Raw genomic sequence first — 72,089 nt, 5'->3', positions numbered from 1 at the left:
TAATAATCAATAATGCTAAAATTAATGCTAACAGTAGTGACACATTTCATTTTTAATGTCTTAAATTAAAGTGAAGCCTAGGATTAAAGGTTCATCATCAAAAATCTCTCACTGAAACTGAGGCGAGTGGAGTCTGACGCCCAGACTGTGATGATACATGAAACCAGACATCTGACATAAACACAACATGAACACAACAAACAAACAAACCCACAGTGAGTCAGTGAAACACATTGGAAACATGTAAAGGACAAACGTGAAGACACACACACACACACACACACACACACACACACACACACACACACACACACACACACACACACACACACACACACTGTTGTGACAGACCGTCTTCTGAGTCATATATGTGTGTGTGTGTGTGTGTGTCTTCATATGTGCAGGAGGTAAACACAGACACAATGACTCAGTGATGTACGTCCAGAGGCATAAACAAGCTAAATGGTTGCCTGGGGCCCCCTTGATCGATAACCCCCAATGCTATGTGTGTGTGTGTGTGGCGGCGGGGGGGGGGGGGGGGGTCAACTGTTGAGACACGATCTCCATTTCCCGAAACTCAGTTAACAAGCTATACATAGGTCTGCCACTGCTGTTAGCATTATTTTAAAAGAAGCTAGCACAAATATGTCACTACTGTTAGCATCACTTTTAAAAAAAACGTGCACTACTGTTAGTATCACTTTTAAAAAAAACGTGCACTACTGTTAGCATCATTTAAAAAAAGATTGCACTACTGTTAGCATCACTTTAAAGAAGTTAGCATAAATGTGTCATTTCTGTTAGCATCACTTTAAAGAAGTTAACTCAGAAATGTGGCGCTACTGTTAGCATCATTTAAAAGAAACTAGCACAGAAATGTGTCACTACTGTTAGCATCACTTTAAAGACACTAGCACAAATGTGTCACTACTGTTAGCATCACTTTAAAGACGCTAGCACAAATGTGTCACTACTGTTAGCATCACTTTAAAGACGCTAGCACAAATGTGTCACTACTGTTAGCATCACTTTAAAGATGCTAGCACAGAAATGTGTCACTACTGTTAGCATCACTTTAAAGACGCTAGCACAAATGTGTCACTACTGTTAGCATCACTTTAAAGACGCTAGCACAAATGTGTCACTACTGTTAGCATCACTTTAAACAAGCTAGCACACAAATGTGTCACTACTGTTAGCATCACTTTAAACAAGCTAGCACACAAATGTGTCACTACTGTTAGCATCACTTTAAACAAGCTAGCACACAAATGTGTCACTACTGTTAGCATCACTTTAAAGAAGATACAGTCTTTTAATCTTTATGAAAACATTTCCCAACTCCGTGTGTGTGCACACTCTTAAGTTAACTGTTGAGACACGATCTCCGTTTCCCGAAACAGTTTTTTTGGAGTTTGCCCTGGATTGTGTCCCGTGTTTATTGATCGATGCAACTTAGCGGAACTATTACTCAATAACTTACCAACCCCATGTCCAGTAAAGTTCAGATGTTGTGTTGTATTAATGACTCAGGGACAGATTTACTTGACTTTAAAGAAGCTAGCACATAAATGTGTCACTACTGTTAGCATCACTTTATAGAAGCTAGCACATAAACGTGTCACTACTGTTAGCATCACTTTATAGAAGCTAGCACAGAAACGTGTCATTACTGTTAGCATCACTTTATAGAAGCTAGCACAGAAATGTGTCATTAGTGTTGGCATCACTTGAAAGAAGCTAGCACTGCCGTTAGCATAACTATAAAGAAGCTAGCACATAAATGTGTCACTACTGTTCGCATTACTTTAAAGAAGCTAGCACAGAAATGTGTCATTAGTGTTAGCATCACTTTAAAGAAGTTAACACAGAAATGTGGCGCTACTGTTAGCATCATTTAAAAGAAACTAGCACAGAAATGTGTCACTACTGTTAGCATCACTTTAAAGACACTAGCACAAATGTGTCACTACTGTTAGCATCACTTTAAAGACGCTAGCACAAATGTGTCACTACTGTTAGCATCACTTTAAAGAAGCTAGCACAAATGTGTCACTACTGTTAGCATCACTTTAAAGAAGCTAGCACAGAAATGTGTCACTACTGTTAGCATCACTTTAAAGACGCTAGCACAAATGTGTCACTACTGTTAGCATCACTTTAAACAAGCTAGCACACAAATGTGTCACTACTGTTAGCATCACTTTAAAGATGCTAGCACAAATGTGTCACTACTGTTAGCATCACTTTAAAGAAGCTAGCACAGAAATGTGTCACTACTGTTAGCATCACTTTAAAGACGCTAGCACAAATGTGTCACTACTGTTAGCATCACTTTAAACAAGCTAGCACACAAATGTGTCACTACTGTTAGCATCACTTTAAAGAAGCTAGCACAAATGTGTCACTACTGTTAGCATCACTTTAAACAAGCTAGCACACAAATGTGTCACTACTGTTAGCATCACTTTAAAGACGCTAGCACAAATGTGTCACTACTGTTAGCATCACTTTAAAGACGCTAGCACAAATGTGTCACTACTGTTAGCATCACTTTAAAGAAGCTAGCACAGAAATGTGTCACTACTGTTAGCATCACTTTGAAGACGCTAGCACAAATGTGTCACTACTGTAAGCATCACTTTAAAGACGCTAGTACAAATGTGTCACTACTGTTAGCATCACTTTAAACAAGCTAGCACACAAATGTGTCACTACTGTTAGCATCACTTTAAAGAAGATACAGTCTTTTAATCTTTATGAAAACATTTCCCAACTCCGTGTGTGTGCACACTCTTAAGTTAACTGTTGAGACACGATCTCCGTTTCCCGAAACAGTTTTTTTGGAGTTTGCCCTGGATTGTGTCCCGTGTTTATTGATCGATGCAACTTAGCGGAACTATTACTCAATAACTTACCAACCCCATGTCCAGTAAAGTTCAGATGTTGTGTTGTATTAATGACTCAGGGACAGATTTACTTCACTTTAAAGAAGCTATCACATAAATGTGTCACTACTGTTAGCATCACTTTATAGAAGCTAGCACATAAACGTGTCACTACTGTTAGCATCACTTTATAGAAGCTAGCACAGAAACGTGTCATTACTGTTAGCATCACTTTATAGAAGCTAGCACAGAAATGTGTCATTAGTGTTGGCATCACTTGAAAGAAGCTAGCACTGCCTTTAGCATAACTATAAAGAAGCTAGCACATAAATGTGTCACTACTGTTCGCATTACTTTAAAGAAGCTAGCACAGAAATGTGTCATTAGTGTTAGCATCACTTTAAAGAAGCTAGCACTACCGTTAGCATCACATTAAAGAAGATAAAGTCTTTTAAACCTTATGAATACATGTGCCCTTAAGTCAACTGTTGAGACACGATCTCCGTTTCCCGAAAACAGTCGTTTGAAATGTTGTTTTTCTTGACGTTGTTCTTGCAACATGAGTTATGGTTAATATTTAATCCAAACCTCGTGGACTCGTACTTACTGGCACTGGAGATCAATATCAACAGATCCACCCTCACGGTGCAGAGACCTGATTGGCTGCTGGTTTTCGTCCTCCTGCTTATTATGGAACTTCATCTTCTGAATCTCCTGCAGCAAGTCTCACAGATCGACTGCAAAGACCATGGGCGGCGATCAGTCTCACATCGATTTCGATAAAGCCTCTCTGCGCTACTATCACACAGCTTTATACAACGAATGTCTCTTACCAAACGTGGGCCTCGACGAGGCCTTGTCCAAGTACTCCGGCCTGGACTCCAACGCCGTGCTGAAGGACCAGTCCTCTCTGCTCACCGCCTCACCGGCCTACACCCAGATGCTGGGCACTAATCTGGCCGCGCTCAGTAAGGTGCCCAACGCCGTTGGCCTCGGAGCGCTGGTGATCGCGTTTTTGATGGAGGTCTTCATCAAAGGCAACGCCAACCAAAACGACCACACGTACGAGATGTTCCGCCGCGTCTTCGGCGACGAGAAAGCGTCGAGCGTCCGCGACACCATGAGCGAGTACGTGACGACTCACCTCGGGTTCATCAACGACCAGCAGCGCTTGCGGGCGGAGCTGCACAGATTGGAGGCGCAGCTGAGAGGCCACCTGATCATCCTCAGGAACAACATGCTGTTGGACGGACACATGAATTCACGCAGCTTCAAAATCTGGGTCAACGGCGCCTTCTTCCAGATCCAGATGTTGATCCACGAGGCTCGACTGAAGAGCCACGCCGGCGAGGACGTGTCCATACACCTGACGTCAATCAACAACTTCGTCGACCTGCATCTGCAGGACCTGGACAAGTTACTGAACAAATACAAGGCCTACAGGGTCCAGACCACCAGAATCTATCTCGCCAAAACTTGTTCAAGGGACGGATGCTATTACGACCGCTGTATGCTCGGTGACAGTGAGGCAAACTGCGAAAAAATGCATCGGCGGGGGTTTGGGGACCCTTGTGAAGGTTCTAGAATGGTCGAGTTGTACGTTAACCACGTTTTCTCCAAATATGAGCCGCTCCTGAGCTTGAAGAATCACTTTTTAGAAGTCCAACGCAACCTCAACACCGTCATCCACCAACATTACTCCTTCAGTCTGTCTTAGACCACCTTGAATCGATCACTGACGCTACAGAGCGCTTCTTATTCTTTCTTTAAAGTGATGCTAACTACTGTTAGCATCACTTTAAAGAAGCTACCACATAAATGTGTCACTACTGTTAGCATCAATTTAAAGAAGCTAACAAAAATCTGTCATTATCGTTAGCATCACACATTAAAGAACCTAGCACATAAATGTGTCACTACTGTTATCATCACATATTAAAGAAGCTAGCACATAAATGTGTCACTGTTAGCATCAATTTAAAGAAGCTAACAAATCTGTCAATCTGTCATTATTGTTAGCATCAAACATTAAAGAACCTAGCACATAAATGTGTCACTACTGTTATCATCACATATTAAAGAAGCTAGCACATAAATGTGTCACTACTATCAGCATCAATTTAAAGAAGCTAGCACATAATGTGTCATACTATCAGCATCACATTAAAGAAGCTAGCACATAGATGTGTCACTACTGTTAGCATCACACATTAAAGAAGCTAGCGATAATGTGTCACTACTGTTAGCATCAATTTAAAGAAGCTAGTACATAAATGTGTCACTACTGTTAGCATCACACATTAAAGAAGCTAGCAAATAATGTGTCACTACTGTTAGCATCACACATTAAAGAAGCTAGCAAATAATGTGTCACTACTATTAGCATCAATTTAAAGAAGCTAGCACATAAATGTGTCATTACTGTTAGCATCACACATTAAAGAAGCTAGCAAATAATGTGTCACTACTGTTAGCATCAATTTAAAGAAGCTAACAAGAATCTGTCATTATTGTTAGCATCACACATTAAAGAAGCTAGTAAATAATGTGTCACTACTGTTGGCATCACTTTAGAGAAGCTAACAAAAATCTGTCATTACTGTTAACATCACACAAGCTAGCACATAGATGTGCCACTACTGTTAGCATCACTTTTGAAGAAGCTAACACGTCACTGACACTATGGATCGCTTTTGATTATTTGGGGTATTTAAAGGTGCATTATGTAATAAATGATAAAATCCTCCTAATATGTCACAGAGACTCAGGAATAATGTTCATAACAAACTGAACTCACCAACAACAACAGTACAGACTAAATATTTGCATTAAAAAATATATTTTGCAGACTGCAAATCATGTTTCGGCGTCATGTGGCGCCACCTACCGCCGACTACCAATCATTGCAGTCAGTAGAGTCTCAGCTGCCGAGCAACCACGGGTTGCCAGTTACGTCAGGAAACGAAACCTAAAAGACCTCGGTATTTAGAATTTGAATGAAGTAACTGTTTTTGGCCACATTCTTACATATGGCACCTTTAAACATATAATAATGAACATGTCTACATTAAAATATCTAAAAACGACAAGGCTGACCCTGCTGAAAAAAACAGCTTAGACCAGCTTAGGATGGTTGATGGTTTTAGCTGGTTTTAGCTGGTCTTAGCTGGTCTTAGGCTGGTTTAGTTGGTTTACCAAGCTGGACAAGCTGGCCAGGCTGGTGTGTCAGTCGCTGGCCAGCTGGTATGGCTGGTCACCCAGTCAGGCTAAGCTGGTGTCAACCTGCCTGACCAGCAAAACCCGGCTGGTAAGCTGGGCAAGCTGGTTGGATGGCCAGCCTCTTAGACTGACCAGGCTGGACTGGGCAAGCATGGCTCATAATTGTCATGATATGTATAAATAATACATCCTGATATATATGTGTGTATATATATATATATATATATATATATATATATATGTGTATATGTGTATGTATATATGTATATATATATATATATATATATATATATATATATATATATATATGTGTATATATATGTGTGTGTGTATGTGTGTGTAATAGGGAAGCCACAAGGCAGTGCTGGTTAGTAGATTAAAAGTTATGGCTAAAACCTACAACAGGTCTATCGTGTTTGCTCTACAAAAATATATCAAAACAATAATAGTCCCTCTTTCCCATGAAGAGGCAAAGGCAGGTTGAGAAAATGAATTCATGAACTATTGTTTTAAGAGGATTTACATGGACTGTCCTAATACCTGTGATCCATTCAAACCATGAAGAGCAATGAAAAATATTTCCTCATATTTTGTTTCACAGTTTATATATCAATGACACACCAATACTCTAAAAAGTGATCGGTGTGGTCAAAGAGAAAAAAATATCATTATTTTGGCACATGTACTTTATGTGCCAAAAAACTTCAAAACTTGATTGGGTCAAAATCCATCAACGTTGTTTGTTCTGAAGACCGCGAAGCGCGAGCGTAGAACCGGACCGGCGAAGGAAAACGGGAACAAAAGGTCTGTGCACACTACATACGGTATATAATTCGCACTTTGTGTTGCGTTTTCTATTAAAGTAGTATATTTATATTGTCGAGGCTGGTGGGTTGGTTTGGATAACAACGTAGCTAGCCATTTAGCCGCTAGCATGGAAGCTCACAAGCTATAGTCTCCACCGGTACGTCTCTCACGTCGCGGGCTAAATATCCCGAAGTCATGTAACGTTAACTCAATTTACTTTTTTATTTATGTATGCAATTTATCACCTACATGTACACACACGTACACAGACGTACACACACGCACAGACACACACACACACGCACAGACACACGCACACACACACATACAGTTTTGAGGTGAGTTCGGAGTGGGATTTCGTGGGGGGGTGTGATAAGGGGGTGTGTTTCGGCGTTGATGGCAGACTAAGCGCAGTGTTGGGAAGGCTGTATATTATGTATGTATGTGTATATTACATACATTTATATATACATATACATATATATATGTATATGTATATATACATATATATATGTATATATATGTATATGTATATATATATATATGTATATGTATATATATATATATGTATATATATGTATATGTATATATATATATATGTATATGTATATGTATATATATGTATATGTATATATATATATATGTATATGTATATATATATATATGTATATATACATATATATATATATATGTATATATATGTATATATACATATACATATATATATACATATATATATATATGTATATATATATGTATGTATAGGGCGAGAGGGAGGATTGGTTTCTTTCACCCACAAACAAGCTTGTTATCTTCACATTGGATTACATTCTGCTGCTTGAATGCATTGCTTTTGGCATGGTGATATCTGAATAGTTAATATAGAGCTGAAACAATCGATTGCTAAATTAATCGTCAACTATTTTGATAATCGATGAATCCGTTTGAAGCTTTTTTCATTATTAAAACAAGATTTCTGATTGTTTTAGCTTCTTAAATGTGGATATTTGCTTTGTTTCTTTGCTCCACATAACAAATAAATCATTAAAACTGAATTGTTGTTTGTGGAAAAAAACAAGACATTTTAGAGCACCGTCATTTCCAGGTTTGACAAACACTGATCAGGTTTTCTGTCATTTTATGGAGCAAACAATTTCTTTTTGCGTTTGTTTCAGATCAATCGTGCATTGTCACCAACACTCTGACAGAGTGGCAACTGGCAGAGCTTATAGTAATATTTAAAGGTAAGAAATACCATTTTTTCCCCCATCCACAGCATATCAATTCTGCACTACTCATAGTGATAATTTGGATAGTTATGGAGTTGACTGCATTCCTTTTTTGTATAAATTCTTATTAAATATAATTTGCTTTTTTTTTTTTTTCAATAGGTGGGCTGCACACATTTTGCACATTTGCAGCTATTACATAAATGTGTCACTACTGTTAGCATCACTTTAAAGAAGCTAGCATATAAACGTGTCACTATTGTTAGCCTCACACATTAAAGAAGCTAGCACATAAATGTGTCACTACTGTTAGCATCACACATTAATGAAGCTATTACATAAATGTGTCACTACTGTTAGCATCACTTTAAAGAAGCTATCATATAAACGTGTCACTACTATTAGCATCACACATTAAAGAAGCTACCACATTAATGTGTTACCACCATTAGGATCACTTTAAAGAAGCTAGCACTACTGTTAGCATCACACATTAAATAAGCTAGCAAATAATGTGCCACTACTGTTAGGATCAATTTAAAGAAGCTAACAAAAATCTGTCATTAATGTTAACATCAGAAATTAAAGAAGCTAGCACATGCATTTTCTTTAAATTGATGCTAACAGTAGTGACACATTTATGTGGTAGCTTCTTCAATGTGTGATGCTAACAGTAATGACAGATTTTCGCTAGCTTCTTTAAATTGATGCTAACAGCAGTAGTTTTTCTACATGTTGTTGTCGATGACATTTTTTGGTTCGATCTCAGTTCCCGTCTTTCACTCCTTTTCTTCCTCCTCTTCTTTTTTTTGTGTTATTCACGGATTCGTTTTTCTAATCGCTGCTATGGCGGGAAAAACGGAGGCCTTTACGCCGTCCGTGGCATAGCGAACGCGTCGCGTTGACCGATCGTCAGGTTCAGGTTGTGTTTCATGGACGAAAAGTGAGTCTTCAGTCTGGACATCGGTTCATATTTGGAGAAAACGTGATTGACATAAGCCTGAATCACCCGTTTATCCTTAAAGCACCTCATCATCAACTTGGAAATCATACATTTTGCAGCATCCATGAACGCGCGGTCGTCAGCACATTTATCCCCACATTGCACCGCGATGCGTCGAGATGCTGCCGCATCGCTTTCATCACACACCGTCGAGGACGTCTTGTACTTCTCGAGCAGACGATTCAGCTCCTGTCGATACACATCGATCGCAGCTTCGATGTGTATCGACCTGGTCGGATGTAAAATCGTGATGGTTCAGCCGAGCCTCGCGGATCAACATCTGGACGTGGAAGGAGGCTCCGGACGCGGCGGAACATGCTGTGTACGGACTCTCGCTGGGCTGCTGGTCGTTGGTCTTCACGACGACCTCCAAGATCATGGAAACCACCAACGCACCGAGTCCGACGGCGTTCGGGGGACTGAGCCGAATCCAGCGAGAGAAGATCCCAGCGCGCTGACGTAGCCCGGAATACTGTTGACCAGCTCATTAGAGTAGACCTGAAGCTCAGTGTTGGAGTTAATGCCAGAATATTTCAGCAAGGACTCGTCTGGGAAAAGACACGGCTTCTTTAAGGACTCCTCATACCATTTAAGAGAAACATCCTCAATTTGTTCTTGGGACGGTCCAGAGCCCATGATTTTACTGTGAAGCTCAAACTAAACTAAAAAACCCCACGGACGGCAGTCGAGTCATGAGGACGAGGACAAAACCAGCAGCCAACGATCAACGGAAACCACAAAACACCAGGAGATTCAGAGGCGAGAAGATGAAGATGAAGATGAAGATGAAGATGAAGATGAAGATGAAGAGGACAAAAAACCAGCAGCCAATCAGCTCTCTGCAACGTTGGGGTGGATTTGTTGACAGTGTCAGTAAAAGTCCACAAGGTTCAGATTAAAACTCAAAATGGAGCAAAATCAACGAAAAACCATCAAATAGAATGTTTAGTTTTTGGTTGATTTTTTTTTTTTCTTCTGATCATTCTTATGATTTGATACGTGATTTATCATCACCAGAATCACACCGTTGTTCCCGGTTCTTTGTCTCTCGTCTCGTTTGGATTCACATTTCCTGATTCTGTTCAGCTAAAGCACTTTGTAAAGTCAGGGGTCACAGAAATAAAGATATTATTACAGAAAATATAACGTTTCTGACTGATTTAATGCAACTTCTGTAACACCTAATATCAGCGTCACTCTGTAGACATCTATGTGCTAGCTTCTTTAATGTGTGATGCTAACAGTAGTGAAAATCTGTCACTCCTGTTAGCATCACACATTAAAGAAGCTAGCACATAAATGTGTCACTCCTGTTAGCATCACACATTAAAGAAGCTAGCACATAAATGTGTCACTCCTGTTAGCATCACACATTAAAGAAGCTAGCACATAAATGTGTCACTCCTGTTAGCATCACACATTAAAGAAGCTAGCACATAAATGTGTCACTCCTGTTAGCATCACACATTAAAGAAGCTAGCACATAAATGTGTCACTCCTGTTAGCATCACACATTAAAGAAGCTAGCACATAAATGTGTCACTCCTGTTAGCATCACACATTAAAGAAGCTAGCACATAAATGTGTCACTCCTGTTAGCATCACACATTAAAGAAGCTAGCACATAAATGTGTCACTCCTGTTAGCATCACTTTAATGCTTGTGAGACTAAATACTTCATGTTTCAAAGGTTCAGTAAGAAACAGGTCGATCAAAGTGTCATGGACGATAGGACACTGTCCTCATGGACGATAGGACACTGTCCTCATGGACGATAGGACACTGTCCTCATGTTCTGGCTGAATGTCTCAGCAACAGTGTTTGTGCCAAGAAACACTGTTGCTCAGTCAGCACTTTATCAGGGTTTTACAAAGACCCACCAGAGGGGGGCGCCAGAGTCAACGATCTGAAAGATGAAAATTCATCCATGCTGATCTGCTTTTAATCTGGTTTGGACCCGTTTTGACGTGTGTTTTGTTTGTTGTTGAGGTGAACAGTTGTTGAAGTAAATCATCCACAGACACGCCGACCTGTCCTCTCGTCTGATTGGCTGCCGGCGTCGTCCTCGTCGCGTCTGGTCTTCACCGCAGCGTCCTGTCGTCTTCAGTCCGTCGCTGAACCTTCTCGCGTCGTTCAGTCTCACAGATCGAGGGTGAAAACATGGGCAGTGAAAGCTCTCACGTGGACGTATCGGCGGTTACTCTTGGCTGGTACGAAGACTCTTCGCGGCAGCCGTGTCTCTACCCAGACGTCGGCATCGACGAGTCCTTGCTGAGGTTTTCAGGCGTTGACTCCAACACTGAGCTTCAGGCCTACTCTAATGAGCTGGTCAACAGTGTGCCGGGCTTTATCAGCTCTCTGGGATCTACTCTCGCTGGATTCAGCGCAGTCCCCAACGCCGTCGGACTCGGTGCGTTGGTGATCTCCATGATCTTGGAGGTCGTCGTGAAGACCTCGACTGGACAACAAGAAGACACCTACGCCGTTTTCCGCCGCGTCTTTGGCGAAGAGAAAGCCTCGTCCGTCCGCGACACCATGTCAGAGTACGTGAAGCGTCACCGCGGGTACATCAACGACAACCAGCGTTTGCCGGCGGAGCTGCGCAGGTTGGAGACGCAGCTGAGCGGCCATCTTACCATCCTGAAGAACTCGATGCTGCACGACGGGCAGATGAGTTCGCGCAGCTTCAAGATCTGGGTGAACGGAGCCTCCTTCCACGTCCAGATGTTGATCCACTCGGCTCGGCTGAGTTCGCAGAGCGGCCGAGCGACGTCGGACTACGTCGCCTCCATCAGCGCGTTCATCGACGTGTATCTGCGAGACCTGGATCTGCTGCTGAGTAAATACAAGACTTACAAAATCAGTCAAACTATAATCACCGATTACCGTGAATGTCATGGAGATTTAGCGTTAATGTGCATGAGAACGGGATGTAACATCAGAAACGCTGAGGTCAAACATAAGCTCTGTTTAATGGTTCACGACACAGACAAAGTTGACTGTAATTCCCGCGCTGGTGATTTGACCGAAGCTTACGTCGGTCACATGTTCTCTTATTATCGGCCGCTCTCGAGCTTGAAGAGACATTTCTCAGACGTGAAGACGAACCTCGTCTCTGTCATCGACCAACACGACCGTTTCACTGTGTCCTACGATCAGAGTCAGTGATGTGTGAACCGGTTTGACTGTGAACCGTGTGATTAAAACACCTCGTGTTACCAGCGTGTGTCGGATCTGTCATTTCAAAGTGAAGCCGTGTGTTTGTCTGCGTTTAGATTATCGTGATTAACGTGAGATTTGTCTGATTTGACAAAGACGTGGAAGGAAAACAACGCGAGAGCGTCAGTAAAACAACAGGAGCCGTCATTTACAGTGTTTATGATCTTACATCCGGATCAATCCACTTCAAATTAGGAGCAAGCGCAAGGAAATTTAAGCCCCAATGTACAACTGATAAACCAGTAAAGGTACAACCTTAAAACCTTAAAGGTACAGCCATAAAACCTTAAAGGTACAGCCATAAAACCTTAAAGGTACAGCCTTAAAACCTTAAAGGTACAGCCTTAAAACCTTAAAAATACAACCTTAAAAGGTACAACCTTAAAACCTTAAAGGTACAGCCTTAAAACCTTAAAGGTACAGCCATAAAACCTTAAAGGTACAGCCTTAAAACCTTAAAGGTACAGCCTTAAAACCTTAAAAATACAACCTTAAAAGGTACAACCTTAAAACCTTAAAGGTACAGCCTTAAAACCTTAAAGGTACAACCTTAAAACCTTAAAGGTACAGCCTTAAAACCTTAAAGGTACAGCCTTAAAACCTTAAAGGTACAACCTTAAAAGGTACAACCTTAAAACCTTAAAAGTACAGCCTTAAAACCTTAAAGGTACAGCCTTAAAACCTTAAAGGTACAGCCTTAAAACCTTAAAAGTACAGCCTTAAAACCTTAAAGGTACAGCTGTAAAAGTTTTAAGGTACAGCCTTAAAACCTTAAAGGTACAACCTTAAAACCTTAAAAATACAACCTTAAAACCTTAAAGGTACAGCCTTAAAACCTTAAAAATACAACCTTAAAAGGTACAGCCTTAAAACCTTAAAGGTACAGCCTTAAAAGCTTAAAAGTACAGCCTTAAAACCTTAAAGGTACAGCCTTAAAACCTTAAAAATACAACCTTAAAAGTACAGCCTTAAAAACCTTAAAGGTACAGCATTAAAACCCTAAAGGTACAACCTTAAAACCTTAAAGGTACAACCTTAAAACCTTAAAGGTACAACCTTAAAACCTTAAAGGTACAGCCTTAAAACCTTAAAGGTACAGCCTTAAAACCTTAAAAGTACAGCCTTAAAACCTTAAAGGTACAGCCTTAAAACCTTAAAAATACAACCTTAAAAGGTACAACCTTAAAACCTTAAAGGTACAGCCTTAAAACCTTAAAAGTACAGCCTTAAAACCTTAAAGGTACAGCCTTAAAACCTTAAAAATACAACCTTAAAAGTACAGCCTTAAAACCTTAAAGGTACAGCCTTAAAACCTTAAAAGTACAGCCTTAAAACCTTAAAGGTACAGCCTTAAAACCTTAAAAATACAACCTTAAAACCTTAAAGGTACAGCCTTAAAACCTTAAAGGTACAGCCTTAAAACCTTAAAGGTACAACCTTAAAACCTTAAAGGTACAGCCTTAAAACCTTAAAGGTACAACCTTAAAAACTTAAAAGTACAGCCTTAAAACCTTAAAGGTACAGCCTTAAAACCTTAAAGGTACAACCTTAAAAACTTAAAAGTACAGCCTTAAAACCAGTAAAGGTACAGCCTTAAAACCTTAAAGGTACAACCTTAAAACCTTAAAGGTACAGCCTTAAAACCTTAAAAATACAACCTTAAAAGTACAGCCTTAAAACCTTAAAGGTACAGCATTAAAACCCTAAAGGTACAGCCTTAAAACCTTAAAGGTACAACCTTAAAACCTTAAAAGTACAGCCTTAAAACCTTAAAGGTACAGCCTTAAAACCTTAAAAATACAACCTTAAAACCTTAAAGGTACAGCCTTAAAACCTTAAAGGTACAGCCTTAAAACCTTAAAAATACAACCTTAAAAGGTACAACCTTAAAACCTTAAAGGTACAGCCTTAAAACCTTAAAAGTACAGCCTTAAAACCTTAAAGGTACAGCCTTAAAACCTTAAAAGTACAGCCTTAAAACCTTAAAAATGCAACCTTAAAAATGCAACCTTAAAAGTACAACCTTAAAACCTTAAAGGTACAGCATTAAAACCCTAAAAGTACAGCCTTAAAACCTTAAAGGTACAGCCTTAAAACCTTAAAGGTACAGCCTTAAAACCTTAAAGGTACAGCTGTAAAAGTTTTAAGGTACAGCCTTAAAACCTTAAAGGTACAACCTTAAAACCTTAAAAATACAGCCTTAAAACCTTAAAAATACAGCCTTAAAACCTTAAAAGTACAGCCTTAAAACCTTAAAGGTACAGCTGTAAAAGTTTTAAGGTACAGCCTTAAAACCTTAAAGGTACAACCTTAAAACCTTAAAAATACAACCTTAAAACCTTAAAGGTACAGCCTTAAAACCAGTAAAGGTACAGCCTTAAAACCTTAAAGGTACAGCCTTAAAACCAGTGAAGGTACAGCCTTAAAACCTTAAAGGTACAGCCTTAAAACCTTAAAGGTACAGCCTTAAAACCTTAAAGGAACAGCCTTAAAACCTTAAAGGTACAGCCTTAAAACCAGTAAAGGTACAGCCTTAAAACCAGTAAAGGTACAGCCTTAAAACCTTAAAGGTACAGCCTTAAAACCAGTAAAGATACAGCCTTAAAACCCTAAAGGTACAGCCTTAAACCTTAAAACTACTTTTTCACTACATTTATACATTGTACATATTTTAATTTAAAAAACAGTCAAGAATCGTGATTTATTGACATATTTATTAAGTCAGTTTTCAAATCATTTAGTGAAAAGCTTCCACATCAGCGTTAGTCTGCTCTCGGTACACGGAAAGCACCGCGTTGTGAGATCAGAACAACCAGGTTGTCCTTGGTGTTCACAAAGTGACTCTTCAAACTCGACACTGGAGGATAATCTGTTAGCATACGTCTGACGTAAGCCTCCAGGATTTCCCTCCGATCGCAGAGATTAGTTTGATCGCTGAAGTGTTTCATCGCACAGTTGAGCTCAGTGTTTACGAACGAGCACGAGTTTTGAATGCAAGACCCAACAAAATAAGAACCAGAGCAAACATAGTTGGAAAAGATCCTGGTTTTACGGACTTTGTACGACTCGTACCGAGTCAGCAGCAGATCCAGGTCTCGCAGATACACGTCGATGAACGCGCTGATGGAGGCGACGTAGTCCGACGTCGCTCGGCCGCTCTGCGAACTCAGCCGAGCCTCGTGGATCAACATCTGGACGTGGAAGGAGGCTCCGTTCACCCAGATCTTGAAGCCGCGCGAACTCATCTGTCCGTCGTGCAGCAGCGAGTTCTTCAGGACGGTAAGATGGCCGCTCAGCTGCGTCTCCATCCTGCGCAGCTCCGCCGGCAAACGCCGGTCGTCGTTGATGTACCCGCGGTGACGCTTCACGTACTCTGACATGGTGTCGCGGACGGACGAGGCTTTCTCTTCGCCAAAGACGCGGCGGAAAAAACGGCGTAGGTGTCTTCTCGTTGTCCAGTCGAGGTCTTCACGACGACCTCCAAGATCATGGAGATCACCAACGCACCGAGTCCGACGGCGTTGGGGACTGAGTTGAATCCAGCGAGAGAAGATCCCAGCGAGCTGATAAAGCCCGGCACACTGTTGACCAGCTCATTAGAGTAGACCTGAAGCTCAGTGTTGGAGTCAACGCCTGAAAACCTCAGCAAGGACTCGTCGATGCCGACGTCTGGGAAGAGACACGGCTGCCGCGAAGAGTCTTCGTACCAGTCAAGAGTAACCGCCGAGACGTCCACGTGAGAGCTTTCACCGCCCATGTTTTCACCCTCGATCTGTGAGACTGAACGACGCGAGAAGGTTCAGCGACGAACTGACGCTGCGGTGAAGACCAGACGCGACGAGGACGACGCCGGCAGCCAATCGGACGAGAGGACAGGTCGGCGTGTCTGTGGATGATTTACTTCAACAACTGTTCACCTCAACAACAAACAAAACACACGCGTCAAAACTGTGGAGGTTGTTCATCATCCAGTAGATGGCGGTATCGCCTCACACTGGATCGTTTCAGTGGGATTATGTTGATAACTGAGGGTGAGTTAGTGCAGAGGTGCAGTTTGTGAACAGGCGACTGCTCGAGATTCATGTTTGGCCAATGGAGCGTGAGTTCATTAGCTCGGTGTTGGATGAATTGAGACAGGGATCGATTGCTTCTGTCTGGTGACCCAGATATTAACTGACTTTTCTGCAAGTAGATTTTTGGAGACATCAAATGTTTTGCAACTGAATTTAAAACCTTTAAGGTACGGCCTTAAAACCTTTAAGGTACGGCCTTAAAACCTTTAAGGTATGGCCTTAAAACCTTTAAGTACGGCCTTAAAACCTTTAAGGTATGGCCTTAAAACCTTTAAGTACGGCCTTAAAACCTTTAAGTACGGCCTTAAAACCTTTAAGGTACGGCCTTAAAACCTTTAAGGTACGGCCTTAAAACCTTTAAGGTACGGCCTTAAAACCTTTAGGTACAGCCTTAAAACCTTTAAGTACGGCCTTAAAACCTTTAGGTACAGCCTTAAAACCTTTAAGGTACGGCCTTAAAACCTTTAAGGTACGGCCTTAAAACCTTTAAGTACAGCCTTAAAACCTTTAAGGTACAGCCTTAAAACCTTTAAGGTATGGGCTTAAAACCTTTAAGTACGGCCTTAAAACCTTTAAGGTACGGCCTTAAAACCTTTAAGGTACGGCCTTAAAACCTTTAAGGTACGGCCTTAAAACCTTTAAGTACGGCCTTAAAACCTTTAAGGTACGGCCTTAAAACCTTTAAGTACAGCCTTAAAACCTTTAAGGTACAGCCTTAAAACCTTTAAGTACGGCCTTAAAACCTTTAGGTACGGCCTTAAAACCTTTAAGTACAGCCTTAAAACCTTTAAGTACGGCCTTAAAACCTTTAGGTACGGCCTTAAAACCTTTAAGTACAGCCTTAAAACCTTTAAGTACAGCCTTAAAACCTTTAAGGTACGGCCTTAAAACCTTTAAGTACAGCCTTAAAACCTTTAAGTACAGCCTTAAAACCTTTAAGGTACAGCCTTAAAACCTTTAAGGTATGGCCTTAAAACCTTTAAGTACGGCCTTAAAACCTTTAAGGTACAGCCTTAAAACCTTTAAGGTACGGCCTTAAAACCTTTAAGGTACGGCCTTAAAACCTTTAAGTACGTCCTTAAAACCTTTAAGGTACGTCCTTAAAACCTTTAAGGTACGGCCTTAAAACCTTTAAGTACGGCCTTAAAACCTTTAAGGTACGGCCTTAAAACCTTTAAGTACAGCCTTAAAACCTTTAAGGTACAGCCTTAAAACCTTTAAGGTATGGCCTTAAAACCTTTAAGTACGGCCTTAAAACCTTTAAGGTACAGCCTTAAAACCTTTAAGGTATGGCCTTAAAACCTTTAAGTACGGCCTTAAAACCTTTAAGGTACAGCCTTAAAACCTTTAAGGTACGGCCTTAAAACCTTTAAGTACGTCCTTAAAACCTTTAAGGTACGTCCTTAAAACCTTTAAGGTACGGCCTTAAAACCTTTAAGTACGGCCTTAAAACCTTTAAGGTACGGCCTTAAAACCTTTAAGTACAGCCTTAAAACCTTTAAGGTACAGCCTTAAAACCTTTAAGGTATGGCCTTAAAACCTTTAAGTACGGCCTTAAAACCTTTAAGGTACGGCCTTAAAACCTTTAAGGTACGGCCTTAAAACCTTTAAGTACGGCCTTAAAACCTTTAAGGTACGGCCTTAAAACCTTTAAGTACAGCCTTAAAACCTTTAAGGTACGGCCTTAAAACCTTTAAGTACGGCCTTAAAACCTTTAGGTACGGCCTTAAAACCTTTAGGTACGGCCTTAAAACCTTTAAGTACAGCCTTAAAACCTTTAAGGTACAGCCTTAAAACCTTTAGGTACGGCCTTAAAACCTTTAAGTACAGCCTTAAAACCTTTAAGGTACAGCCTTAAAACCTTTAGGTACGGCCTTAAAACCTTTAAGGTACGGCCTTAAAACCTTTAAGTACGGCCTTAAAACCTTTAAGGTACGGCCTTAAAACCTTTAAGTACGGCCTTAAAACCTGTAGGTACGGCCTTAAAACCTTTAAGTACGTCCTTAAAACCTTTAAGGTACGGCCTTAAAACCTTTAAGTACGTCCTTAAAACCTTTAAGGTACGGCCTTAAAACCTTTAAGTACGGCCTTAAAACCTTTAAGGTACGGCCTTAAAACCTTTAAGGTACGGCCTTAAAACCTTTAAGTACAGCCATAAAACCTTTAGGTACGGCCTTAAAACCTTTAAAGTACGGCCTTAAAACCTTTTAGTACGGCCTTAAAACCTTTAAGGTACGGCCTTAAAACCTTTAAGTACGGCCTTAAAACCTTTAAGGTACGGCCTTAAAACCTTTAAGTACAGCCTTAAAACCTTTAAGTACGGCCTTAAAACCTTTAAGGTACGGCCTTAAAACCTTTAAGTACAGCCTTAAAACCTTTAAGGTACAGCCTGAGGGTGAATATAGGGAGGGGGAGGGGTTTGTGAGACTGCACAAAAATACTTCTTTGTCTAAATACTTCATGTTTCAAAGGTTCAGCAGTAAGAAACAGGTCGATCAAAGTGTCATGGACGATAGGACACTGTCCTCATGGACGATAGGACACTGTCCTCATGGACGATAGGACACTGTCCTCATGTCCTGGCTGAATGTCTGTGTTTGTGCCAACAAACACTGTTGCTCAGCACTTTATCAGGGTTTTACAAAGACCCACTAGAGGGGGGCGCCAGAGTCGACGATCTGAAAGATGAAAATTCATCCATGCTGATCTGCTTTTAATCTGGTTTGGACCCGTTTTGATGTGTGTGTTTTGTTTGTTGTTGAGTTGAACAGTTGTTGAAGTAAATCATCCACAGACACGCCGACCTGTCCTCTCGTCTGATTGGCTGCCGGCGTCGTCCTCGTCGCGTCTGGTCTTCACCGCAGCGTCCTGTCGTCTTCAGTCCGTCGCTGAACCTTCTCGCGTCGTTCAGTCTCACAGATCGAGGGTGAAAACATGGGCATTGAAAGCTCTCACGTGGACGTCTCGGCGGTTACTCTTGACTGGTACGAAGACTCTTCGCGGCAGCCGTGTCTCTTCCCAGACGTCGGCATCGACGAGTCCTTGCTGAGGTTTTCAGGCGTTGACTCCAACACTGAGCTTCAGGCCTACTCTAATGAGCTGGTCAACAGTGTGCCGGGCTTTATCAGAGCGCTGGGATCTTCTCTCGCTGATTTCAACTCAGTCCCCAACGCCGTCGGACTCGGTGCGTTGGTGATCTCCATGATCTTGGAGGTCGTCGTGAAGACCTCGACTGGACAACGAGAAGACACCGTTTTCCGCCGCGTCTTTGGCGAAGAGAAAGCCTCGTCCATCCGCGACACCATGTCAGAGTACGTGAAGCGTCACGTCACCTACGTCAACGACGACCGGCGTTTGCCGGCGGAGCTGCGCAGGATGGAGACGCAGCTGAGCGGCCATCTTACCATCCTGAAGAACTCGATGCTGTACGACGGACAGATGAGTTCGCGCAGCTTCAAGATCTGGGTGAACGGAGCCTCCTTCCACGTCCAGATGTTGATCCACTGGGCTCGGCTGAGTTCGCAGAGCGGCCGAGCGACGTCGGGCTACGTCGCCTCCATCAGCGCGTTCATCGACGTGTATCTGCGAGACCTGGATCTGCTGCTGAGTAAATACAAGACTTACAAAATCAGTCAAACTATAATCTCCAATTACCGTGAATGTCATGGAGATTTAGTGTTAATGTGCGTGAGAACGGGATGTAACATCAGAAATGCTGAGGTCAAACATAAGCTCTGTTTAACGGTTCACGACACAGACAAAGTTGACTGTAATTCCCGCGCTGGTGATTTGACCGAAGCTTACGTCGGTCACATGTTCTCTTATTATCGGCCGCTCTCGAGCTTGAAGAGACATTTCTCAGACGTGAAGACGAACCTCGTCTCTGTCATCGACCAACACGACCGTTTCACTGTGTCCTACGATCAGAGTCAGTGATGTGTGAACCGGTTTGACTGTGAACCGTGTGATTAAAACACCTCGTGTTACCAGCGTGTGTCGGATCTGTCATTTCAAAGTGAAGCCGTGTGTTTGTCTGCGTTTAGATTATCGTGATTAACGTGAGATTTGTCTGATTTGACAAAGACGTGGAAGGAAAACAACGTGAGAGCGTCAGTAAAACAACAGGAGCCGTCATTTACAGTGTTTATGATCTTACATCCGGATCAATCCACTTCAAATTAGGAGCAAGCGCGAAGAAATTTAAGCCCCAATGTACAACTGATAAACCAGTAAAGGTACAGCCTTAAAACCTTAAAGGTACGGCCTTAAAACCTTAAAAGTACGGCCTTAAAACCTTAAAGGTACAGCATTAAAACCTTAAAGGTACGGCATTAAAACCTTAAAAATACAGCCTTAAAACCTTAAAGGTACAACCTTAAAACCTTAAAGGTACAGCCTTAAAACCTTAAAGGTACAGCCTTAAAACCTTAAAGGTACAGCCTTAAAACCTTAAAGGTACAGCCTTAAAACCTTAAAGGTACAGCCTTAAAACCTTAAAGGTACAGCCTTAAAACCAGTAAAGGTACAGCCTTAAAACCCTAAAGGTACAGCCTTAAAACCAGTAAAGGTACAGCCTTAAAACCAGTAAAGGTACAGCCTTAAAACCAGTAAAGGTACAGCCTTAAAACCAGTAAAGGTACAGCCTTAAAACCAGTAAAGGTACAGCCTTAAAACCAGTAAAGGTACAGCCTTAAAACCAGTAAAGGTACAGCCTTAAAACCAGTAAAGGTACAGCCTTAAAACCAGTAAAGGTACAGCCTTAAAACCAGTAAAGGTACAGCCTTAAAACCCTAAAGGTACAGCCTTAAAACCTTAAAACTACTTTTTCACTACATTTATACATTGTACATATTTTAATTTAAAAAACAGTCAAGAATCGTGATTTATTGACATATTTATTAAGTCAGTTTTCAAATCATTTAGTGAAAAGCTTCCACATCAGCGTTAGTCTGCTCTCGGTACACGGAAAGCACCGCGTTGTGAGATCAGAACAACCAGGTTGTCCTTGGTGTTCACAAAGTGACTCTTCAAACTCGACACTGGAGGATAATCTGTTAGCATACGTCTGACGTAAGCCTCCAGGATTTCGCTCCGACCGCAGAGATGAGTTTGATCGCTGAAGTGTTTCATCGCACAGTTGAGCTCAGTGTTTATGATCGAGCACGAGTTTTGAATGCAAGACCCAACAAAATAACAACCAGAGCAAACGTAGCTGGAAAAGATCTTAGTTTTACAGACTTTGTACGATTCGTACCGAGTCAGCAGCAGATCCAGGTCTCGCAGATACACGTCGATGAACGCGCTGATGGAGGCGACGTAGCCCGACGTCGCTCGGCCGCTCTGCGAACTCAGCCGAGCCTCGTGGATCAACATCTGGACGTGGAAGGAGGCTCCGTTCACCCAGATCTTGAAGCCGCGCGAACTCATCTGTCCGTCGTGCAGCAGCGAGTTCTTCAGGACGGTAAGATGGCCGCTCAGCTGCGTCTCCAACCTGCGCAGCTCTGCCGGCAAACGCCGGTTGTCGTTGATGTACCCGCGGTGACGCTTCACGTACTCTGACATGGTGTCGCGGACGGACGAGGCTTTCTCTTCGCCAAAGACGCGGGCGGAAAACGGCGTAGGAGTCTTCTCGTTGTCCAGTCAAGGTCTTCACGACGACCTCCAAGATCATGGAAATCACCAACGCACCGAGTCCGACGGCGTTGGGGACTGAGTTGAATCCAGCGAGAGAAGATCCCAGCGAGCTGATAAAGCCCGGCACACTGTTGACCAGCTCATTAGAGTAGACCTGAAGCTCAGTGTTGGAGTCAACGCCTGAAAACCTCAGCAAGGACTCGTCGATGCCGACGTCTGGGAAGAGACACGGCTGCCGCGAAGAGTCTTCGTACCAGCCAAGAGTAACCGCCGATACGTCCACGTGAGAGCTTTCACCGCCCATGTTTTCACCCTCGATCTGTGAGACTGAACGACGCGAGAAGGTTCAGCGACGAACTGACGATGCGGTGAAGACCAGACGCGACGAGGACGACGCCGGCAGCCAATCGGGCGAGAGGACAGGTCGGCGTGTCTGTGGATGATTTACTTCAACAACTGTTCAACTCAACAACAAACAAAACACACACGTCAAAACTGTGGAGGTTGTTCATCATCCAGTAGATGGCGGTATCGCCTCACACTGGATCGTTTCAGTGGGATTATGTTGATAACTGAGGGTGAGTTAGTGCAGAGGTGCAGTTTGTGAACAGGCGACTGCTCGAGATTCATGTTTGGCCAATGGAGCGTGAGTTCATTAGCTCGGTGTTGGATGAATTGAGACAGGGATCGATTGCTTCTGTCTGGTGACCCAGATATTAACTGACGTTTCGGCAAGTAGATTTTTGGAGACATCAAATGTTTTGCAACTGAATTTAAAACCTTTAAGTACGGCCTTAAAACCTTTAAGTACGGCCTTAAAACCTTTAAGTACGGCCTTAAAACCTTTAAGGTACGGCCTTAAAAACCTTTAAGTACGGCCTTAAAACCTTTAAGGTACGGCCTTAAAACCTTTAAGGTACAGCCTTAAAACCTTTAAGTACGGCCTTAAAACCTTTAAGGTACGGCCTTAAAACCTTTAAGTACGGCCTTAAAACCTTTAAGGTACGGCCTTAAAACCTTTAAGTACAGCCTTAAAACCTTTAAGGTACAGCCTTAAAACCTTTAGGTACGGCCTTAAAACCTTTAAGTACAGCCTTAAAACCTTTAAGGTACAGCCTTAAAACCTTTAGGTACGGCCTTAAAACCTTTAAGGTACGGCCTTAAAACCTTTAAGTACGGCCTTAAAACCTTTAAGGTACGGCCTTAAAACCTTTAGGTACGGCCTTAAAACCTTTAAGTACGGCCTTAAAACCTTTAAGTACGGCCTTAAAACCTTTAGGTACGGCCTTAAAACCTTTAAGTACGGCCTTAAAACCTTTAAAGTACGGCCTTAAAACCTTTAAGTACGGCCTTAAAACCTTTAAGGTACGGCCTTAAAACCTTTAAGGTACGGCCTTAAAACCTTTAAGTACAGCCATAAAACCTTTAGGTACGGCCTTAAAACCTTTAAGGTACGGCCTTAAAACCTTTAAGTACGGCCTTAAAACCTTTAAGGTACGGCCTTAAAACCTTTAAGGTACGGCCTTAAAACCTTTAAGTACGGCCTTAAAACCTTTAAGGTACGGCCTTAAAACCTTTAAGTACAGCCTTAAAACCTTTAAGTACGGCCTTAAAACCTGTAGGTACGGCCTTAAAACCTTTAAGGTACGGCCTTAAAACCTTTAAGTACGGCCTTAAAACCTTAAAGGTACAGCATGAGGGTGAATATAGGGAGGGGGAGGGGTTTGTGAGACTCCACAAAAATACTTCTTTGTCTAAATACTTCATGTTTCAAAGGTTCAGCAGTAAGAAACAGGTCGATCAAAGTGTCATGGACGATAGGACACTGTCCTCATGGACGATAGGACACTGTCCTCATGTTCTGGCTGAATGTCTGTGTTTGTGCCAACAAACACTGTTGCTCAGCACTTTATCAGGGTTTTACAAAGACCCACCAGAGGGGGGCGCCAGAGTCGACGATCTGAAAGATGAAAATTCATCCATGCTGATCTGCTTTTAATCTGGTTTGGACCCGTTTTGATGTGTGTGTTTTGTTTGTTGTTGAGGTGAACAGTTGTTGAAGTAAATCATCCACAGACACGCCGACCTGTCCTCTCGCCCGATTGGCTGCCGGCGTCGTCCTCGTCGCGTCTGGTCTTCACCGCAGCGTCAGTTCGTCGCTGAACCTTCTCGCGTCGTTCAGTCTCACAGATCGAGGGTGAAAACATGGGCGGTGAAAGCTCTCACGTGGACGTCTCGGCGGTTTCTCTTGACTGGTACGAAGACTCTTCGCTGCAGCCGTGTCTCTTCCCAGACGTCGGCATCGACGAGTCCTTGCTGAGGTTTTCAGGCGTTGACTCCAACACTGAGCTTCAGGTCTACTCTAATGAGCTGGTCAACAGTGTGCCGGGCTTTATCAGCTCGCTGGGATCTACTCTCGCTGGATTCAACTCAGTCCCCAACGCCGTCGGACTCGGTGCGTTGGTGATCTCCATGATCTTGGAGGTCGTCGTGAAGACCTCGACTGGACAACGAGAAGACACCTACGCCGTTTTCCGCCGCGTCTTTGGCGAAGAGAAAGCCTCGTCCGTCCGCGACACCATGTCAGAGTACGTGAAGCGTCACGTCACCTACGTCAACGACGACCGGCGTTTGCCGGCGGAGCTGCGCAGGATGGAGACGCAGCTGAGCGGCCATCTTACCGTCCTGAAGAACTCGCTGCTGCACGACGGACAGATGAGTTCGCGCGGCTTCAAGATCTGGGTGAACGGAGCCTCCTTCCACGTCCAGATGTTGATCCACGAGGCTCGGCTGAGTTCGCAGAGCGGTCCGAGCGACGTCGGGCTACGTCGCCTCCATCAAGGCTCTCGTCGACGTGTATCTGCGAGACCTGGATCAGTTGCTGACTCGGTACGAGTCGTACAAAGTCCGTAAAACTCAGATCTTTTCCAACTACCATTGCACTGCTTATTACTCGGCGGTGTCTTGCACAGACCGATCGTGTTCGTTCGTAAACACTGAGCTCAACTGTTCGATGAAACACTTCAGCGGTCGATTCGATCTGTGCGATCGGAGCGGAATCCTGGAGGCTTACGTCAGACGTATGCTAACAGATTATCCTCCAGTGTCGAGCTTGAAGAGTCACTTTGTGAACACCAAGGACAACCTGGTCGCTCTGATCTCACAACGCGGTGCTTTCCGTGTACCGAGAGCAGACTAACGCTGATGTGGAAGCTTTTCACTATTTCACTCAATAAATATGTCAATAAATCACGATTCTTGACTGTTTTTTAATCTAAATATGTACAATGTATAAATGTAGTTAAAATACGCCATTTCACGCCCAACATCCTATAATATTATCCATCAATTATCCACCGTTTCATCCTCCACTGTAGTCACAGGGAATCTATAATATTTGTAGCTCCAAAATCTACTTGTTATGATTATATAATATAGATAATATAATTCCAAATTCTACTTATAACTTCAAATTCTACTCATAATTCCAAAATTACTTATAATTCCAAAATGTACTTATAACTTCAAATTCTACTTATAGTTCCAAAATATACTTAAAGTTCCAAATTCTACCTATAGTTCCAAAATTACTTATAATTCCAAAATTACTTATAATTCCAAAATGTACTTATAACTTCAAATTCTACCTATAGTTCCAAAATTACTTATAATTCCAAAATTACTTATAATTCCAAAATGTGCTTATAACTTCAAATTCTACTTATAACTTCAAATTCTACTTAAAGTTCCAAAATATACTTAAAGTTACAAATTCTACTTATAATTCCAAAAGTACTTATAATTCCAAAATTACTTATAATTCCAAAAGTACTTATAACTTCAAATTCTACTTATAGTTCCAAAATATACTTAAAGTTCCAAATTCTACCTATAGTTCCAAAATTACTTATAATTCCAAAATGTACTTATAACTTCAAATTCTACTTAAAGTTCCATAATTCACTTATAATTCCAAAGTTCCTTTTTTGATTCTGTAAACAAATGTTTTTCATGATTCAGTTTTTACTCAGAATGTTTTTTCTCTGAATTCATGCTGTTGTGTGTGTGTGTTGTGTGTGTTAACACAGGGAGCCCCCAGTGGCGTCACAGCGCTACTGCAACAACATCTCTATCTCTCTCTCTCTCTCTCTCTCTCTCTGCCGCCTCCTCCTGCGCGTGCGCAATGAGCGCTCGTCAGGTTGCAGGAGCAGAGAGAGAGAGAGAGAGAGAGAGAGAGAGAGAGAGAGAGAGAGAGAGAGACAGACAGACACAGGGAGGAGACGGAGTCACACGGAGGTGAAGACATGAAGCAGGAGAACACGCCGCGTCTCCTCCTCCTCTTCCTCCTCTTCCTCCTCTTCCTCCTCTTCCTCCTCCTGCGCTAAAACAGGCGCAAAACACGAGCGTGGAAAACTGCGGCGGAGCGCGCGAGGTGTGTGTGTGTGTGTGTGGGAGAAGGAGCGCGTGGACAGAGCCATGGCGACGGCAGGAGGAGGAGGAGGAGGTGGAGGAGGAGGAGGAGGTGTGCGGCGGAGGAGACTCCCGGGATTCTGCTGGAAAACCTGCTACTTCCCACTGCTGCTGTGGGTCGTGTCCGCGTGCGGGGAGGAGAAGACGTTCATCGTGGAGGTGAGGAGGAGGAGGAGGAGGAGGAGGAGGAGGAGGAGGAGGAGGGGGAGGGGGAGAGAGGAGGAGGAGGGGGGGGGGGGGAGAGAGGAGGAGGAGGTGTCAGGCATGTTTGTTTAGGTCCAGTTGTGGATTCACAGACATCATCATCATCATCATCATCATCATCATCTTCTTCTTCAGTCCAGTTTCCATCTTCACCTGCGCGCACGCGCCAGGACGTTTACCTTCCGTCTTTGTGTCTTTGTGTCTTTGTGTCTTTGTCTCCTCTCAGCGGAGGATAAAAGAAGGAGTGAGAGATGAAAGATTCAGTGGAGATGAATAAATGAACGGGAGAGCGCGTGCGCGGGCGTGCGCTGCTTCGCTGAGCTCGCGCACAAATGAACACATGAATGGATGATGAGCCGCTTCAGATTTGATGCTGTGTGTGTGTGTGTGTGTGTGTTCTTGTACTTGCAGCATACTGAGGACCAGTGAGGGTTTTTAACCAACAAAGTGAGGTCATTTTTACGGAGTCAGGACATTTTGGCCGGTCCTCACTTTGTTTTCATTGAAATCACTTCCTTAGGTTGCTATAACATGCTCTGTAAAAAAAAAAATTTGGACGACTTTTTTTGTCAAATGTTGGACCAACATTTTTTTCTTCAATTTTTTTTTCAACTTTTGGATGAAGTTGAAAAAAACTTAGTATAGTATAGTATGACTTTTTTTGCCAAATTTTAGACGACATAGTGTAGTATGACGTTTTTGTCAAATTTTGGACAAAAAAAAAAAAACAAAATCAAAAAAGTTTTCCAGCTCTTTTTGCTCTGGGGCTCCACCTGCAGACATTTTATGGTACTGCACCCGGTAGTTCTTTGTAGATAATAATGTCATTCATGAAGTAGATATTTGTAATTGTGTTGATTTATAAAGTGGAAATGCTGGTCCTCACTTTGTCAGCGACCCAGTCCTCAGTATGTAGCAAGTACAAGAATGTGTGTGTGTGTGTGTGTGTGTGTGTGTGTGTTTGTACCTGCGTCATACTGAGGACCAGTGATTGTTTGTTTTTTTTAACCAACAAAGTGAGGACATTTTCACAAAGTGAGGACATTTTGGCCGGTCCTCACTTTGCTATCATTTAAATCACTTTCTTAGCTCGTAAACATGCTAACACAGAGGTCCTCACTTTGGTGCAAAAACCCTGGTTTTCCAGACCTGGTGTTTCACACACTTTTTTGCTCGGGGGCGCCACCTGCAGACATGTTACGGTACTGCACCCGGTAGTTCTTTATAGACGTCATTCATGAAGCAGATATTTGTAGCAGAAGTGCTGGTCCTCACTTTGTCAGCAACCTGGTCCTCAGTATACAGCAAGTGCAAGAGTGTGTGTGTGTGTGTGTGTGTGTGTGTGTACACCTGGTACTCCTTATGTTGTGGGGACCTCTAAATCTGTTTACACATCTGTCACATGATGTTTATAAATCAAGTCCCCCGTGACGTCAGTGACGAGATTTTTAAGCCGAAGACGTGTTTTAAAGTTAGGCAGAGGTCAAAGGTCAAAGGTCAGAGGTGAAGTTAAGGTCAGTGGTCGTTATGGTTAAAGTGAGACTAAGTGAAATGAATGTCATGTGTTCTGAAGTCATAGGAACCTGTGTGTGTGTGTGTGAAGGTGCTGCAGAACAAAGCATCCACACACACACACACACACACACACACACACACACACAGGTTGGTCCAGCTGTCCTTGTAAGGACCCGGCACCGTGATGGACGTCCATGTCCGTGCTCCCTGATCTCCCTGAACCACAAACCAGTTTTAAAAAAACTTCAACTCTAACCTGTTCCTCAGAAACGAGGTTCTGCCTCGCTAGGACCTGGTTTTGGGGTCTCCATGAGGACCAGTCAGCGGTCCTGACAATGTCACGTGCACGGTTTACTCCAGCTAAGATCGAAGCGTCTGCTGTACATGCGTTTTATCTCACGTGTTTACATGACGTTAAGAAAACGGAATTATTGTCTTAGTCTGACTGAAATAAGACTTTTACCTGAAGAGGTACACACACACACACACACATTCGTGTACTTGCTGCATACTGAGGACCAGGTAAAGTGCTGACAAAGTGAGGTCCAGCATTTCCACTTTATAAATCAACACAATTACAAATATCTACTTCATGAATGACATCTACAAAGAACTACTGGTTGCAGTACCATAAAATGTCTGCAGGTGGAGCCCCAGAGCAAAAAGGGTTGGAAAACGTTTTTTTGTTTTTTTTGGTAATTTTTTTTATAAAAACATACTATACTATGTCGTCCAAAATTAAAAAAAAAATGTGACCCAAACTTTTACAAAAACATCATACTATACTGTGTCGTCCAAAATTTGAAAAAAAAATTTGACCAAAAATTTTTTGTCCAAAGTTCGACAAAAACGTCATACTATACTATGTCGTCCAAAATTTAAAAAAAATTAAAATGTGACCCAAAATTTTACAAAAACGTCATGCTATACTGTGTCGTCCAAAATTTGAAAAAAAAATTTGACCAAAAATTTTTTGTCCAAAGTTCGACAAAAACGTCATACTATACTATGTCGTCCAAACTTGGAAAAAAAAATTTGACCAAAACATCATACTATACTATGTCATCCAAAATTTGAAAAAAAATTGACCCAAAAATTTTTGTCCAAAAAATTTTGTACAAAAATTTTTGTCCAAAATTGTTGGTCCAAAATGGTCATACTCTACTATGTCGTCCAACATTTGAAAAAAAAAATTTGACCCAAAATTTTTGGTCTAAAATTTGACAAAAACGTCATACTATACTGTCATCCAATAGTTGAATTTTTTTTTGAAAAAAAAAAAATTTGGTCCAAAATTTGAAAAAATATTTTTTTTGACAAATTGAGTATAGCATGTTATAGCAACCTAAGGAAGTGATTTCAATGAAAACAAAATGAGGACCGGCCAAAATGTCCTCACTCTGTAAAAAATGACCTCACTTTGTTGGTTAAAATCCCTCACTGGTCCTCAGTATGCCGCAAGTACAAGAACACACACACACACACACACACACACACACTCTCTTCTTCACTGGGTCCAAATATAGCGTCTCCCTCCATAAATGATGGACATGGTCAGAGTCCGGAGGGGGAAGTGCAGACAGAAGCCGTTCTTTACAGAAAGACAAACAGCAGAAATGCAAATGTCTCGCAAATTTGATCCGAACTTAAAAAAGAAAATCTAAAATTCTGTAAAAAAGAAAAGTAAAGAAAACGCGATGTCACGTGTGTTTTCCACGAGACCTGAACATGTTAACGTTCTGGAAGTCGTATTTCGAAGCGACGCAAACAATTTGTGTGTTTCAAAGGCTGCTTTATTGAATATTTAAAAAAAATAAAAATATCTTAAGGTGTTGCCCTTTGTAGACGGTCCCTGAGCTGTTTCTGAAGAAAAGTCGCATCATAACATCGACGTCCGCTTAAATCTACGATGTCCTGAGAGTGTGTGTGCGTGTGTGTGTGTGTGTGTGTGTGTGCGTGTGTGCGTGTTCGTGTGTGTGTGTGTGTGTGTGTGTGTGTGTGTGTGTGTGTGTGTGTGTGTGTGTTATATGACACCACAGACATGAGGTCATAGTTCCCACCTGGGCCTTCTTCAAAAGAGTGTCACGTTACACAACCACAACAAAGAGTAAGTGTGTGTGTGTGTGTGTGTGTGTGTGTGTGTGTGAGTGTGTGTGTTAAATATTATCGCTCCCTGATTTGTTCCTTTCGCTCCCTCATTTTTTTATTTGTGCTCCCTCATTTGTTCTTTACACTCCTTGATTAGTTCTTTACACTCCCTCACTTGTTCTTTACACTCCCTAATTTTTTCTTTTTGCTCCCTCATTTGTTCTTTACACTCCCTGATTTGTTCTTTACACTCCCTCACTTGTTTTTTATGCTCCCTGATTTGTTCTTTACACTCCCTCACTTGTTTTTTATGCTCCCTCATTTTTTTATTTGTGCTCCCTCATTTGTTCTTTACACTCCTTGATTAGTTCTTTACACTCCCTCACTTGTTCTTTACACTCCCTCATTTTTTCTTTTTGCTCCCTGATTTGTTCCTTACACTCCCTCATTTTTTCTTTTTGCTCCCTGATTTGTTCTTTACACTCCCTAACTTGTTCTTGACGCTCCCTGATTTGTTCTTTACACTCCCTGATTTGTTCTTTACACTCCCTGATTTGTTCTTTACACTCCCTGATTTGTTCTTTACACTCCCTGATTTGTTCTTTACACTCCCTGATTTGTTCTTTACACTCCCTAACTTGTTCTTGACGCTCCCTGATTTGTTCTTTACGCTCCTTGATTTGTTCTTTACGCTCCCTCACTTGTTCTTTGCGCTCCCTCATTTTTTTCTTTGCGCTCCCTCATTTGTTCTTTACGCTCCCTCATTTGTTCACCGCATAATAGCAGAAGAAGAAGTCCAGAAATGTGTCCTACAATGTCTTCTTGGACATTGTAGGACACAGGACGTCCTCAGACGTGCGAGACGACCCGTCTGTCTGCTGGTGGTTCGTCAGACGTCCGTATTGTAGCTGAGTGCTGACTGAGCTCACGCTGAAATATTAATGAGGGAGTGTGAGACGAGCTCAGCCTCCGTCTTCTCTGTGAAGGACGCTAACGCTAACATGACGTCGTTTTAACCCGTGGAACGCAGAGCATTTAGACTTCGTGTGTCGTATCTTTTTCTTCAGCACAACCTCCACAATCTGTTGAAATTATATATGTTTTTGTTTTGTTTGTTTTTTTAATTTCTCCAACTATATAAACACGCCTGAGCACAAAGGGCTAACATTTGGAATGTTGGAAACACAGTACGTCACAGTTCAGAGTTCACCTTTGGCTCAAAATAAAATAAAATAAAAAAACACCACATGATAACGATCGTCTAAGGAAACTTTTTCCCACGCATGTTGGTGCATGGAGCTACCACTGGGTGGCGCTAAAGGGAGAGAGGCCACCAATAATATTAGCGTGTAGCAGTGCAGTTGTTCTTTACGCTCCCTCATTTGTTCTTTTCACTCCCTGATTTGTTCTTTACGCTCCCTGATGTTCTTTACGCTCCCTCATTTGTCCTTTACACTCCCTGATTTGTTATTTGCACTCCCTCATTTGTTCTTTACACTCCCTCATTTGTTCTTTACACTCCCTGGTGTTCTTTACACTCCCTCATTTGTTTTTTGCACTCCCTCATTTGTTCTTTACACTCCCTCATTTGTTCTTTACACTCCCTGGTGTTCTTTACACTCCCTCATTTGTTCTTTACACTCCCTGGTGTTCTTTACACTCCCTCAGTTGTTCTTTACACTCCCTGGTGTTCTTTACACTCCCTCAGTTGTTCTTTACACTCCCTCATTTGTTCTTTACACTCCCTTATTTGTTCTTTACACTCCCTCATTTGTTCTTTACGCTCCCTCATCTGTTCTTTACACTCCATTTTTTGTTCGTTACGCTCCCTCATTTATTATTTGCACACCCTCACTTGTTCTTTACGCTCCCTCATTTGTTCTTCCCACGCATGTTGGTGCATGGAGCTACCACCGGGTGGCGCTAAAGGGAGAGAGGCCACCAATAGTGTTAGCGTGTAGCAAATGTCGACCACACCTGGAAACGTTCACGCGAATGAAACAATGTTTTTTTTTAAACGTTCCGATGAGTTGTCATTCCTGTTTGGTTGGAGGACCACGTTGTTGTAGTTATTTAGAAGGCCACAGGGGGCGACAGAGGTTCTGCAGTGGAACTTTAACCTGTGGACATTTCCCGTGGTACACTGACCAGTCGTCCTCATGGAGACCAAAACTTGGTCCTAATGAGGCAGAATCTCATTTCTGAGAAGCTGGTCCCTTGTTTTCTCTACACGGCTCCCCCTACAGTTTCGGAGTACAACACCACCGTAAACATCCAACCATCCTGTCGGCTCCGCCCCCGCCCTTCCCCTCTCCTGACCATGGCCATGTCCGTGGTCCACATTCTGAGGACTCCGGGGTTCCACTGCCCGGGTCTTGCAAGGCTGTTTTTTCCACTAACAGACAGTAGGGGGCAGTCGAGACAGTTAAGCTGACCTGTGACCTGTGAACTCACCTGGGTTCCTCTCTTTCAGACGTGGCTGAAGAACTACGGCTACCTGCTTCCTCACGACCTCCGTACGTCAGACCTGCGGCAGGAAAAGGCCATGCAGTCGGCTGTGGCGGCCATGCAGCGCTTCTACGGCATCCCTGTGACCGGAGTCCTGGACGAGACCACCATAGAGTGAGTCCCCTGGGTATATTTATATATATATATATGTATGTATATATGTATATTTACGAGACCGAACCTGAACATATAGAACGGCTCACTATTTGGCAATCGCTCTTTTGGCGGGGCGCAGAAAACCGGCTCATTATTTGGTCCACGGATGTTTAGAACAGCTCGTCGTTTGTGTGCGCGTAAACGTACTGAGAAGTGTGACGTTTGAACGCCTCGCGCTGTGTTCAGGTGGATGAGGAGACCCCGCTGTGGCGTCCCGGATCACCCTCACACCAGCCGCCGTCAGAGAAACAAACGCTACGCACTGACGGGACAGAAATGGAGAGATAAAAAGATCTCGTACAGGTAATCGCTCAACAAATCCATCCATCTTCTTCTTCTTCCTCCTCTCTCCTCTTCCTCACTGGTTGTTTCTCCCCCTCAGCCTGATGTAAATTACCTCTGTCCCACGGGACCCTGAATGCATCAGCATTCATTCTCTCTCCATGGCCCTCCCTCCCTCTCCTCCTCTGTAAAAAAACAACAACAACAAACATTTAATGGCAGTTTGTCCGTGGGTGAATGTATAGAATAGCTCACTATATAGCAGTCTGTGTGCTGATGGATATAGATGACAGCTCACTATTTGGCAGTCTGTGTTCTGATGGATGTAGACAGCTCACTATTCGCCAGGCAGTCTGTTTGTGAATGTATTCAATAGCTCATTATTTAGCAGTCATTCTGTCGGGGGATGTATATTATAGCTCACTATTTGGCAGTCTGTGTCCTGATGGATATAGATGACAGCTCACTATATAGCAGTCTGTGTCCTGATGGATATAGATGACAGCTCACTATTTGGCAGGCAGTCTGTTGGTGAATGTATTCAATAGCTCATTATTTAGCAGTCATTCTGTCGGTGGATGTATATTATAGCTCACTATTTGGCAGTCTGTGTCCTGATGGATATAGATGACAGCTCACTATTTGGCAGGCAGTCTCTTGGTGAATGTATTCAATGGCTCATTATTTAGCAGTCATTCTGTTGGTGGATGTATATAATAGCTCACTATTTGGCAGTCTGTGTCCTGATGGATGTAGATGACAGCTCACTATTTGGCAGGCAGTCTGTTGGTGAATGTATTCCATAGCTCATTATTTAGGAGTCATTCTGTTGGTGGATGTATATTATAGATCACTATTTGGCAGTCTGTTTCCTGATGGATATAGATGACAGCTCACTATTTGGCAGGCAGTCTGTTGGTGAATGTATTCAATAGCTCATTATTTAGCAGTCATTCTGTCGGTGGATGTATATTATAGCTCACTATTTGGCAGTCTGTGTCCTGATGGATATAGATGACAGCTCACTATTTGGCAGGCAGTCTCTTGGTGAATGTATTCAATGGCTCATTATTTAGCAGTCATTCTGTTGGGGGATGTATATAATAGCTCACTATTTGGCAGTCTGTGTCCTGATGGATGTAGATGACAGCTCACTATTTGGCAGGCAGTCTGTTGGTGAATGTATTCCATAGCTCATTATTTAGGAGTCATTCTGTTGGTGGATGTATATTATAGATCACTATTTGGCAGTCTGTTTCCTGATGGATATAGATGTCAGCTCACTATTTGGCAGGCAGTCTGTTGGTGAATGTATTCAATAGCTCATTATTTAGCAGTCATTTTGTTGGGGGATATATATTATAGCTCACTATTTGGCAGTCTATGTCCTGATGGATATAGATGACAGCTTACTATTCGGCAGGCAGTCTGTTGGTGAATGTATTCAATAGCTCATTATTTGGCAGTCAATCTGTTGGTGAATGTATTCAATCGCTCATTATTTTGCAGTCAATCTGTTGGTGGATATATAGAATAGCTCATTATTAGGCAGTCCATCAGTTGGTTGATATGAAACAGCTCACTATTTGGCAGTCAGTCTCTTGGTGGATATAAATAACAGTTTAACGCTGTTGGCATTTTGTCAACAATCACCTCAACTCATATTTTATATCATGTGACTTCGGCTCCTCCGTGGTTTGAAACCATCAACCTGTTTAATGGACCGGAACAAACCACCTCCAGACGGGTGCCGTAAATCACTAAATCCCGGAAGGCTCCACCCACGCCTCCTTCAAAACATCAGCCGCTGTAAATGAGTTACAGGTGAGAGCGACTCACAGGAAACAGACGAACAATAGGCTTTAAAAAACAACGATGACGAGCCGAGTGAAGGAACTCGGCGGCGTCCACGCGGCGCTGTGGCGAAACACGAGGAGGCGCTGGAGCGTAACCAGATCACTGCGATCAAACACTTTGGGCTTTTATCTGACGCTATCCAGAGCTGTGATGCATTCACTGTCCCGTGGGAGCGTCGTAATTTACATTAGACCTACAAAGCTCTGAGTGAGAGGAGTGAGAGGAGTGAGAGGGTGAAGACACATTCAAATTCTTCAATTAAAAATAAATCTGGTTGAAGTTGAAAAATAAGATTGGAACTTACGCAACTTGATCAGAACAAAAACAAAACAAAAACACTTGTTTGGTTATGTTGAGAACAGCTCACTATTTGGCAGTCAGTCTGTCGGCGGACGTATGGAACAGTTCATTATTTGGCAGTCGATCGCTTGGTTTATGTTTTGAACAGCTCACTATTTGGCAGTCAGTCTGTCGGTTGACGTATGGAACAGCTCACTATTTGGCAGTCAGTCTGTCGGTGGACGTATGGAACAGTTCATTATTTGCCAATCGATCTCTTGGTTTTTATATGGAACAGCTCACTATTTGGCAGTCAGTCTGTCGGTGGACATATGGAACAGCTCACTATTTGGCAGTCAGTCTGTCGGTGGACGTATGGAACAGTTCACTATTTGGCATTCAGTATGTCGGTGGACGAATGGAACAGTTTCTTATGTGGCAGACCGATCGATTGGTATATGTATGAAAGGCTCACTATTTGGCAGTCAGTCTGTCGGTGGGCATATGGAACAGCTCATTATTTGGCAGACCGATCGATTGGTATATGTATGAAAGGCTCACTATTTGGCAGTCAGTCTGTCGGTGGGCATATGGAACTGTTCATTATTTGCCAGTCGATCTGTTGGTTTGTGTATAGAACAGCTCACTATTTGGCAGTCAGTCTGTTGGTGGACGTATGGAACAGCTCATTATTTGGCAGACAGTTTCGCGGCTGTAGAGAACAGCTATGCAGATTATGCTAACGTCCGTTAGCCGCTCCCAACACCAGATGTTTACAGCATGTAAATGCGTGAGTTTGGCGTGAACTGATGCTGTTTTTCGGTGGTTTTTCCCGCAGCATTTCTAACTTCACCCCTAAAGTCGGGGAGAAGGACACGCAGCGAGCGATCCGACAAGCCTTCAACGTTTGGCAGACGGTCACGCCGCTCTCCTTCCAGGTCACAACATTTTACGAAATATTCCCTTCAGAGTTCCGACGCGTTTGAAATGTTCCGTTGACGTTCCGCTGTGGTGTTTTCCGTTGCAGGAGGTTCCCTACGCGGAAATCAAAAACGAGGGTAAGGAGGCGGACATCATGATCTTCTTTGCCTCGGGTTTCCACGGCGACAGCTCCCCGTTTGACGGCGAGGGCGGTTTCCTGGCCCACGCCTATTTCCCCGGCGCCGGCATCGGAGGAGACACGCACTTCGACTCCGACGAGCCGTGGACGCTCGGGAACGCCAACAACGACGGTAAGACGTCCGAAGACACGAGCATTTTTACGCAAACGTTAAAGTTATAGAAGAAGAGGACGATCGCGCGCAGCGTCTTTACGTACGCCATTAGCTTGATCGCTATATCGCGTTAAAGGTCCTGTGATGTCATTTCCTGTTTTTAAAGGCTGTAGAAATGATAATCATCATATTTACTGTTAGGGGTGAGTGAGAACGTGGAGACATTTTTTAGGAAGTGAGGACATTTTTAGAAAGTGGAGAAAGTAGAGGTGAGTGAGAAAGTGGAGACATTTTTTAGAAAGTGGGGACATTTTTAGAAAATGAGGACTTTTTTTTGAAAGTGAGGAAATTTTTACATTGACATTTTTAGAAAATTTACATTTTTAGAAAATTTACATTTTTAGAAAGTGGACATTTTTAGAAAATTGACATTTTTAGAAAGTGAGGACATGTTTTAGAAAGTGAGGACATGTTTTAGAAAGTGAGGACATTTTTAAAAAATTGACATTTTTAGAAAGTGAGGACATTTTTAGAGAGTGAGGACATTTTTAGAAAATTGACATTTTTTTTGAAAGTGAGGAAATTTTTTACATTGACATTTTTAGAAAATTTACATTTTTAGAAAATTTACATTTTTAGAAAGTGGACATTTTTAGAAAATGGACATTTTTAGAAAGTGAGGACATGTTTTAGAAAGTGAGGACATTTTTAAAAAATTGACATTTTTAGAAAGTGAGGACATTTTTAGAGAGTGAGGACATTTTTAGAAAATTGACATTTTTAGAAAGTGAGGACATTTTTAGAAAGTGAGGACATTTTTAGAAAATGATGAAATTTTTTGAAAGTGAGGACATTTTTTCAAAAGTGGGGACATTTTTTAGAAAGTGAGGACTTTTCCAGAAAGTGAGGACATTTCCAGAAATTGAGGACATTTTTAGGAAGTGAGGACATTTTTTAGGAAGTGAGGACATTTTCAGAATTTTTAGGAAGCGAGGACATTTTTGGGGACTTTTTAATGAGGTGAGGACACTTCCAGAGAGTGTGGACATTTTCAGAAAGTGAGGACATTTTTATAAGCTGAGGACCTTTTTCATAAGGTGAGGACATTTTTTAGAAAGTGGGGACATTCAGGAAATTGAGGACATTTTTTTTAGAAAATTAGGATATTTTTTAAAAAGTGGGGACATTTTCAGGAAGTGAGGACTTTTTCCATCAGGTGAGGACATTTCCGGAGAGTGGAGACATTTTTTTTGGCCTGTTTTTTTGGACCTTGAGACAAAAACTCAAACAAATGTAAATCTGCGTTACACTGTTCAATGTTAAGGTGCAAAATCTGTTGTTCGCGTACACAACTACTTGTGTGTCTTTTCTAAATCTAACGTTTAAAGCGTCAATTCACTACTTTAACGCGCAGTAGATCGTAAATAACTGTCAGATATTGAGAGTTATTCCGGAAAAATGGGGCAAAAAGCACTTTACATTTACATACTCACTATCTTTGTCTGTGGTCTTTCAATTACCCCGGCGTGTGTGTGTGTGTGTGTGGTGTCTCCTTATCTACACACACACACACTGGGTAATTGAAAGATCACAGACAAAGATAATGAGACAGAAATGTTTTTTGTCGCGTCAGGAGGACGGAGACGAGGACAAAAGAGCTTCGTTTCCACCTCGTCCTCCTGAGGGACATTAGTGTTATTGACACGAGGACACCTGCAGGACACCAGATGGTTCTGTCCACTGTCATCTTAAATTCATTCATTCATTCGTTCGTCCCCCCGTCATTCGTCGCCATAATCAAACGCAAACACGGAGCAGGAAGGGGAGTCATCGCCTCTCACCGGATCGTTGTGTTTTTCCAGGCAATGACTTGTTCCTGGTGGCGGTCCACGAGTTGGGTCACGCCTTGGGTTTGGAGCATTCCAACGATCCCAGCGCCATCATGGCGCCTTTCTACCAGTACATGGACACGCACAACTTCAAACTGCCCCTGGACGACCTGCAGGGGATTCAGAAGATCTACGGTAAACGGAAGGGTTTATTTTGGGTTTTTTTGGTCGAATGTTGGCCTTCGTCACTTGTGTTGACGTAACGTTGGACCTCAGGTTGAACATTCCAGGTGTGAAGGGCCACCAAAAGCAAATCTGCTTGTTCTGACGGGGAATAGTTGGGTAACAGGCCACGCCTAGCCATGACAATGCTTTTTAGTCAGTTGAACAATTGTTTCCAATCGAGTGAAAATGGAAAAAATCGAACAAACTGACCAATAGGCCTTTAGAAATACGTTTGTTCGTGAATGTAGTGTTGTGGAAATTCCCTCCTGCTGCTGGTGAAGAATGAAATGGAGACTTCTGCTGGCCGACGAGGTTTTATTTTCTTAGCAAAGATTGGTTCAATCTGCAGACGAGTGGTTCAGAACATAGTCAGACCTAAACATTTATACCTGGGGAACATCCCTTTTCAGAAGGGGTCTGCCCTTCCAGGCCGTGCTTTCACACCTTTCACACCAGGTTTTCTGCAGATGTTGTAGTTAGTTGAGTCTCGACGTCCTAATCGGAACACACAAAAGGACCTGGTATCTTGTGTTGGGCAGCAGCTGTAGCTCTGAGACAAAGAAATTGAATTAACCATTACGGTAGTTGACAGGTTTCTTTTCCCCTCAGGTATCCCCACGGCCATGTTGGAACCCACCCGACCGCTACCCACCTTACCGTCTCGGCGAACGCACTCCACCTCCGAACGGAAGCACGCGCAGCGCCCGGCGCGTCCACCGGGCGACCGGCCGGCGCTGCCCGGCAACGGCAAGCCCAACATCTGCGACGGCAACTTCAACACCGTGGCCTTCTTCAGACGCGAGATGTTCGTCTTCAAGGTGAGCGGCGATTCTTCAGAGCAGAGGTGGAGAAAGTCGGCGTTTGAGGAGCTGGAGGTTCAGTGAAATGGATTTTAATAAAAAAAAAGGAATCACGTGACTGAAAAAGTGGGAAACGATGAGGAAACCACTCCTTTTCCATCTCCACTGTCAAATGTTTAGAACGGTAGCAAAATAAGTGATCCGTACCATCCCAGTTTTTGGCACCATTCTGTCATGGCACCAAGAACATGGGTCTGGCCCGTACAGGGCGGAGCTACGCGTCCTGCAGTGCACTGATTGGTTGAAAGGAAAAAAATCAAATTGCGACATTTTTTTTTTCTGCAGCTTCTCTCAAACAAGACTTGTCCCTTTTGCGATAAACGGCCACATTCCGAGAAGAAGCGACACGGAAATGCTGAATTACGCCGTCGCGTTGTTCTTCTTTCGAGGAATTTATCGGCCAGGCTACACCGCGTCGCGCTGGTTTGACGTTATGCGATATATACGTGGGTACGTAAGTAGGGTTAGCCAAGCTACATCGTTTACGTATCCGGCCCAGCACATTCTGCAAATCGAGGTTGCACCACGGTGACCGAAAATGCAGGCAATGATTACTCGAGTGATTCGTAAAAGAAAGTAAGGCCCACTTTATATTGCGTCTTTAGACACGACGCCCGGGAAATCTGTCAGGACGCCCGCGGCGCCTACAACTTTCCGCTTTACTTGCTCGACTGTACGATCGTAGCCGGCCTCCCGCATCCGCTGTTGCATTTTTACGTCGGCGGCCATCTTGTTCCTGGACGACTCCAGCTTCTTCTTCTGGATCCCGTCCTCCGACCAGATACCGATCAGGCACTTGGTTTCGGAAGGGGCTCCACGTACAGCGTCCGGCGCCCTCCTTCGCCCCCCCCCCCCCCCATTTTTTTTCCCGCAAGTCCCGCGGTACATGCTAATTAGCGCGCGCGCACTATACGCTAATCGCCTAAACCGTGACCTCCCGCTGTCGCGAGCCCGTCGCATTCTCTTCGGACGCACTTTGAAGTTGATCGGGGACTCCCCGCTGAGTTGTCGGGCGACTACTTTGCAGTTGTCGGGACAAAATTTGACGACATCGGGAATTCGCGAAAAGCGCAACGTAAAGTTGGCCTAAATGTCCAAAGTGTGGGACCATTTCACGACAACTGTCGTACCACAACAGCACGTCCTCAGTGATTCAGTATCTGAGCCTTAAGCATCCAGTTGCTAACACTTCCGGCACATGCTAACGTGAACATTGATGTTAGCCGATTGTAGCCGAAAAGTAGCTTACTAGGGCTGCAGCTATGGAATATTTTTGTAATCGAGTATTCTACTGATTGTTCCTCAATTAATCGGATTCAAAAAAATAAATAATAAGAAGAATTTTGCGTCCTCGTCCTTTGTTCCACTTGGCGGAAACAAGGTTTTGCACGAAGGTTTTTCCCGACTCCGACGTAAAGTAGGTACGAATTCTGACTGATATCGGTATGGCCCATAGCCAAGGTTGAGACGTGAGCGTCAGGCATGGATTAGCGTGATGAGGCTGGATGTGAGCTGCAGCTGACGGTGACTCACGCAGCTGTGGTGGTTTCACAGAGACACACGGGGAAAGAAGAAGAAGAAGCATAATTGCACATTAAGTGCTGCAGGAAACAGGAAGCAGAGCAGCTGTGAGCCACGAGCGGTCACTTTGTAGCTCACGCAGCACAAAAAAACCCCCCAAAAAAACATCGATTTCTACCGGGAGACGACTGAGCTCCAAAAATAAATAAATAAATGAATCATACGTGCCGAACATATGGCGCGATCGGGTGCCAAGATCATTAGTGCCGCGCGATTAGCTAGCGTTAGTGCCGTCACAGCGACGCACAGCAGGAGAGGACGTGATGAAGGACCTGTCCCAATACCTCCCCTAACCCTACATTGTTACCCATAAGTGAAAAACCTGTCGTGTTTTTCACTTATGTTTCATTAGGAAGGCGCTGAATCGCAGCAGTAGCTGTACAAGTAGAAGTAGTAGTAGTTGTAGCAGTAGTAGCAGGAGCAGTAGTAGTAGTAGTGGTAGCTGTAATAGTAGTTGTAGCAGTAGTAGCAGGAACTGTAGTAGTAGCAGTAGTAGTAGTTGTAGCAGCAGTAATAGTTGTAGCAGTAGTAATAGTTGTAGCAGTAGTAGCAGGAACAGTAGCAGTAGTAGTAGTAGTAGTAGCAGTAGTAGTAGTAGTAGCAGTAGTAGTTGTAGTAGTAGCAGCAGTAGTAATTGTAGCAGTTGTAGCAGTAGCAGGAACAGTAGCAGTAGAAGTTGTAGGAGTAGTAGCAGCAGCAGTAGTAGCAATAGCTGTTGCAGCAGCAGCAGTATTAGCATAGCAGTAGCAGCAGTAGCCGTAGCTGTAGTAGTAGCAGTAGTAGTAGTAGCTGTAGCTGTAGCTGTAGTAGCAGCAGTAGATGTTGCAGTAGCAGCAGTATTAGCATAGCAGCTGTAGTAGCAGTAGTAGCTGTATCTGTAGTAGCAGTAGTAGTTGCTGTAGCAGCAGTATTAGCATAGTAGGAGCAGCAGTAGCCGTAGCTGTAGTAGCAGTATTAGCATAGCAGTAGCTGTAGCAGTAGCAGCAGTAGTAGTTGTAGCTGTAGCTGTAGTAGCAGTTGCAGTAGCAGCAGTATTAGCATAGCAGTAGCAGCAGTATTAGCATTGTAGTAGCAGTAGCAGCAGTATTAGCATAGCAGTAGCTGTAGTAGCAGTAGCAGCAGTATTAGCAAAGCAGTAGTAGCAGCAGTAGCAGTAGCTGTAGCAGTAGTAGCAGTATTAGCATAGCAGTAGCAGTAGCAGCAGGTTACATCAGGACACAGAGCAGTGGGTGTTTGAAAGAGGACACTTATTATGGGATGTTTCCACGGTGAGAAAAGCTTCTTTAGCTGCTGCATTGATTTTCTCTTCAGACAGAAAAACATTAGAGCAGCTGAAGGATGATGATGGTGTGTGTGTGTGTGTGTGTGTGTCGGTGTGTGTGTGTGTGTGTGTGATACAGTTGTATGAACACACACACCTGAACATTGGTTGTTGTTTGGTTTAGTTCTTGTTGTTTGTTTCTTCTCTGGTTGTTAAGTTAGTTTTGTGGACTTTTAGCCTCGTTGACCTTTGACCTCACCGTGTCGTAGGACCGATGGTTCTGGCGCCTGAGGAACAACAAGGTGCAGGAGGGTTACCCCATGCAGATCGATCAGTTCTGGAAAGGCCTGCCGCCTCGCATCGACGCTGCCTACGAGCGGTCCGACGGAAAATTTGTCTTCTTTAAAGGTACGAGACAAGAAATGTGCGAAAATGTGCAGGATGCTAACAAAACAGAGGGACGAAGACGCTAATAAATGGCTAACAAACAACATTTTATGGACATTTTGATCAAGTTAGCTGAACAAATGGAATGGTCTTGATAAACGCCATATAATCTAGAAAACTGTCCAGCAGGGGGGCAGAAGAAACCGGCTAGCTTACATTTAGCATATCTGGTTTAGCAGCTAACCATTATTGATGTACTCGTTAAACAGCAAATATGTCATAAATATTGGCTGAAATTTGTGGCTTCAATAGTTCAGGTTTGTAGAAATCGTCTGTGATGTCATGTGACAGTGCATGTAGGGGGCGTGGCCTAAATAGCCCTAAATAACAATGACGTCAGTAATCCATAATCTGAGCCTAAACTAAGATCATGTTTATATCTCTATCAACAAAGAAAATACTTCATTTGTAGCGTACTCGTTTCGCTGCTTTCGACGCCATCTTTGTTATGTGAAAACACGCAATGCATTCTGGGCAGAGCCGGTTTTTTTTTCTATATGCGGACTATGCAGCTGCATAGGGCCCCCCCACAGCCACCAGGGGGGCCCCCAAACTGCGAGTTCAGACTCGTATTTTATTATATTGTTGAGAATTAAAAGTCTTTATTTGTGTGTATTGGATGTATTCGTGATGCAGTTTGAAAAAATAGGGGCCCCCACATAGTATCTTGCATAGGGCCCCCCAAACAGCTAGAAACGGCCCTGGTTCTGGTTAGCCCTCGCTCCCAAGGTCTTGGGTCTCGGAAAAAATCTCAATATTGAGGGCGATACGGCGCTTAAACTTGGCCTCAACTTAATTTTTGAGATTGAGGGTTAGGGGTAAGGAATCGGGTGACCCCGCCTTGCACCCGTATACTCGTCATTACGGTAGAACCTCAGGACAGAACAACCGTCCAATCGCAGACGAGAGTCGCCGGCGTTATTTTTTAACCTGGCGAATATGAACCGGTGCTGTGTTCCCCCCCCACCCCACCCCCCCGTGGCGTCTTCCAGGTGATAAGTACTGGGTGTTTAAGGAGGTGACGGCCGAGCCGGGTTACCCCCACGGCCTGCTGGAGCTGGGCAGCTGCCTCCCCGAGGACGGCGTCGACGCGGCGCTGCGCTGGGAGCCGGTCGGTAAGACCTACTTCTTCAAAGGAGACCAGTACTGGCGCTACAACGAGGACAAGCGCACCGTGGACCCGGGTTACCCCAAACCCATCGCTGTGTGGAAGGAGGTCCCACATTCACCGCAGGGGGCCTTCATCAGCCGGGAGGGATGTAAGTGTCACCGCTCGTCTTCTCTCGCGCTCTCCATCCAGGCACCGTTAGCGCCGCTAGCGCCGATAGCGTTAGCCTACGGTGGAACTGGGGCGGTGTGTTTATTAAAGGATAAGAGCAGCGCTAACACATACCCAGCGTAGCTGTGTACTGCGTATGTGTGCCTCTGTTTGCGTTAACGCTGACGCCGTTGATGCCGCTAAACGCCGCTGACGCCGTTAAACGGCGTTGACGCCGTTAAACGCGGTTGATGCCGTTAAGTGCCATTAAACGCCGCTGACGCCGTTAGACGCCGCTGATGCCGGTAAACGCCGATGACGCCATTGATGCTGTTAAACGCCGCTGACGCCGTTAGACGCCGCTGATGCCGGTAAACGCCGATGACGCCATTGATGCCGTTAAACGCCGCTGACGCCGTTAGACGCCGATGATGCCGGTAAACGCCGATGACGCCATTGATGCCGTTAAACGCCGCTGACGCCGTTAAACGCCGCTGACGCCGTTGATGCCGTTAAACGCAGCTGACGCCGTTAAACGCAGCTGACGCCGTTAAACGCTGTTGACGCCGTTGATGCCGTTAAACGCCGCTGACGCCGTTAAACGCAGCTGCCGCCGTTAAACGCTGCTGACGCCGTTGATGCCGTTAAACGCCGCTGACGCCGTTAAACGCTGCTGACGCCGTTAAACGCCTCTGATGTCGTCAGCGATGTTTAATGGCGTTGACGCCGTTGATGCCGTTGACGACGTTAAACACCGCTGACGACGTTGATGCCGTTAAACACCACTGACGCCGTTAAACGCCGCTGACGCCGTTGATGCCGTTAAACGCCACTAAACGCCGTTGATGCCGTTAAACACTGCTGACGCCGTTAAACACTGCTGACGACGTTAAACGCTGCTGACGGCGTTAAACGCCTCTGATGTCGTCAGCGCTGTTTAATGGCGTTGACGCCGTTGATGCCGTTGACGGCGTTAAACACCGCTGACGACGTTGATGCCGTTAAACACCACTGACGCCGTTAAACGCCGCTGACGCCGTTGATGCCGTTAAACGCCACTAAACGCCGTTGATGCCGTTAAACACTGCTGACGCCGTTAAACGCTGCTGACGGCGTTAAACGCCTCTGATGTCGTCAGTGCCGTTTAATGGCGTTGACGCCGTTGATGCCGTTAAACGGCGTTAACGTTTGACAACACTAATATATATATATATATCTCAAGCTAGTCATTGTTAGCAACAGCAGTCAACAATAATGGTATTTTTGCTTAAATGTAAAATGCTAAATGTACTAGCTGATGTTAAATCGTAAATCTAATCTTAAATGCGTTAGCTGATGTTAAATGCTAAACTGAAATAGCAAATCAAATTTGTAAGGTTAGCGTTACTTTAGAGACTCATTTTTAACAATCGGGGAGTCACGTTAACGTGACGTCGCGGGGCGTCTTTTTCCAGCTCAGTCGTCATGGAAACGCGCCATGCGCTAACCACGGCTAACGTGCTAATGTGCACTAATTGTGACGGAAAGAGCTACGACGGCAGTCCACAGGGCTTTAGCACTACGTCGAGACAAACCGCTAATTTTGAAAGTGCACAGACCGATTCTAGACTTTACCGGACGAGTCGAGCTAGAACATACCAATTGAAAAGTGAAAATTATACAACTATATATTTAAATATTAACCCACTGTCCTGTACGTCCCCCCCCACCCCCCCCTTCCATCATCCCCTCAGACTACACTTACTTCTACAAAGGGAAGGAATACTGGAAGTTTGACAACCAGAAGCTGACGGTGGAACCCGGATACCCAAAGTCCATCCTGCGCGACTGGATGGGCTGCGACCAGTCGGACATGGAGCGCTCCGGCGGCGGCGGCGGCGGCGGCAACCGCCAGCTGCCGCCGGACGACGTGGACATCATGGTGACCATCAACGACGTCCCGGCGACGGTCAACGCCATCGCCGTGGTCATCCCCTGCGTCCTGTCGCTGTGCGTCCTGGTGCTGGTCTACACCATTTTCCAGTTCAAGAACAAAGGAGTGCAGCAGAACACCATGACGCCGCACTTCTACAAATACCCCGTGCAGGAGTGGGTATGACAGGCAAACCCCGCCCTCCACCCCGCCCCACGCCGCCGCCCAAGAGGTCACACTGTTAGCGAGCCAACGTCGGCTTGAGCGGCCAAAGGATGTTTGGCCAGAAACTCGTGCCTAAAACACAAAGTTTACTGACTCGATCTTTTCGAAAGACGCGCAAAAGAACGTGGAGGAGAAAACGTTGAACGTCTTCAGTCGACTGTGACAAAAATCTCCTTCTCAGTGAAAACAAAAGAAGACTTTCCTAAAGCCAGAGACCACGTCCTCCGAGTTTGTCGTCCGGTGACGGCTCGTTTGTGCGAACTTCAAACTGGTGAAAAAAATGTAATAATAAAAAAACAAAAACAAAAAAACTTGAAGTTAAATGTAGGTAGAAAGGCCATAATGAGAAAAAAGAAAAAACCAAGGATCTCTCTGTGGATTCGTTTGTTTTTGGTTGTACGGATTTCACAAAATGTTGCCCTCTCCGGATCGGTGCCGTCGTGTCAGGCGGTCATCCGTTTACCTTTCCATCTACGTTCCGACAACGAGATAGCGCATGGGGGGGCCCGGGTTCAGCCTTAGGGAAAGGGGTCAGGAACTCGGACATCCGGGGGGGAGGGCCTCGGAGTAGAACCGCTGCTCCTCCACGCCGTCCCCGAGGAGCCGTTTCGGGTTTTTCCTCCAAGGTTGAGACCTCTGGGCTGACCCGGAAACACACTGGACGGGTTACATCTAGCGGTCTGGGCTTCTTTTGCCTCCACGATCCATCACAGAGGTCCCGTCTCTCTTTTGTCGCCGCCCACAACGACGACGACGACGATGACGACGACATCCTCTCAAGAGTCAAAACAAACACTTTTTTTAAAAAAGCTTCCGTTGACGTCGACAAAAAAAAAACGCGGCCCAGAACTGTGCGTAGAAGAAGAAGAAGAAGCGAGTCGTCGGCGTATCGCGACAGCGCAGAAGCCTTAACTTGGACATCCAACACAACCGCCACCTCGCGCTGTGTTCACGCCGAGCGCCGACGCGTCCGCGGGATCGTTTTTTTTCACGTCAACGTCTGCGGAGGAGAAGCCGTCGTCCTGTGCCGGACACGACGTGGCCGATCGTCACCGTCGACTTCGGGAGCAGGTCGACGGCTTCTTCCCCGCGAACGATAAAGTGTCGTAACAGCTCCGAGCGTCCGCTCTGAAAAACAATAGTCCGGACGCACGGCGAGTACGTGGCGCCACCCGGAGAATCTCAACGCCGATTGGCCGTTGCGTCATTTACGCCGGAAAATTCCTAGCGCGATTCGTGCGATGGCCGCAATTTTGACACCCGTCTATCGCGCGCATCGCATCCGTGCGTTGACCGCATGTAAACGCGCGTCCGGCGTGAACACAGCACGAGTGAACGTGAAAAAAAAGAAAATCGTAAAAGATTTTTTTACTCCGCCTGCCAACGCCGGTTTCATCGAAATGTCGGGAAAAATGACAACAATTTTGTCGGTCATGAAGGTCACACGGTTAGCATTTTATTCATGAATGTTACACATCACATGTTTTTTATACCTTTTTTTTCTATTTCAGACAACTCGTTATTTATTTCCTATTTATAGAAATTTCAATATAATGTGTTGTGTCATTTCACGTTTGTTGCTACTTTAAAGAGATCGGAAAGATTTCACAAAAGAACGCGAATGAAAACCTTTTGAAAAAAAAAATGTTTTTTTGTTTTTTTTGCTAATAACATATCACGGAGTAAACTTCTGTTTTTGTTTTGTTTTTAAAATGAATAGTTTGCGCGAAGTTTTTAATGAGAATTCGGTAAAGTTCAAAGTTAAATAGTAAAATTTAGCTTTCACATTTTCATTTATTAAATCCCTTTTCTTGAAAGGAAAGTAAAATAAATGTATTAATATTAGGGTCTGGAATCGCCAGAGACGCCACCGGGGACACGATATTATCACGACGTTTACGTCGGGCTGCGATAACATCGCGAAGATTTAAGCTCCAGTGAAAGCGAACGCTTGGCACCATCTAGTGGACGGAAACGTCGATGGGATTTTTTTTTTTTTATGATAATTGAAAAAAATCCTGTTAACATCAGTTAAAAAATTATATGCTGAAAAAAAATCAATACTTAGCGAAATATTCGCGAAATATTGCGATATTTTACTGTTTCGATAATTTCCCTTTTCGTGTTGCAGGAAGCTGTTAAATTGTACGAAAACGATAATAATAATAATAATAATAATAATAATAAGTGCAGCCTCATTACGCTTCCACGTTTATGACCTCTTAGCTTAGCTTAGCTTAGCTTTGTGTAGCTTATTGCATTTAATTCGTTTGAAAATCCACTTTTTGCTCGAAACGATCATAATTTCGACTCCTTTTTCTGTGTATTTTTAGACAAATAAAATACAATACGCTAAGCTAAGCTAAGCTAGCGTATTTTGTTTTGTTACGTCGCCAAAACGTCTTATTTTGTAAGGAACGCTAATCGACTTTTGCTCCCGTTGAGGTTAAAACAACAGTTTAATTTTAAATGTATTGAACAGTGTCAACGATTTAAAACAAAACAAAAAAAAAAAAATGGCTAAAGTGGCTTCCCTTTCACACCGAACGCAATTTGTCGCGCCGCGGGACCATTTTGTGCGTGATGTGGACGCGGTGGACGCGAACAGAAGTCGCGTAAGCATTTCTTTTCACCATCATCAACCAATCAAGCGCTGTTGCTCTCTCTCTGCAGAGGAGAAGCCGTCGTCCTGTGATGGTTTCTCAACACTGAAACTCGCCACGTTGAGTGGTGAAACCACCACAAGACGACGGCTTCTTCTTCTTGCAGACGCTTCCACGAGAGAGAATTCAAATTCACAAACTTTCAAGGATTTCAAGGACCCGTGGGAACCCTGAGGGGTTTAGACATTTATCTAAATATAGCTCTGAAAAAACATCCTTACGAGACGTGGAAAGTCATTGAAAGTGCTTGAGTTTTGTGCAAGAAATAAGCTGTTATTTAGGTAAATGTCTCCCTTGTTTGTTACGTCGCCCCCTACTGGTTCACGCCGTGCATTGCTTCCCGAATGTTCACGGTGAAACTCGCCGCGGTGTGTTGCAACACAAGACGACGGTTTCTCCTCCGCGGACGTTTCCTCAGCCAGAGATAAAATTGTCGTACAGCTGCGAGCGTCCACACACAAAAAAAAAAAAAAAAAAACGTTTCCCAGAGCGTCATCGCGATTTTTCGGAAAAGTTTAAAAATGTGCGACGGTTCGACGCGACGGTCGCGATTTTGTCGCGTCCGTTGTTGCCTTTAGTTTCTAACGTTCTCTTCTCTTAAACGTACACATGTAAACGTATACGATAAATGTAGGTGAATAAAAACATATCAGAGCTAGTCTGGGCAGAGTTTTTTGAAGTTAAACTTTTCTTTATCAGAAATAGCTTTAAAAAGAAATTTAAGGAAAAAAAAAAAAAAAAACGACGACTCACTTCATTTAGTTTTTCTTATAATTAGAAAAATAGACGTTTTTTTGTGTAAAGTTCGGGTTTCTTTCCCTGGGTCTTTTTTAAAATAAAGGGTTGATTATTAAAATTTAAAAAAAATCACATCTTTACGTCGCAAAATGACTTCTTTTTTTTTTAAATAGAAACTTTTTTTTGAAATGTTTTGTATTTTTATTTTTTTTTCATTCTTTGCACACGACGTTGTTGTGTTTTTATGACGACGCTTATACAGAAATATAGGCATGTTTACACTGACTATAGTTTAATTGCTGAACTTTTATTATTTATTAAAACATGATGTTTTATTTATTTAAACAGTTTAATTGTCCCATGTTGATTAAATACCAATAACACATTGTTCTGTTAACAAAGAAATGTCAATAAAAGCAAACATTTCATTGTCTTTGCTGCATTTTTCATTACGTCAGGAAATCAAGGATTTTAGCCGATGATTTTAACATCACAGGAGTTTTTGATCTACTGATGCATCCATCACTAAGTTCAAATGTCTTATTAGTGTCACAAAGTGACCACACGAGGCAGCAGTCGACCAGCAGCGCCTAAAATCACTGGTTTTCTCTATGGGCTTTGGTGTGGGAGAGTGAGTGACTTTGGTGTAGGGAGAGTGAGTGACTTTGGTGAAGGAGAGTGAGTGACTTTGGTGTGAGGAGAGTGAGTGACTTTGGTGTGAGAGAGTGAGTGACTTTGGTGTGGGAGAGTGAGTGACTTTGGTGCAGGGAGAGTGAGTGACTTTGGTGTGAGAGAGTGAGTGACTTTGGTGTGGGAGAGTGAGTGACTTTGGTGTGGGAGAGTGAGTGATTTTGGTCTGAGAGAGTGAGTGACTTTGGTGTGAGGAGAGTGAGTGACTTTGGTGTGAGAGAGTGAGTGACTTTGGTGTGGGAGAGTGAGTGACTTTGGTGAGGGAGAGTGAGTGACTTTGGTGTGGGAGAGTGAGTGACTTTGGTGTGAGAGAGTGAGTGACTGGTGTGGGAGAGTGAGTGACTTTGGTGTGGGAGAGTGAGTGACTTTGGTGTGAGAGAGTGAGTGACTGGTGTGGGAGAGTGAGTGACTTTGGTGTGGGAGAGTGAGTGACTTTGGTGTGGGAGCGTGAGTGACTGGTGTGGGAGAGTGAGTGACTTTGGTGTGGGAGAGTGAGTGACTTTGGTGTGGGAGAGTGAGTGACTTTGGTGTGAGAGAGTGAGTGACTGGTGTGTGAGAGTGAGTGACTTTGGTGTGGGAGAGTGAGTGACTTTGGTGTGGGAGAGTGAGTGACTTTGGTGTGAGAGAGTGAGTGACTGGTGTGGGAGAGTGAGTGACTTTGGTGCAGGGAGAGTGAGTGACTTTGGTGTGAGAGTGTGAGTGACTGGTGTGGGAGAGTGAGTGACTTTGGTGTGGGAGAGTGAGTGACTTTGGTGTGAGAGAGTGAGTGACTGGTGTGGGAGAGTGAGTGACTTTGGTGTGGGAGAGTGAGTGACTTTGGTGTGGGAGAGTGAGTGACTTTGGTGTGAGAGCGTGAGTGACTGGTGTGGGAGAGTGAGTGACTTTGGTGTGGGAGAGTGAGTGACTTTGGTGTGGGAGAGTGAGTGACTTTGGTGTGAGAGCGTGAGTGACTGGTGTGAGAGAGTGAGTGACTGGTGTGGGAGAGTGAGTGACTTTGGTGCAGGGAGAGTGAGTGACTTTGGTGCAGGGAGAGTTGATGTGTCTAATGTGTGTAATTTGATCACATGTATGTGTTAAATAAGAGTTCAGAGAAAAAGGAAGTTTTTAAAACACAAAAAGCTTTTTTATTTTTTTAAGTTCCATCTCTTTTTTTTTGGACTATTTTAACGTTTTCAGAGCAGGAAACCGGATCAGTTCAGTACCAGTTGGTGCAGGAGATCATGAAGCACATGTTGTCAACCTGCCGGTTTCCCATCATGCACTGGGGCAGCTCACCCGTGGTGTCTGTCGAGGAATGGGTTCAGCGTTAATATTATTGCTAATCCTTCTTTGAGCAGATTAACGTGTATAAAAACTCAGCTGTGGCGCATTACATCGGGGCTCTATAGCGCCCCCCATCGTGGATCGTGCCGAACATTAATCAGCAGCAGGGGGCGGAATTAGCCGTTACCACCTGCGATTTTCTTCGGAATTCTAAAGCAGGATCGGTTTTTAACATGGACATTCACAAAGTTTGAGTCGAACATGAAAAGGTCTGAGCTCGGACGACCTTCAGCAGCAGCCGCAGAGACACGAGTGTCCTCGACGTCCTCCGTCTCGTCTCCCGTGTCCTCTGTCGTCTTCTCGCGGCTCTGGTCTCCGCCCATCACTGGACCAGGAAGTCGCACCTGGACAAAGTCGCACAGGTACAGGCGTTCACAAACTGCAGCTTCCACTTTAAATACCAAACTATGACGGCCCTGGACACGACAACGTTTAAGCTACAATATTTAAGGAAATGCTACGAAATTTAAGAAGACGCTACAACGTTTAAGAAAACATTACAACATTCAAGAAAAGGCTACAACGTTTAAGAAAACGCTACAACGTTTAAGAAAATGCTACGTTTAAGAAAACGCTACAACGTTTAAGAAAATGCTACAACATTTAAGAAAACACTACAATATTTAAGAAAACGATACAATATTTAAGAAAACGGCACAATATTTAAGTAAACACTACAACGTTTAAGAAAAGTGTAGCGTTTTCTAAAATGTTGTGGCGTTTTCTTAAATGTTGTCATGTTTTCTTAAATGTTGTGTTTTTTTTCATATGTTAGCATTTTCTTAATTGTAGCGTTTTATTAAATGTTGTAGTGTTTTCGTCATGTTGTAGCGTTTTCATAAATGTTGTGTTTTCTTCTTCATGTTTTAGCGTTTTCTTAAATGTTGTAGTGTTTTCTTAAAAGTTGTCGTGTTTTCTTAAATGTTGTGTTTTTTTCATATTTTAGCATTTTCTTAAATGTAGCGTTTTCTTAAATGTAGTTTTTTCTTAAATGTAGTGTTTTCTTAAATGTTGTAGTGTTTTCTACATGTTGTAGCATTTTCTTAAATGTAGCGTTTTTTTAAATGTAGTGTTTTCTTAAATGTAGCGTTTTCTTAAATGTTGTAGTGTTTTCTTCATGTTGTAGCATTTTCTTAAATGTAGCGTTTTCTTAAATGTTGTAGCATTTTCTTAAATGTAGCGTTTTCTTAAATGTTGTAGTGTTTTCTTCATGTTGTAGCATTTTCTTAAATGTAGCGTTTTCTTAAATGTTGTAGTGTTTTCTTCATGTTGTAGCATTTTCTTAAATGTAGCGTTTTCTTAAATGTAGCGTTTTCTTAAATGTAGCGTTTTCTTAAATGTTGTAGTGTTTTCTTCATGTTGTAGCATTTTCTTAAATGTAGCGTTTTCTTAAATGTAGCGTTTTCTTAAATGTAGTGTTTTCTTAAATGTTGTAGTGTTTTCTACATGTTGTAGCATTTTCTTAAATGTAGCGTTTTTTTAAATGTTGTAGTGTTTTCTTAAATGTAGCGTTTTCTTAAATGTTGTAGTGTTTTCTTCATGTTGTAGCATTTTCTTAAATGTAGCGTTTTCTTAAATGTTGTAGCATTTTCTTAAATGTAGCGTTTTCTTAAATGTTGTAGTGTTTTCTTCATGTTGTAGCATTTTCTTAAATGTAGCGTTTTCTTAAATGTTGTAGTGTTTTCTTCATGTTGTAGCATTTTCTTAAATGTAGCGTTTTCTTAAATGTAGCGTTTTCTTAAATGTAGCGTTTTCTTAAATGTTGTAGTGTTTTCTTCATGTTGTAGCATTTTCTTAAATGTAGCGTTTTCTTAAATGTAGCGTTTTCTTAAATGTAGCGTTTTCTTAAATGTTGTAGTGTTTTCTTAAATGCTGTAATGTTTTAAACAGTCGGTCTGACTTTTGAGATGTTGAGCAGATTTTATTCCGTGAGGATTATTGACTGACTGGAGATTATTGATTTATTTATTTTACAGGAAAATGCACCTCATGAATGAATGAATTCATTCATTCATTCATTCATAAACAGGTGAATTCAGTGCACTCGTGTGTGTTATTTTTAAACACAAGTGCTTCTGATTGTGAGGTTTTTTCTTGTACAGACGAACTGAAGAGCGACACAAGCTTCATTCATGAACTTCAGAGCATCTTCATCAGCATTCAGGACCTCAGCTCAGCTCCTCTCTACAGCTGTGTGTGTGTGTGTGTGTGTGTGTGTGTGTGTGTGTGTGTGTGTGTGTGTGTGTGTGTGTGTGTGTGTGTGTGTGTGTGTGTGTGTGTGTGTGTGTGTTTGTGTGTGTGTGTGTGTGTGTGTGTGTGTGTGTGTGTGTGTGTGTGTGTGTGTGTGTGAGGCCAAATATAGCTCCTCTGTCTCTTTGCGTCACGTATTGTTTTCCTTGTCTCTCGCCGCCGTCGTTCTCGTTGATCGATGACATTTGTTTCACTTTGGAAAAACCACCGCTCACTCTCCCTGCACCAAAGTCCACAGAGAAAATCAGTGATTTTAACATCACAGCACACAGCACAGCACTATAAGGTCTTCTATTTTCAATACCAACCTATGGCGGCCCTGGACGCTACAACGTTTAAGAAAACACTACAACGTTTGAGAAAACGCTACAATATTTAAGAAAATGCTACAATGTTGTGTGTTCTTCTTAAGGTTGTAGCGTTTTCTTAATGTAGCATTTTCTCAATGTTCTAGTGTTTTCTTAAATGTTGTGTTTTCTTCTTAAGGTTGTAGCGTTTTCTTAATGTAGCATTTTCTCAATGTTCTAGTGTTTTCTTAAATGTTGTGTTTTCTTCTTAAGGTTGTAGCGTTTTCTTAATGTAGCGTTTTCTTAAATATTGTGTTTTCTTCTTAATGTTGTAGCGTTTCTTGATGTTGTAGCGTTTTCTTCTTAATGTTGTAGCGTTTTCTTAATGTTGTAGCGTTTTCCTAAATGTTGTGTTGTTTTCTTAATGTAGCGTTTTCTTAATGTTGTAGCGTTTTCTTCTTAACGTTTTAGCGTTTTCCTAAATGTTGTGTTGTTTTCTTAATGTAGTAGCGTTTTCTTCTTAATGTTGTAACATTTTCCTAAATGTTGTAACATTTTCCTAAATGTTGTAGCGTTTTCTTAATGTTGTAGCGTATTCTTAATGTTGTAGCATTTACCTAAATGTTGTGTTGTTTTCTTAATGTAGCGTTTTCTTAATGTTGTAGCATTTTCTTCTTAACGTTTTAGCGTATTCCTAAATGTTGTGTTGTTTTCTTAATGTTGTAGCGTTTTCTTCTTAACGTTGTAGCGTTTTCCTAAATGTTGTGTTGTTTTCTTAATGTTGTAGCGTTTCTTAATGTTGTAGCGTTTTCTTAATGTTGTAGCGTTTTCTTAATGTTGAAGCGTTTTCTTAATGTTGTAGCGTTTCTTAATGTTGTAGCGTTTTCTTAATGTTGTAGCGTTTCTTAATGTTGTAGCGTTTTCTTCTTAACGTTGTAGCGTTTTCCTAAATGTTGTGTTGTTTTCTTAATGTTGTAGCGTTTCTTAATGTTGTAGCGTTTTCTTAATGTTGTAGCGTTTCTTAATGTTGTAGCGTTTTCTTAATGTTGTAGCGTTTTCTTAATGTTGAAGCGTTTTCTTAATGTTGTAGCGTTTCTTAATGTTGTAGCGTTTTCTTAATGTTGTAGCGTTTCTTAATGTTGTAGCGTTTTCTTAATGTTGAAGCGTTTTCTTAATGTTGTAGCGTTTCTTAATGTTGTAGCGTTTTCTTAATGTTGTAGCGTTTCTTAATGTTGTAGCGTTTTCTTAATGTTGAAGCGTTTTCTTAATGTTGTAGCGTTTCTTAATGTTGTAGCGTTTTCTTAATGTTGTAGCTTTTTCTTAATGTTGTAGCGTTTCTTAATGTTGTAGCGTTTTCTTAATGTTGTAGCGTTTTCTTAATGTTGAAGCGTTTTCTTAATGTTGTAGCGTTTTCTTAATGTTGTAGCGTTTTCTTAATGTTGTAGCGTTTCTTAATGATGTAGCGTTTTCTTAATGTTGTAGCGTTTTCTTAATGTTGTAGCGTTTTCTTAATGTTGTAGCGTTTCTTAATGTTGTGTTGTCTTCTGAATGTTGTAGCGTTTTCTCTAAATGTTGTGTTTTCTTCGTCCTGTTGTTGTGTTTGGCACTTCAGGGCCACCGTACGAGACCAACCGGGAACCAAGACGATGTGCAAAACCGTGTCACCCGTTTCTGTTTCCATGGGAAAGAGTCAGCGAGCTACACTTCACAATTTGTCAGGACAACACGAGGATACTGTGAACATTTACTGTAGAACCGTGGACGCAGCAAAAACAACAACAACAATGACACAGTGTGTGTGTGTGTGTGTGTGTTTAGTTGTCGCTGTCACGGAGCAGAATTAATTGTGTCCCACCTAATATCGACCCCTCGTTGCCCGTGAGACGTCTGTCTCTGTCGGCCGTTGGTTCCGGTGAGCACGCGCTGTTTTTTGCCCCTGTTTCCGGGCAGATTTTTTACCGACGACGTGTTGTCAAAGAGGGAGCGCTCCAGAGATCGTATGTGAGGCGCGAGGATGGCTCACTCCGTGCCGACTGTTTGTGTGCATGTGCTTACCTTCACCATGTAATGTAGCAAAGTCTGGAACTCCGGCAAATATAAATATATGTGTGTATATATAAATATATATGTTTGTTAGTGCTGTGCAAAAGGTTGACGCGCGTTAACGCACGACGCGTTGCCATGACGACTGACCGGAAAAAGACACGTCATGGTGTCATGTTTACGTGCCGCGACACCGGAGTCCAGGCTCCGTTTTACAGTTAGCGCCGTTAGCTGCATTAGCTCCTTTTAGCGCCGTTAGCAGCACCTACAGTGGAACTGGAGCGCTCTGTTTATTAAAGGAAAAGAGCAGCGCTAACAAATAACCAGCGTACCTGTGTTACTGCGTATGTGTGCGTCTGTTTGCGTTAACGTTGACGCCGTTAAACACCGTTGACGCATTAACCTTTGACAGCACTAATATATATATATATATATCTCAAGCTAGTCATTGTTAGCAACAGCAGTCAATAATAATAGTTTTTTGCTTAAATGTAAATGTAAAATGCTAAATGTATTAGCTGATGTTAAATCTAAATCGTAAAAATCTAAATGTTAAATTTAATGCTAAATGCATTAGCTGATGTTAAATGCTAAATTGAAATAGTAAATCAAATGTAAAATGGTAAATAAACGATCAAATTTAAAACGCTAAATGCTTTAGCTCATGGTAAATCTAAATAGTACATGAAATATAAAAGGCTAAATGCTAACTCTAAATAGTAAGTTGAATGTAAAATGCTAAATGCGTTAGCTGATGCAAAATGCAAAATAATAAATCAAATGTAAAATGCTAAATGCATTAGCTGATGCTAAATCTAAATAGTACATGAAATATAAAATGCTCAAATGCTAACTCTAAATAGTAAGTTAAATGTAAAATGCTAAAAGCAATAGCAAATGTTCAATTTGGCTCGCCATTTTTACCAATATCAGTCAATGTCAGCTCTGTACGCGGTACTTCTGCGCACGCTAACCTCGTAACAACATGTTTACCTTTAAAGATGAAACGGAATTACGCGCACGACCGATTCACCGTGAAACAAAAGCCACAGACGTGACATTAACGTTGAGAGTCGACCCCCAAGTGTGACTTCATGAGTCTCTGTAACAGACTGTCAAAAAACATCAGAGTGATACCTCCTCACGTGCTAGACACGCTCTTTGTCTACGCCCTCCGCCTTCAGCAGTGACGTCACACAGGCGGCGAGCTAATGGCGGTGTCAACAAACCGAGACGTCACTCGGAAGCGTCGACGTGATTGGCTCGGAGCGTCGACCCCGGCACTGCGCGTGGACAGAGGCGGGGACGAGCGCAGTTGCCATGCAGGTTGTTTTTTTTTTGTTTTTTTTTTACGTGCGCGCACACACACACACACACACACAGGAGCAGGAGTATCAGTAGAACAAAGAGAAAAAGCATTTTAAAGATTTTTATTCTGCAAAATTCAATTTAAAGCAAATTCTTAACCCAGCCCAAATTAAGCAGACTATTTAATTTAAGCCAATCAGTTATAATGTCATATTATTTTATGTCAGAGACAATCCATGTCATTCAGTGTGCATCTGTGCGCTAATTGCTAACATTGTTTAAAGTGACTTGCTTTTTAAGAATTATTTTTAGACGTAAAATATTTAAAAAGTTGCACAAAATCACAATAACTCATTTGACCCACATTGTTCAACCGTAATCTCCATTTAAAAAAAGTACTTAAGATTAAATTACATCATTATATGATGCAAAACAAATGGAGAAAAAAGTATAATACTGTAAAAAAGTACCTGTTATTACTGCTATTATTATGCTATTTTTGTAATGATTGTTCATATTATTAGCATAATTAACTTTGTTGTCGTCGAAGTATTATTTTTAAATTAATGTATTTATTTATTCGTGAATATTAATCATTTATGTGTATATTATATTGTGCTACAGTACATGATCATGTGTGTATGTTATTGCTGTCTAAGTCGGATCTACATCATTTTCTGCCTTTTCTTGTTGGTTTATTTGTTTGTTTTTCGTCACTATTTAATCGGTTCGTACGTCAAAAAATGTCCGGCTCTTTAAAGTGTTCACAAAACCAACAACAACAACATAAACATACTTTGAAACATCAATAAAACGCACTTTAGTTCTTATTTTCCTCTTTCCCCCCCCCCTCCCCTCAGTATTTTTTCTATGACGCAGTGTGCGTCATTACGTCATGACGTCAATCCGGAAGCGGAAAAGAACACGTGTGGTCGAGGAGTGGAGCAGAGAGAACGCCACACACGCTCGTGCAAAGGCCACAAAACTCGTCCCGGTAAATGTTTCCCGTTTTCACTGACGTTTGTTTTAAATGTTTGAAATGAAACTTCACTTCGGGTGAAGTCGGAACTGTTCGTCGCCTCACTCGGTCGCCTCGGGCCGCGGAGCTCGTTCTTCAGCGCGTAAATTAGCCGCGTAGCTAAGTTATTTAATATTTAGCTTGTAATTCAGTCTGACAGCTCACGGTGTAGACGCTCACATCGTTGTTTAGCTCGCGATTTTACCGCGCAGCTCGTTACGTAGCAGATTAGCTTGTTGGTTAGCTTGTTAATTAGCCGGTTAGCTTGTTAGTTAGTCGGTTAGCTTGTTACGGAGCCGGGCATTTCATTCTCGGGATGGGACGATACCGCTGTTTGGTCTCCGATACCGATATTATTCCGATACGGTCATTTTTAGACAAATTATGAAACTGCTGACAAACACATTTGTGCTGAGTCATTTCACAGACGTAACTCTTCAACTGTGTAACACATTGTTCACCCCGAAAAGAGAAATAAACAGCCCTAACATGAATCGGCTAAAAATGTTATTTTAATGGTGTTTCGTAACTGGTTAACTCGTTAAGTAGTCAGACTACTATAGTCCGATTACTTCTGCATGTGTACGCTTAGTCAGACTACTATAGTCCGATTACTCATGCATGTGTACGCTTGGTCAGACTGCCATAGCCCGATTACTACTGTATCTGTACGCATATTCAGACTACTATAGTCCAATTGTATATGCTTATTCAGACTACTATAGTCCGGTTGCATACGCTTGGTCAGACTACTATAGTCCGATTGCATACTCTTAGTCAGACTACTATAGTCTGATTGCATATGCTTGGTCAGACTACTATAGTCCGATTGCATACTCTTAGTCAGACTACTATAGTCTGATTGCATACGCTTGGGCAGACTACTATAGTCCGATCGCATACTCTTAGTCAGACTACTATAGTCTGATTGCATATTCTTAGTCGGACTACAATAGTCTGATTGCATACGCTTAGTCAGGCTACTATAGTCCGATTGCATACGCTTAGTCAGACTACTATAGTCCGATTGCATATGCTTAGTCAGACTACTGTAGTCCGATTGCATACGCTTAGTCAAACTACTATAGTCCGATTGCATACGTTTAGTCACGCTACTATAGTCCGATTGCATACGCTTAGTCAGACTACTATAGTCCGATTGCATACGCTTAGTCAAACTACTATAGTCCGATTGCATACGTTTAGTCAGGCTACTATAGTCCGATTGCATACGCTTAGTCAGACTACTATAGTCTGGTTTACTTGTTATGTAGCCAGTCAGTTGTCACGTAGTTATTAAGCCCCTGAGCTGCGTCCAGCTCATCTGGAGCAGCTGTGCTTTGTTTGTTTGTGTTTTGTTGATGTTTTTGTTTGTTGTCAGTTTGTTTTTCAGTGTTAGCGCTGAAACCTCGTCTCTGTCGTCATGGCCGTCCGAGCATCGTTCGAGAAAAACAACGAGATCGGCTGCTTCGCCAAACTCACCAACACCTACTGTCTGGTGGCGATCGGCGGCTCAGAGAACTTCTACAGGTGAGTGTGAGCGCTGCACCTTCACGGTCGCGCTGTAGTCGCGGCGTTACCTCGGGTCACATGGTCACGTGACATCACTGGAGCTCAGAGAACTTCATTGAACAAGGACGACAGTATTTTGTAAGCCCATGGTTCTCATACATTGGTACATGAGCTCCCTCTGCTGGTACTTTGAGGAAATATAATAAATAGTCACCTCTGTCTCTCTCTCGCTCCATCTTAATCTAATTTAATCCGATTCGAGGACTTTCCAGTACAAATTCCCTCAAATTAAATGGCTGAATGTTCTGCCACAGCCTCTTTGCGAGTCCACTAAATGATCTTAATGTGAATATTTTCTGGTTTTCGTCTCAAATAAATCATTAAAACTGAGTTTGTGGACAAAAACAGGACATTTGAGAACGTCGTCTTTTCCATTATTCAACATGTTGTTGACATTTAATGGACCAAACGTTTACACGAGAAATGAGTCGACAGATTAATCGATTATGCGAATAAATGTTTGTTAAAACTCGACATGCATGTTAAAAGTCTGCTTTTAGTCGGACTAAGACGATGGAGTAAAATCCAGCTCATCTTAGTCTCACTACTATAGTCCAATTGTATACACTTAGTCAGACTACTATAGTCCAAATGTAACGCGCTTAGTCAGACTACTATAGTCCAAATGTATACACTTAGTCAGACTACTATAGTCCAAATGTATACACTTAGTCAGACTACTATAGTCCTATTACTCCTGCATGTGGACACTTAGTCAGACTACTATAGTCCGATTACTCCTGCATGTGGACACTTAGTCAGACTACTATAGTCCAAACGTATACACTTAGTCAGACTACTATAGTCCGATAATATATACGCTTAGTCAGACTACTATAGTCTGATTACTCCTGCTTGTGTACTCTTAGTCAGACTACTATAGTCCGATTATATAGGCTTAGTCAGACTACTATAGTCTGATTATATACGCTTAGTCAGACTACTATAGTCCGATTATATAGGCTTAGTCAGACTACTATAGTCCGATTATATATGCTTAGTCAGACTACTATAGTCCGATTGTACTTAGTCAGACTACTATAGTCTGATTATATACGCTTAGTCAGACTACTATAGTCCGATTGTACTTAGTCAGACTTGGCGTTCTAAAAGGAGACGACGTATACAGACTGCAGCACTGTTGTCAGCTCTGGTTTATGGAGATTATGGAAACTTTGAAATCCTTGAAAGTTTTTGAAAATTTCCCTAAATAGACGTGGGTCATTGAAAGTGCTTGAAATGTGTCAAAGAAAGAAGTTCAGTTGATATTCAGATAAATGTGTGGATGTGCACTTCAGGGTCCCCACAAGTCCTTGGATTTGGATTATTATTATTTTTATTATTATTATTATTATTATCATCATAATGTAACACTGACTGTGTGTGTGTGTGTGTTCGCAGTGTGTTTGAAAGTGAGCTGTCAGAAACCATCCCCGTGGTTCACGCCTCCATCGCAGGCTGTCGCATCATCGGGAGGATGTGCGTGGGTGAGTCTTCACACACACACACACACACACTCTCTGTACGACTCTGTGTGTGTGTGTGTGTGTTTAACTGTGTGACGTTTGTGCGGCGGACAGGAAACCGTCACGGTCTCCTGGTTCCCAACAACACCACGGACCAGGAGCTGCAGCACATGAGGAACAGTCTGCCCGACACGGTGAAGCTGCAGCGAGTGGAGGAGCGACTGTCGGCGCTCGGCAACGTGGTCGCCTGCAACGACTACGTTGCTCTGGTGCATCCTGACCTCGACAGGGTGAGACACACACACACACACGGGGTTCCCACGGGTCCTTGAGGGCCTTGAAAGCTTTTGAAAATGCTGCTTGAGTTTAAGTTAAGTTGATATTCAGATAAACGTGTCCCGCCACCGATGGAGTTGCACTTCAGGGTTCCCACGGGTCCTTGAAAAAATCCTTGAAAGTTTGGGAATTTGACTTTAGGAGACAGAGGAGGTCCTTGAAAGTTTGTGACTTTGAGGAGGTCCTTGAAAGTTTGGGAATATGTATTTCAGGAGACAGAGGAGGTCCTTGAAAGTTTGTGAATGTGTCTTTCAGGAGATGGAGGTGGTCCTTGAAGTTTGTGAATTTGAGGAGGTCCTTGAAAGTTTGACTTTGAGGAGTTCCTTGAAAGTTTGAGACTTTGAGGAGGTCCTTGAAAGTTTGTAAATGTGTCTTTCAGGAGAAGGAGGAGGTCCTTGAAAGTTTGTGAATGTGTCTTTCAGGAGAAGGAGGAGGTCCTTGAAAGTTTGTGAATGTGTATTTCAGGAGATAGAGGTGGTCCTTGAAAATTTGGGAGTTTCAGGAGGTCCTTGAAAGTTTGTGACTTTGAGGAGGTCCTAGAAAGTTTGTGAATGTGTATTTCAGGAGACGGAGGAGGTCCTTGAAAGTTTGTGAATGTGTCTTTCAGGAGACGGAGGAGGTCCTTGAAAGTTTATGAATGTCTTTCAGGAGACGGAGGAGGTCCTTGAAAGTTTGTGAATGTGTCTTTCAGGAGACGGAGGAGGTCCTTGAAAGTTTGTGACTTTGAGGAGGTCCTTGAAAGTTTGTGACTTTGAGGAGGTCCTTGAAAGTTTGTGACTTTGAGGAGGTCCTTGAAGTTTGTGACTCTGAGGAGGTACTTGAAAGTTTGTGAATGTGTCTTACAGGAGAAGGAGGAGGTCCTTGAAAGTTTGTGAATGTGTATTTCAGGAGATAGAGGTGGTCCTTGAAAATTTGGGAGTTTCAGGAGGTCCTTGAAAGTTTGTGAATGTCAGTTTGAGGAGGTCCTTGAAAGTTTGTGACTTTGAGGAGGTCCTTGAAAGTTTGTGACTTTGAGGAGGTCCTTGAAAGTTTGTGACTTTGAGGAGGTCCTAGAAAGTTTGTGAATGTGTATTTCAGGAGACGGAGGAGGTCCTTGAAAGTTTGTGAATGTGTCTTTCAGGAGACGGAGGAGGTCCTTGAAAGTTTATGAATGTCTTTCAGGAGACGGAGGAGGTCCTTGAAAGTTTGTGAATGTGTCTTTCAGGAGACGGAGGAGGTCCTTGAAAGTTTGTGACTTTGAGGAGGTCCTTGAAAGTTTGTGACTTTGAGGAGGTCCTTGAAAGTTTGTGACTTTGAGGAGGTCCTTGAAGTTTGTGACTCTGAGGAGGTACTTGAAAGTTTGTGAATGTGTCTTACAGGAGAAGGAGGAGGTCCTTGAAAGTTTGTGAATGTGTATTTCAGGAGATAGAGGTGGTCCTTGAAAATTTGGGAGTTTCAGGAGGTCCTTGAAAGTTTGTGAATGTCAGTTTGAGGAGGTCCTTGAAAGTTTGTGACTTTGAGGAGGTCCTTGAAAGTTTGTGACTTTGAGGAGGTCCTTGAAGTTTGTGACTCTGAGGAGGTACTTGAAAGTTTGTGAATGTGTCTTACAGGAGAAGGAGGAGGTCCTTGAAAGTTTGTGAATGTGTATTTCAGGAGATAGAGGTGGTCCTTGAAAATTTGGGAGTTTCAGGAGGTCCTTGAAAGTTTGTGAATGTCAGTTTGAGGAGGTCCTTGAAAGTTTGTGACTTTGAGGAGGTCCTTGAAAGTTTGTGACTTTGAGGAGGTCCTTGAAAGTTTGTGAATGTCAGTTTGAGGAGGTCCTTAAAAGTTTGTGAATGTGTCTTACAGGAGACGGAGGAGGTCCTTGAAAGTTTGTGACTTTGAGGAGGTCCTTGAAAGTTTGTGAATGTCAGTTTGAGGAGGTCCTTGAAAGTTTGTGAATGTGTCTTACAGGAGACGGAGGAGGTCCTGGCCGACACCCTGAAGGTGGAGGTGTTCCGTCAGACGATTGCTGAGCAGGTTCTCGTAGGTTCTTACTGTGCCTTCAGTAATCAGGGCGGGTTGGTTCACCCTAAGACGTCCATCGAGGACCAGGACGAACTGTCCTCTCTGCTCCAGGTCCCACTGGTGGTGAGTCTCACGCTAAACTAGCTCAATAATAAATAAATAGCTTAGCATTCGCTAATTAGCACTAAAATACATTGGAGAACGGAGAGTAGAACGTTGTCTGCGCTGACTTCCTGTCCAGGCCGGCACCGTGAACCGGGGCAGTGAGGTGATCGCGGCGGGGATGGTGGTCAACGACTGGTGCGCGTTCTGCGGTTTGGACACGACCAGCACGGAGCTGTCGGTGATCGAGAGCGTCCTCAGACTGAGCGACGCCGCGACGCCGTCAGCCATCGCGTCCAACATGAGGGACTCGCTCATCGACAGGTTCGTTCAGTCACACGGTCGTCCACACGTTCATTCATTCACATCCACACGTTCATTCATTCACATCCGCACGTTCATTCGTTCACATCCACACGTTCATTCATTCACATCCACACGTTCATTCATTCACATCCACACGTTCATTCACACCTTCGTCCACGCGTTCATCCACAAATTATTTCATTCACACGTTCGTTCAGTCACACATTCATTCACATCCACACATTCATTCATTCACATTCATTCATCCACATCCACATGCTCATTCACACCTTCGTCCACGCGTTCATCCACAAATTCATTCATCTACACGTTTATTCATTCACACGTTCGTTCAGTCACACGTTCATTCATTCACATCCACACGTTCATTCATTCACATCCACACGTTCATTCACACCTTCGTCCACGCGTTCATCCACAAATTATTTCATTCACACGTTCGTTCAGTCACACATTCATTCACATCCACACATTCATTCATTCACATCCACACATTCATTCATTCACATTCATTCATCCACATCCACATGCTCATTCACACCTTCGTCCACGCGTTCATCCACAAATTCATTCATCCACACGTTTATTCATTCACACGTTCGTTCAGTCACACGTTCATTCATTCACATCCGCACATTCATTCATCCACATTCATTCATTCACATCCACACATTCATTCATCCACATTCATTCATCCACATCCACACATTCATTCATCCACATTCATTCATCCACATCCACACTTTCGTTCATTCACTCTCTTGTCCACATGTTCATCCACAAATTAATTCATTCACATCCACGTTTGTTCAGTCACACGTTCATCCACACGTCCATTCACACGATCATTCATCCACATGCTCATTCACACTTTCGTCCACAAATTCATTCATTCATTCATTCACATCCACATGTTCGTTCAGTCACACGTTCGTACATCCACACGTTCGTTCACGCATTCGTTCAGTCACACGTTCATCCACACGATCATTCAATCACACGTTCGTTCAGTCACACGTTCATTCACACTTTCGTCCACGCGTTCATCCTCATCCACACGTTCATTCATTAATTCACATCCACAAATTCATTCATTCACACATTCATCCACATCCACACGGCCGTTCACACATTCATTTAGTCCACACGTTCATTCACACATTCAGCCACATCCACACGTTCATTCACACATTCATCCACATCCACACGTTCATCCACAAATTCATTCATTCACATGTTCATTCATTCACACTTTTTGATTTCAGAATTCAGACTTTTCTTTGTTTTTTTTTAAATGTTTATTTAAATATTATAAATGATTAAAAGTCTCCTCTTTTCTTCAGTATGGCGTAAAGGAGGAAGTTTCTCATCGCTCCGCCTCCATCACAGAAGCTCCGCCTCCATCACAGAAGCTCCGCCTCCAACCTGCAGCTGTGTGACCAGTTCTCTCACACACACACACACGGTTTCATCATTTCTTCAGATCAGAAATAAAAATGAGTCGTGAAACAAAACGACGACGACGATGAAACTACATTTTTAACCTCAAAGTTAGAAATAATTAAAACAAAAAAATTTAAAATAAGAAAAAATGTGTGGTGAAAACATGGAAAAGTTCCGCTCCTAAGTGTTTGTTTAGCTAACTTTACGCTGCCTTGACAGGAACAAGTCCACAGTGGGGCGACAGTGCCCCCTGCTGGCTCGGTGCCTTTGTCACGTCTGTGTTTTTTGTTTGTTTTTTTGCTTCAGTGGAAGGAATTATGTCGAGGAAAATGTAAGAATAAGGACTTTAGTGAAGGAGGGAACTCTTATTCCGACACACAACGACACACAAAAAGCTTGTGTGTGTGTGTGAGAGAGTCACGACCTGAACATCATGTTTTTTGTAAAATAAAATCAATCGCTATCTTTTATACGTTTGTTTTTCTTTTATGGAAAAATCTGCAAGGAAACCGCGACGAAAGCCTAATCCAGGAATAAATTCAGTTAATCTGGTCCTTGAAATCCTTGAAAGTGTGTGAACATCACCTATATAGACGTGGGTCCTTGAAATCATCCTTGAAAGTTTGTACATTTGAAGAAAAAAAAAACAATTCTAAATAGACGTGGGTCCTTGAAATTCTGTGAATCAAAAAAATACAAGCCCTTGAAAGTTTTTCTTATGGGTCCTTGAAATCCTTGAAAGTTTGTTAATTTGAAGAAAAAAAAAAATCCAAAAAAGAAATAATTTTCAAGGCCCTTGAAAGTTTTTGAATCATAACCCGAATAGACATGGGTCATTGAAATCCTTGAAATTTTGTGAATCAAAGAAATAAAAGCCCTTGAAAGTTTTCCTCATGGGTCCTTGAAATCCTTGAAAGTTTGTAAATTTGAAGGAAATTTTTTTTTTTTCAAGGCCCTTGAAATTTTTTGAATCATGACCTAAATAGACATGGGTCCTTGAAATCCTTGAAATTCTGTGAATCAAAGAAATAAAAGCCCTTGACAGTTTTCCTCATGGGTCCTGGAAATCATTGAAAGTGTGAATTGAGAAAAAAAAAGTTTCAAGGCCCTTTGAAATTTTTGAATCATGACCTAAATAGACATGGGTCATTGAAATTCTGTGAATCAAAAAATTCCTTGAAAGTCTTCCTCATGGGTCCTTCAATAATTGAAAGAGTTAATTTTGGAGAAAGAAAAAAAAACAAAAACTTTCAAGGCCCTTGAAAGTTTTGAAAATCTTCCTTGATAGTCATTGAAAGTGCTTGAATGTTGCTTTGTGACGGTCAGCTGACGCGGCGAAAGGCGGAGTCACAGCCTGGAGTATTTTAAAGACTTCCGTGACGCCGCGACGCTAATTTAGTCTCGACGACTGTACGTTAGCGCGTCAACAGCACCATCTGCTGGTAAAAGACAAATCAACAAACGTCGTCTCCAGTACAAAAGACACGACAAACAGTTTAAAGGCAATGTTTTATTATTATTATTATGATTATTATTTATTGGCAAATGCTTTGAATCCGGTTGTAGCGACGCGTTTATGTACAGCCGTCAAACAAAGAAAACACATGATCCTTAATATCGTCTCAAACACACACACACACACACAAACGTTCACTTTTTGGTTTGGAGAAAGAAAAAAAATCACATCGTAAATAAGACGTTAAAATTCAAACAAAAACATTTTTTGTCGCGTAAAAATCAACAGAAACGTTATAAAACCCTCCGACATGCATCGCAATCGGTGACGCGTTCGAGGAAGGGAGTCGTACAGCGGTTAGCGTCATCTTTTATTACAGTAGGAAAAAAAACATCATCCGACTTTATATTTGCGTTAATTTATGTGCAAAAAAAAAGAGAAGCTCATACTTTTTTTTTTTTTTACTTACGTTACATTTTTTTTTTTTTTTTATGGCGTCTAAAGCTCAACTCTACGCTACGACGACACGCGCAAAAAGTTTAACGCGCCCCCGGAAAAACGTGAGGCCAAGAGGAGACGACAAAGACGGTTATTTTCCCGTTGATTGGTTTGTCTCGCCCCTTTCAAAATAAGAGCGCTCGGTCCACGCGGGACAGAAGCAGCAGGTGGGTGAAGTAAAGCGCTCTCAGCGTCTCCCTCTTGCTTCAGAAGCTAGTGTTGCATTTACTGACCGACGTGATAAAGGTGCGTGGGGGGGGGGGGGGGCGGGGTCGACAGAGGGGGGGCGGGGACAAGTGTGTCACATGTATACTGACTGACTAAGTGGGCGGAGCTACTTCAACGGAACAGGGAGGGTCATGGAGTTGAGTGGGTTCTGGTCAGTTCTCCGCCGACCCTGACCCCGCCCCCTGACCCCGCCCCCTCTACCCCCTCCCTAACAGCCGAACGTCTCCTGCGAGGCGTAGACCATGTACAGGAAGCCGTCCTCGTCTCTTTCCTGTTCGTAGATCTCAGAGATGGGCGTGGACACGGACACCATGCTGTGCTGGTTGACCAGCAGGAAGAAGGCCTGCGTGGGGTTCAGCTGCAGCCGACGTCTGGTGGGGACAGAAATTCAAAAAAACTATCAGAATACAACAACAAAAATAGCGTCCTCACAACAACTTTTCAGCTTTGATGTGTCAAACTCATTTACGAAGGGTGCAAATCGACATAAAATAGACGCCTAAATTCAAAATGGCCGACTCCCTGTTGCGTTGAGGCCATGGTTACGGTCGACTTTTTTCTTCGTCTTGGTCGAGAACATCTTCCCACCGAATTTCGGGAAATTCGTCATAACTAATTTTTTATGAACGTTAGCGCCCTCAAAAATGAGCGCAAAGACACGGATTCGTGGCTCGTATCCGACGTCGCATCTAAACGTTTGTCAGATCATATTTGCGTTATTGCGAAACGAGTTCCAGACGGAAAACAAAAAGTGCATTTTCAAAACGAATAAAATCCACGTTTTGTTCTGTTAAATTTGTTTTTTCCTATTTTGTCGTTCACTTTTGTTTCGTAAAGTTTTCCAGGAAAATATATCTTTCGTTAAAAGAAAAAAAAAAAAAAAAAGAGTGGGTGGAGTCACGTTCACAGGGTGGGCGGAGTCACATTCGCACAATGGGCGGGGTCACGTCCACAGAGTGGATGGAGTCACAGGCGGGGTCACATTCGGAGTGGGCGGGGTCACGTCCACAGTGGGTGGAGTCATGTTCGGAGTCACATTCGCACAATGGGCAGGGTCACATTCACAGAGTGGGCGGGGTCACATTAGCAGTGAGCTGAGTCACGCTCGGAGTGGGCGGGATCACGTCCACATAGTGGGTGGAGTCACGTTCGGGGTGGGCGGGGTCACATTCGCACAATGGGCGGGGTCACGTTCACAGAGCGGGTGGGGTCACATTCGCACAATGGGAGGGGTCACGTTCACAGAGTGGGTGGAGTCACGTTCAGAGTGGGCGGGGTCACATCCGCACAGTGGGCGGAGTCAAGTTCACACAGCGAAGGCTTCACCTCTGCTAATTAAAGCCAATGAGCAGCAGCTGCAGGTGTCATTTAGAGGCAGCTGCAGCTGTGGCAAAAGGAGCAGCAGGAACAGGAGGCGCAGCAGCAGCAGTAGTAGTAGTAGCAGCAGGACCAGGACCAGGAGGTGCAGGAGGTGCAGGAGGAACAGCAGTAGTAGCAGCAGTAGCAGGAGGAACAGCAGTAGCAGGAGGTGCAGCCTGGACTCTCTTCTCTCTGTGCACTAACAGGACCATGTCTGTGGCTCCCGGACGAACGATGATGGCCTGGGTTTGGGTCACTTTGGTGACGTTAGCCCGGCTCAACACGGCAGCGGCGGCGGCGGCGCCGAGCTGGGAGACACGTGACGGTCTGGAGCTGCTGTGGTCGCGCTCTAAGCCCCAGAGCGTCCGTGGGTTCTCCCCGGTGTCGGTGTGGAAGTTTGTCAAAGGTAGAAACCGCAAAAAAAAAACTGGCTTTGTTTTTCAAGAATTATGTGATTTAACGTCAATTTTTGACGTCACCTGACTTTTTTAAATATTTTTTTTACTCTGGTGTTGCTGATTTGAAATCACTGACATCATGTCAGACGCTCTCGCATTTAATGTTTAAATCAAATTGAATTTAATGTTTTTAATTGTTAAATGGAGTTAAAATGTGTTTTAATTGATTCACTCATTATAAAATGTTTTTGTTCACATTATAATTTAGACAAACATTGGTTTTGTAGTTGATTGAGTGGAGTTTGTTCATCTCAGTGAATCAAACCTCATCTTTTTGATTGTTTTTCCTGTGTCTTGTGATGGTTATTTATTATTTAAGGCCTGATTTTATTATTATTATTCTCTCTGTGTCTTTGCGCTCATTTTTGAGGCCGTTAACGAGCATAAAAACTCTCGAACCTCGGCTAGGAGGTCATGTCTGGGCGAAATTGGCGTAGTTCCCGGACCCGTGCGTTGCTCAAGGGCTCTGTAGCGCCCCCTACCCAAGGTGAAAACCGAGGCAAAATTGATTTCCGCAGAGTTTCCCAAAACTTGTTGGGAAGATGTTCTCGACCAAGACAAAGAAAAAAGGTCGACGTAGCCATGGCCTCAACTGAAAAGGAAGTCGGCCATTTTGAATTTTGGCGTCCATTTTGGCAATTTGCGCCCTACGTATTTCCTTTTTTCTGTCGTAGAAAACCGTGACGGCAAGGATGACGACGAGGCCTCAGGATTCGGACGCCCTCGGTACGTCTGCGGCAACGGGTCGATGCTGGTTCGCCTCTCGCTAATTCATCACGCCAACCTGCAGCTGCACGGTGAGTTTGTTTGTCGCAACACATGATCGGAAAAAACATTTTGTTTGCTCCGGCTCTTTTGCGTTTGCGCTCCGTCACTTGGTAGCCAATCGGCAGGCTGCTTCCTAAGCCCCGCCCCTGGGTCAGAAAAACAGCGCAAAGAAGAAATCGGGGGAGCACAAACGCAGAAGTTTGTGCAGAGTCGACACGTACAATTGGCGGTTAGCCCGTGTCCACTTAGTACCCAGGTTACCTGGAAAGGGTTGTAAGTGGGCAAACTGCCCGTGGTACTGAAACCATACGGGGACACGGGTGGGTCCACCATTGAAATCATGGACAAACCCCCCCCTTTGGGACCCATAAGGGTGGGTCCACCATGGAAATCATGGACAAACCCCCCCTTTGGGGACCCATACGGGGACACGGGTGGGTCCACCATTGAAATCATGGACAAACCCCCCCCTTTGGGACCCATAAGGGTGGGTCCACACCCATACGGGGCTCCACACAGACTTGCTGCCTGGGAACCCGATACAAACGTGTCTTTTTTTTTTTTTCGTTTTGAGACCTGCAGAATACTCGTTTACGTCGTTATTGGTTTTGTTTACAGATGGGAGCAGGCTGGCGCGAGAGAACCGCTGTCATGTGACCATTGGAACCTTGGGGCCATGGCTGCTTCTGAAGTTTCCGTATGCCAGCTGCCACATTGCATCATGGGTAATTGGATCTTGTTCCCAGCTAATCACAATGCATCTGAAATCTGCTGTCAAGTGACCTAATGGTTAAACTTGTTGTCTTCAGACGTCAAACGGGACCAGGTTTCACCAGCTGAAGCTGCGCTACTTCAACCATTTGCTCCAGGCGACCATGACTGGCGTGGCCACCTGTCAGCGCCCTCCTCGGCCGGCGATGGCGCCACTGGTGGCGTGCAGAGCAAGAGATGTTTTAGTAATGCTGCCTCCAGGCACAAGAATAAAGAGGGTAAAGGCTCTGGGTAAAGATGGCGTCGCTTGGAGGACGCATACAGTTCTATCAGGAGTCGTGTTTGTGAAGATACCGGCAGAGAAGGTAAGGATGGTCTGACGCGCTATCCCGTTCTCCAGTTGAGGGTGATTTAATGCCAAAATGTTTTGCAGGATTCCTTCTTTGAAATAATTTATCAGGACCCCGAGGGAGAATTGACCACAGCTCTGGCGGCGTGTTTCAATGCATCGACTGCGCAGAAACGTTACCCAAGAGCTCTGGAAGATGCGTCTGAGACATGGGCGGACGAATTGGACGATATAGTAGAGGATTGGGATTTTGGGGATACTCCTCCACAAACGAATCCAGACGAGACCCCGGCAACGGGGGCTCCAAGTGGGGGAGAAAATGGGGGGACATTTTTAGACGAAGATATCGAAGATGTCAACGAGGACTGGGGTTTTCCAAATCCAGACGAGACCCCGGTAACGGGGGCTCCAAGTGGGGGAGAAAATGGGGGGACATTTATAGACGAGGATATCGACGATATCGACGA

General features: G+C 43.1%; 3 protein-coding genes across 3 annotated transcripts in view; 2 read left to right on the top strand and 1 right to left on the bottom strand.

Annotated features, from left to right (window-relative positions):
- Window positions 1–26,548: 26,548 nt before the first annotated feature.
- mmp24 (matrix metallopeptidase 24) lies at window positions 26,549–46,266 on the top strand (the record flags this gene model as incomplete). Its single annotated transcript, XM_083907689.1, has 10 exons — window positions 26,549–26,701; window positions 32,823–32,971; window positions 33,200–33,316; window positions 36,270–36,369; window positions 36,459–36,663; window positions 38,508–38,669; window positions 39,309–39,517; window positions 42,671–42,809; window positions 43,841–44,107; window positions 45,840–46,266. 10 exons carry the CDS (start codon window positions 26,549–26,551, stop codon window positions 46,202–46,204), a joined length of 1,866 nt encoding a protein of 621 aa, XP_083763815.1. The 3' UTR covers window positions 46,205–46,266.
- A 12,175-nt stretch (window positions 46,267–58,441) lies between these two features.
- Window positions 58,442–66,842, top strand: eif6 (eukaryotic translation initiation factor 6). The gene is made up of 7 exons (XM_083907703.1): window positions 58,442–58,539; window positions 59,945–60,093; window positions 61,537–61,622; window positions 61,716–61,891; window positions 63,870–64,046; window positions 64,165–64,349; window positions 65,696–66,842. Exons 2-7 carry the CDS (start codon window positions 59,987–59,989, stop codon window positions 65,703–65,705), a joined length of 741 nt encoding a protein of 246 aa, XP_083763829.1. The 5' UTR covers window positions 58,442–58,539; window positions 59,945–59,986; the 3' UTR covers window positions 65,706–66,842.
- A 448-nt stretch (window positions 66,843–67,290) lies between these two features.
- map1lc3a (microtubule-associated protein 1 light chain 3 alpha) overlaps window positions 67,291–72,089 on the bottom strand; it is an 11,447-nt gene continuing 6,648 nt past the window's right edge. The window contains exon 4 of the mRNA XM_083907706.1: window positions 67,291–68,348. Within this exon, the coding sequence (XP_083763832.1) occupies window positions 68,186–68,348 (163 nt within the window). The 3' untranslated portion in view covers window positions 67,291–68,185. The remainder of the gene's footprint in view (window positions 68,349–72,089) is intronic.

This window comes from Microchirus variegatus (genome assembly GCF_963457635.1).
Source record: "Microchirus variegatus genome assembly, chromosome: 21".
Taxonomy (NCBI): domain Eukaryota; kingdom Metazoa; phylum Chordata; class Actinopteri; order Pleuronectiformes; family Soleidae; genus Microchirus; species Microchirus variegatus.
This window is presented reverse-complemented; position numbering and strand designations above follow the sequence as displayed.

What these genes read in the sequence shown, in the direction of transcription:
- eif6 (XM_083907703.1), top strand. Translation starts at nt 59,987, where the DNA reads ATGGCCGTCCGAGCATCGTTCGAGAAAAACAACGAGATCGGCTGCTTC. An exon ending in GGCTCAGAGAACTTCTACAG is followed by an intron (nt 60,094 to 61,536) that starts GTGAGTGTGAGC and finishes GTGTGTTCGCAG; the next exon opens with TGTGTTTGAAAGTGAGCTGT. An exon ending in TGCTCCAGGTCCCACTGGTG is followed by an intron (nt 64,047 to 64,164) that starts GTGAGTCTCACG and finishes CTTCCTGTCCAG; the next exon opens with GCCGGCACCGTGAACCGGGG.